The sequence below is a fragment of the Ursus maritimus genome, unplaced genomic scaffold (assembly GCF_017311325.1).
Source record: "Ursus maritimus isolate PB19 unplaced genomic scaffold, ASM1731132v1 scaffold_12, whole genome shotgun sequence".
NCBI lineage: Eukaryota > Metazoa > Chordata > Mammalia > Carnivora > Ursidae > Ursus > Ursus maritimus.
Window position 1 is genome coordinate 60262479 of NW_024423564.1, and position 70104 is coordinate 60332582.

The 70104-nt window shown below is 53.3% G+C and overlaps 2 protein-coding genes across 2 annotated transcripts; one reads left to right on the top strand and one right to left on the bottom strand.

Annotated features, from left to right (window-relative positions):
- The first annotated feature begins 2199 nt into the window (after positions 1 to 2199).
- Positions 2200 to 8369, top strand: FAM151A (family with sequence similarity 151 member A). Its single transcript, XM_040627265.1, has 6 exons — positions 2200 to 2694; positions 3690 to 3849; positions 5271 to 5498; positions 6189 to 6328; positions 7095 to 7235; positions 7690 to 8369. Exons 1-6 carry the CDS (start codon positions 2550 to 2552, stop codon positions 8361 to 8363), a joined length of 1488 nt encoding a protein of 495 aa, XP_040483199.1. The 5' UTR covers positions 2200 to 2549; the 3' UTR covers positions 8364 to 8369.
- Positions 8370 to 8507: 138 nt separating this feature from the next.
- On the bottom strand, positions 8508 to 29693 carry ACOT11 (acyl-CoA thioesterase 11). The gene is made up of 16 exons (XM_040626595.1): positions 29688 to 29693; positions 29158 to 29368; positions 28154 to 28223; positions 23650 to 23710; positions 22452 to 22550; positions 21862 to 21997; positions 19922 to 20105; positions 18606 to 18725; positions 16495 to 16639; positions 14904 to 14959; positions 14039 to 14105; positions 13585 to 13668; positions 12591 to 12724; positions 10149 to 10244; positions 9443 to 9569; positions 8508 to 8663 (listed from the first exon to the last, which is right to left on the bottom strand). Exons 1-16 carry the CDS (start codon positions 29691 to 29693, stop codon positions 8508 to 8510), a joined length of 1752 nt encoding a protein of 583 aa, XP_040482529.1.
- Between the last annotated feature and the right edge of the window lie 40411 nt (positions 29694 to 70104).

The following is a 70104-nucleotide window of genomic DNA, read 5'->3' on the forward strand; positions in this document are numbered from 1 at the left end:
CAGTGTGGGTTCAGGGCCTGCCCCAAGCTGGGGGGATGGGGGCAAGGGCTAAGTAACTCCCTGTCCGTTCCCTGGGGGACCAGCCCTCCTCCCAGCCGGGGGGGCCACAGGAAATGGGTCCTTCCCTCACTGGTTCCTTCCTCACACCCCACCCAAACCATCAACCTCCAGATTAGCATCTGGAAGGCAGGTTACAACTTTCCATGACAAAAGAGAAGACTTTCCCAGGAAGAACCTGGGCCTAGGTGGCAATTGCCAGGAGGCAGTTTAGGTCCAAAAGGTACTTTCTGCTGGTCTTCAGTCCAATTCACTGAGCGTTCACTGGGTCCCTGCTCCAGGCCGATCTCAGGAGGAAGGTTTAGAAATGAGTGAGATGTGACCCTGTCTCCAAGGGGCCCACGGTGTCTCCAGGGAGACGGCTAGTGTGAGTCAAGCAAGGCAGCAGCGTCGGGGTCACCGGGACTCAGGGCCCCTGATGCACCCTGATGAACTGGCCCCCCCATCGGATGGGAATGAGACCCCAGTGAATCCATTCTCATGAGCTACCCTCTTACCTGCACCCCAACCCGGTTCTGGCGTGGCTTCTCTGGGGCCCTAAGCCTTTCAGACCCCTCTCTCTGCATTCCCAGCACTCATCTTCCTTCCCCTCCTGGAAATCCAGGCACCTCGATTCTAGAGAAACCTGCACAAATTCTCTGTGATTTGGGCCAGACTCGCTCTTGTTTCTGGACCTGGGGTTCTCGAGCTTGGCTTCTCTATCATTAATTCTTTCAGGTGTTCATCGTTCAGCAACCATTTTTGAAGCTCCTTTTTTAGGCCTGATACCATCTAGGCCCCAGAAATTCAAGTGACGGTCAGTTCAGACCCAGACCCTGCATCATGGTGCCTACGCTCAGCGAGCATTTACATGGCGCCAAGCACTCAAAAGAGTAGCCCCGAAGTGGATGACTGAGTCAGACCGGGCAAGGGGTTCGGGCATGGCGTCCCAGAGGAAGTGATATTTTAAGCCACCCCTAACGCAGGAGCAGAAGGTAGCCTAGTAAAGCTGCGGAGGGAAAAGTGTTGCCAAGGCAACAAGCAGGAGTAAGCGCCCAGAGATGGGAGCACAGAACGAAATCCAAGCCTCACTCAAGTGTGGTCCAAGGCCCGGCAGCCTGGGCATGGCTGGGGAGCCGCGAGACCGCAGAACCTCGGCCCCGCCCCTGACCCACGGGTGCGAGCTTGAATTTTAACAGTTCCTGGGTATTTTGTGTGCACAGTAATGTTGCAGAAGCTGAAGGGGCTGGAACCTAGAGATTGAGGGAGAGGGGGACTCAAGGTGAGATTGGAAATTTGGTCAGGGCCTGGTCATGCAGGAACACAAAGGCTATGCTAAGGATTTGGGGTTTGAGTCTAAGGGCAATGGGTGGGGCCCGTTTTGTTTTTTAACAGAAAGTGACATGAGTGGTCCATGTTTAGAATACTCACTCTGGTTGCTGTGTAGAGAACGGACTTGGGGGGAGCAGGGCTAGAAGTGAGAGGTCAGGAGGCTATGAGTGCAAACAAGGAGGAAAGGCCCCTTCTGATGCCAAGGCTCCGTGATGTTGCAGAGCTGAACGTGACCCCTGCCTGCCTGCCTCCCTGCCTCCACCGCACACCCCAGATGCCCAGTGGCAGGGTCTTCCAAGTCAGCTCCCATTGGGAAGGCCTTAGCTCCCTCCCAGACCGAACTCTGGAGGACAGGATTTTAAAAATTGAAATTTAAAAATTAAAATAACAAGGCTCAGCGTTGTAAGGGTGCAGGGAGTTGGGCAAGCTTATGTACTTCAGGGGGAACATGAATCAGAACAATTTTTCTAGACGGTAATTTGATAATGTGGGCTTTAAAAATGACCCCGAGTGGCCCTAACTCAATTCCACAAGTAGGGACTAGAAAGAATTCAAAAACCAGGATAAGCTGTTGGTCATGTATTAGTAGCAAAGAATTGGAAACTACCGAACTGTCTCAGGAATATGCGGCGGCTGACGAAATCGTGGGGAGCGTCCTCAGCCAGAGCTTTTATAGCCTTTTTTTTTTTTAAAGATTTTATTTATTTATTCAACAGAGATAGAGACAGCCAGCGAGAGAGGGAACACAAGCAGGGGGAGTGGGAGAGGAAGAAGCAGGCTCCCAGCGGAGGAGCCTGATGTGGGGCTCGATCCCAGAACGCCGGGATCACACCCTGAGCCGAAGGCAGCCGCTTAACCGCTGTGCCACCCAGGCGCCCCTTTTATAGCCTTTTTTTTAACAATGAGGTCTATAGAAGATTGTGAAAATGTCATAATATCGAAAGAAAAGGATTAAAAATTCTAAATGCACTGTTGTCTGAACTATGTAAAAATCATTCATAGACAAAAATGCAAGAAAATACATGAAAATGAGAACAATGATGAAAATGTGGACGAGTATTCATCTTCCTGCTTTACTGTATTTTCCAAATGTTCTTGGATAAATGTGTAATACTTTGATGATGAGAAAAAAAAAATTTCGAAGGAACTGACCTCGTTCTGCCTCTACCCCAGGCAACGCCATGGTCCTGGAGGCGGACGTCACGGTAGAAGGATTCAAGACACCCAACGAGACAGGGGTCCCCATCATGGCACACCCCCCAGCCATCTACAGCGACAACACCCTGCAGCAGTGGCTGGAGACTGTGCTGTCTTCTTCCCAGAAGGGTAAGGACTCTCTCAGCCCCTCCCCAGCCCTCTGGTCCTCTGTGGAAGCCAGGCCAGTCCCAGGCTCATTGCACCCCCCCCCTCCACCGGCCCCGTGTTCCAGATGCCCAGGCCCAGGGAATTCTAGGTGCGGTGGGGGATGGGAAAGGGCAGAGTACACCGCAAAGTACAGGCACGTTCAGATTGTTCCCTCGTGAATCCTCCGGAACTAGGTACAACCTGTTCAAAGCCCAACTCCACCCTTCCCTCCAGGGTCCCTTACCAATTTCGGTCAGAATCTAGGCATCACCCTCCCACCTCCCCTCTGTCATTCACCATGTCCTGCCCCCAGACCCGGCTGCTCTGTCCTCCCTCCACCACCGTGTACATCTGAGTGAGCTTTCTAAACGTCAGTTTTGTCACTCCCCTCCTTAGCCCTGCATGGCTCCCCATTGTCCTGGGACAAATGGTCATCTCCTGGCCTGGCTTTCAACAGCCATCTCCAACTTTGCAACCTCTTCCCCCTGCGGTTCCCCTCATCACCATTCATCCCCAGCCCCTTGCTGCCTAAACAGGACAGGCCTTTGTTCACGGGGGTCCTTCCTCCACCTCCATGTCCCTCCTCTACTCAGATGCCCCTTCCTGCAGGCTGAGTGACCTCCACACAGGCTAAATTGGCTTAGGACACTCTAACCTTGCCCCGTCCAAGAACCACAGTCTCTCTTTCTCTGGTGCTTGACAACCCCTGCACCAGCCCAAGTCTGAGCCCTTGGCTGGCCTCTGCTTTCTGCCCGCAGGGGCAGGGGCAGGGGCAGGGGCAGGTCCTTCCTCTGTGGGTAGCTTGGTCTGTTTGAAAGCCCTCTTCACGCCCAGCTGGAGTCTGGTCCCTGTCTGCCCACCCCCCCCCCCCCCCCCCCAAACACTGTTCTCTCTGCTCTAGGAAGTTGTGTTTGCAGGTTCCTTCTGCCCTGAGCATGAGGGACCATTTCCCCAAGCCCTTGGGCCCCTCCCCACAGGCATCAAACTGGACTTTAAGAGCCTCAAGGCTGTGGGCCCCTCGCTGGACCTCCTGCGGCGGCTGACAAAGGATGGGAGAGTCCGGAGGCCTGTGTGGATCAATGCCGACATCCTGAGGGGCCCCAATGCCCCCATCTCAGTGGAGGTCAACGCCACACAGTGAGTGTTGACCTCTCGGCTCCAGCTATGTCCAGCCCTCGTCCTCCACCATCTGGCACAAACAGTGTTCAGGATACCTTTGCTGAGTTTACCTCTAGCCACACTGTAATCTGACCTCTGAGCCTTTGCACATGCCCTTCCTTTGCCTCGAATGCCTTTCCCCCATTCCCTGATGAACCTTTGCCCAGTCATTACCTTCTCCCAAATCTACCCTGACATCCCAGCCTGCTGAGAGCCTTCATCCACACGTCCTCCTAACAGTCCTGATTTCACTGGGCTGTCACTGCCGGATGACTGGTTTATAGCCCCTACTCCACGGTGGACTCCTGGAGGGCAGACAGGGCCCAGTCCTTTCTGTCTCCCAGTGACCAAGGCAGGGCTTGGCCTGCTAGAGAAAAGCCTGAAAGTGCTAAGTCCTTCCCCAGCCCCCCTGAAATCCCAGCACTGCCACCAACACCCCTCACAGACACCAGCTGCACGGTGCTGTACAGTTTATATAAGGAAGGGCCACCCGGGAGAAGGGTGTCCGGTCTGACCGTCGCCTGGCAGCCCCAGGTTAGGAGCATGTCCCCCACGTTGCAGAAGAGAAAGGCGACAGTAACCGAGACTGCGTTGTCGAGTGTTTATTACGCGCCCGGGCACTGTTCAGAAAGTACTTTAGTACCAAGAGAATGAGGTAGGTACTATTATTTTCATTTTATTAATACAGGAACTATGTCATCGAAGTTAAACTGTTTGACTGGCCTAGGTCTAAAAATACAGTAAAGATCCAAAGCCAGGCCTTTCTGATTCCAGTCATCCGTCTCTCCGTCCATCCCTCCGTCTGTCTGGCCAGCCAGCCAACAATCCATCCCTCCAGTATTTTCTGTGGTTCTCAAGCGGTGGTGCATTTGGAAAGCGGCAGTTGGAAAAACGTAGTCAGTGGCCCGAGATAAATAGGGCTTATCTTCTTGGAGTGTTGATTTTACTCCGTGGTTCGGGGAGAAGGAGAGGGTAACATTATTCCTCTGCTAAAATTTCTATCAGGGTAAAATTTACATGGAATTTAAAATCTGAAGTTTCAGAGACAAGTGGCAGAGTCTTGATCCCCACATCTGGGGCCCTTGCTTGTCCCCCCATCCAAATGGGGGTGCTGAAGAGGCCCTGCCTTACCAGAAGGGATGCCGTCTTCGAGAATCAAAGAGGTTGAATGAGCTACCCAAGGTTACAGAGTCAGGACCTGAACTGGGAAGCCTTGACTCCAAAGTCCGTGCCTCATTGTAGGACCCTAGCAGGTCACTTCTGTTCTTCAGGACTCTGCTTCTGTCCTTACACTCCACATTCAACAGGACTTGCCACTTCCTAGCCCAGTGATGGGAACCCCGGAGATGAGAAAGGGGCCAGCAAGGCTCTCAAAGACCAGTGTCTCTGATTCTCTGCAGGTTCCTGGCCTTGGTTCAGGAGAAGTATCCTGAGGCCACCCTGTCTCCGGGCTGGACCACTTTCTACATGCCCTTCTTCGTCCTGAACGTGACATACAGCCGAGCCATGGTGGAGAGGATGCAGGAGCTGGTGGGAGCACTGCCACAGAGGGTCACCTTCCCCGTGCGAGCTGTCATGGTACGGGATGCCTGGCCCCACTTCAGCTGGCTGCTGGGCCAATCGAAGAGGTGAAAACTCCCAGGCCCCTGCCATAGCCCTGATCACCAAACCCCCTCCCCCGGGCACCGATGCCCCCGGGGGAGATCCCAGACGCTTAACCATATCTGTCCCATATCCACTGGCGCTCACATCCTCTACAGCATCCCTGCTCTCTGCTTGTATACCTCTGGTGACGGGCTGCTCACCACCTGAGGGAGCCAGTCTATTGGTGGATAACTTGACCTAGTGGCAAGTTTCCCTCCCGTGGGAGCCAACTGTACCCAGGATTGTCCTCTAGGGATTGAGGGACTCCCATCTGCATTTCCGCAGTCTGCTCCCAGCTGCCCAGTCCCACAGCCACTTCCCACAGGAGTTCTAGAGCTGTCCCCTTCCCCCTCCACACCTAACATCTCCCCCTCTGCCTGTACCCATCCCATTCTGTCCTTTTCCCATTCCTAAGACAGGACCAGAAACAGACCCTCGTAGTGAGGAGACAGGGCAGGCCAGCCCCTCCTGCTCAGCCTCTTTATTCTTCCTGAAGCCCCCGTGGCGGCTTCTGCCCCTGGGAAGGGGACAGTCCTCTGGTAGAAGGGGCTGGTGGGAAGCTGGAGGCCAGATACTCTATCCCCAACCAGTTAGGGTCCAGTTCTGAGCACAGGAGTGCAGCTGAGGACCTTGCTGGGCCCAGGCAGGTGCTGAGCTGGCTCTCTGGGCCCCAGGTACAGCCTGACGCTGTGGCAGGGTTTCTTGGACCCCGTGTCGGTGGACGATCTCCTCTATGTCCGAGACAACAGCGCCTCCTACCAAGTCTACTATGACCTCTTTGAGCCTGTCCTGTCGCAGTTCAAGCAGCTGGCCGGTAGGGAGGGGTGTGGGGCAGCCGGGGAGGGTGGTGGGCCTGGATTCTGCACAGGGCAGCATTTGGTGGACAGTGGTGGACAGCAGAGCTTGAGGGGTGAGGCATTGGAAGAGAAAATTCTGGGTGGAATCGGGTCAAAGAATCCTTTTAAGCACCTAAGGGATACCAGACCTGGGTATGGTGTGTTATGTAAGCCTCAAATAACCAGGAAGCAGTGATTCCATTTTATAGACAGGAAAACTGAGGTTCAGACCAGTTAAGTAATCTACACCAAGTCATTCGCTTGTACATAGCACAGCTTAGATTGGAACCCAGCAAACCCCATGTGCGTTTTCCTTACGGCGTAGTTCCTCAGAGACTGCCCCCCCCTGACCAATATGCGTGCTAATCAATGACCTGGATGCTACCTGTTCACTTGTCCAAACCCCTCATTGCCTTGACCCTGGACCTTGGAAAGCCTGCCGTTCAGCCATCTCAAAGGGAACCCATGAGACTCAACATTCCTACCATGGGGAGCCATGTCGGTGCGGGGAAGGGGAGTTGCAGCTTTGGGGACGGCAGACTTGGCTCCATTAGGCTCTAACCCCAGCAACTCCACTCATGGGCTTTGGGACCTTGGGCAAGTCCCTTCCTGTAATCTCCAATGGGAGTACTTCTGCCTGGAGGGGTGCTGTGAGGCTGAGGGAGGATCTGTGTAGATACGGGGTGCAGAGAAGGCACTTTGTGAATGGTGGCCTCTTCATCTTGACAATTTGGGGCCCCACAGCAAATGCCACACGGAAGCAAATTTACTACACGGGAGGCAGCCTGATCCCTCTTCTCCAGCCCCCTGAGGGGGACGGTCTGAGCGTGGAGTGGCTGGTTCCTGCCTTCCAGGGCAACAGGACAGCAACAGTCAGCCTCCCAGGTAAGGTCTGCCTTCAGCACCTGTGCTCCCAGCTAAACTGGGGCGGGGGAAGGGGGGCTCTGCTTGGGGCAGGAACCAAGGGCCTCTGTTACTGTGGCAACGTGCCGGCTGCCAGGGTGGCGGGGTGCAGTGGTACCAAGAGCACGGCCCCCTAACCTTCAGTGCCCTTGAGTCCTGAGCTGTATCTCCCGTAGGAGGGGCAGGCCCAGGCCCCAGGACTGAGCCCTAGTCAAAGGCCAAGAGCTGAGCTACAGCTGGTCATGTCCTTCTGATGAGCCCCGGGCACGTTCATAAAGCAGCCTTTCCACCTAGAGCCCAGACCATCGGCAGATCTCAGCCGATGGGGCACCAGCTTCTCCTTGGCTGCCCCCCATTAACACCCCTTTAACAGGGGCCTCTGACACCCCACCATCACCCAAACTCCTGACGCTATTGCCTCCATTGCCTCTTTCAGACAGAGAAGGCATGATCCTGCTAAACGTTGGCCTCCAGGGGCCTGCAGCCAAGGACGCCGTGCCCATTGTACGTGCCCCGGGAGGTCCCGCCCTGACGCTGGAGTCTTGTCTGCTGCAGTTCGCCGGGCGGCCCGGACGCTGGGGTGTCTATCTGCACATAGCAGAGCCCTCAGCCCTCCGGCCGGCCCTGACCACGCTGGCCCACCTCTCCGCCCGCGGACACCTGACTCGGCCTGTGTGGATCGGGGCCACCGTCTCCCATGGCAGTTTTGTGGTCCCTGGCCACGTGGCTGGCCGGGAGCTGCTGACAGCTGTGGCTGAGGTGTTCCCCCACGTGACGGTGGCACCAGGCTGGCCTGAGGCGGCGCTGGGCAGTGGCTACAGGGAACAGCTGCTCACAGATATGCTGGAGCTGTGCCGGGGTCTCTGGCAGCCTGTGTCCTTCCAGCTGCAGGCCGGGCTGCTGGGCCAGAACGCGGCTGGGGTGGTGGCCAGGCTGCTGGCGGCCTCCCCCCGGGCCACCGTCACGGTGGAGCACAGCCCTGAGAGGGGCGACTATGCGTCGGTGCGGGCGGCGCTGCTGGCAACCAGGGCTGTGGACAGCACCCGAGTCTACTACAGGCTGCCGCAGAGTGACCGCAAACACTTGCTGGCGGATGCTGGCGGGGCCTGAGCGTCCACGGGTGCTGGGCCGGTGGACCCCTGGGTCCAGGCTTCCCACGGGGGAGGCAGCAAGGAATAAACACCCCTGCCTTCCTCAATGCACTGTGCGTGTGTCCCTGGGGGCAGCATGGAGGGGGAGCGGGCATGCGGGGGCCTAGAGGGTCTGGAGGCTGGGGGCCAGATCGCTCCGGTTGTCCAACAGGAACTGCTCACAGGCCTTGAAGGTGATGTAGAACTCCGAGGAGAGACCGGCCACGTTGGTGGTCACGTAGTTGAGGAAGCCCGGGGTAGCCTGGTTGTAGTAGGACACCTGCAGGATGGGAAGGGAGCCACAGTCAGGGAGGCTGGGCAGGGGGAGGGGGTGGGCACGAGGCGGGCGGGGAGGGCGGCAAGTCCAAGCCAGCACCCGGGGGCCCGAGAAGATGACGTGGCGTGTCAGCACGACCACACACGGTACTGTTGTCCTGTGCCTCCCTGACGGGTCAGCTGGGGGAGGTTCTGGAGGACAGGGGCTGGGTCTCCAGAGCCCAGCACGTAAAAATGGTGGTGCTCTAGGGTCATCGAAGCAAGTTCGAAATCAGCCCAGGGACTGTGCAGAGAAGCCCCTCAGGTTAAGAGTGTTAGGTTAGCCAACACCAGCCTTGTCCCTACCTGGGCCTGGAGGCGGGGGAACTGCAGCAACCCCTCCCCCCTCCGCCCCCTGCCCTCAGCCGCCTCCCCCACATTTTCAGTGAGCACTGACTACCCTGCTGAGTTTTATGGGCCCTGAGAGCCATGTAAAACCTTTCCAGACAAGAGAGGTATTCAAGTAAATAATGAGATGAATTTTAGATCAGAACCCAGGCCTCTGCCCTGGGCTTCCAGAGCATTTCCCAAGACCCTGCCGTCTTGTCTCTGCACAGATTAGATCATAGGGAAGGCTTGTTTCCAGCCCCTGACACTCTTGGGCTCCCCCATGCTCGAAGAGAGCCTGCAGGTGGGGCCCGGGTATGGAACTAACGGAGCCCACAGCACCGAGCTCCGGACGTGCATGTGGCTTCGGGGGTATCTGGCAGGGGGATGGGGTGGGGGAGGGAACACTGGCCTCACCTTGGTCAGTTGGTCCCCCTCTCGCCAGAAGCAGAAACCCGAGCAGAGGGTCTCCCCACGCCTGTACGCTGGTGTCTCAGGGTGTGTGGGCAGTGTGACTGACCTCATCGCGATGACATAGGGGTCTCTGGAGCCAAGAAAGGGTGGAGAAGGGCACAGAAGGAGGTGAGGGCCTGTTCTACCCAGCTCTGGCCCGGAGCCCCCTCTGCACAGACCCCCACACCAGATTCTGAGGTACATAAACTTAAAAGGCCCGACAGCTGGCGCTGCGCCAGGCTAGAGAGGAGGTGCCTGTATGTTAGCCCGGAATTTGCCAGAAGCCAGCATGGCTTCGTTGCAGATTTTCTGGAAAAGCCCTTCCACTGCAGATGCTCAAAGGAGTCCAATGCTTCGGGAGCTCATGCTTCACTTTTCTGTGCTTGTCTCTAGCAGAAGGGATGCCATGCGTCCCCGCACAGCTGGCGGCCTTGCCCCTCTAGTCAATGTGGGGCCTTCAGAGGGTGGAGGCCAAGCAAGCGGCCACGTGAGCAAGGGCCTGTCCGTGTCTGGGGCGAGGCAGCCTCGCCACCCCAAGGACAGAGACCACCCTGCCTTAGAGCACACGTGACCAAAGGGGAGAAGAGTCCCCTCATCCTCCATTTTACCCACAGCCCTGAAAAGCCAAGCAGTGCCAGGTGTCCCACTGCAAAAAGCTCTGAGTCTAAGCCGATGTCCTGGAGGAGGAGTGTCGCCGCTGAGGACAGGGCTGATGACGTGGTAGATGGCATCGTCCTCGTCCACCTGCTGCACTAGCTCCACGCTCCTGTAGGGAGGCCCAGAGCTTAGGGCTCCAGGCAGGCACAGCGGCTCCTGTGACAGCCGGCCTGGCCCAGGCCCTCCCATGCTTCAGCCTTCTTGAGCCGATGTCTGAGGGACACTCTACCCCCTACACTGCTCAGCGAGGGCCATAGGAGGCAGGAAGGCCAGGCCAAGACACGCATGAACATACACACAGGAACACACGGACATGTACACAGGCAAATGCACACAGCAGGTGCACACGCCCCACGCAGACGTGGGATGGTTTCCTGGTTACGAGCACCGGCCGTGTGCCAGGCACTGTTCGCGTGCTTTCCACATACTATCTCATTTATCCCACAGCAGCCCATGCAATAGGTCCTCTCAGTATCCCCATTGTACAGATGAGGGGCTGAGACTCAGGAAAATAACCTGCTGCAGCCACAGAGCCATTAAGGAAGCTGGGCTGAGATGTGCTCAGACTGTCAGGGGCCAGAGCTCTGCCCCTCAGGCCCAGGCACACTGCACATATGTGCCCAGGTACACACATACACATACACACACACATACACACACACACACACACACACACACACACAGGCTTACACCAATATACATGCATGCACACACAAAGACATCCACACAAACGTGTGTGACCATGTCCGAACCTGCCACCTTCTCCCCGGCTCTCCAACCCAACCTCAGAGGCTGCCTCACAAACAGGGTGCTATGGGCAGGGTGGGGGGAAGCAGCTAAGGGCTCCCTTTCCCCTTGGGACATTCCCCTGCCCCAATCCCATTAAGTATCGAGGTCTGACTTAGCCTTCAAGGCCCACAGCAGCTTGCCTCCTGAAGCCTTCCTACCATAGGCCCAACGCCCCCAACATTCACCATCAAATCACCTCCCAGCTTTGTAGAATGTCACTGCCAACAGGCTTGGGGGCACCTAGACCAAGCCTTTTTACTTTTTTTTTTTAAGATTTTATTCATTTATTTGAGAGAGAGACCGAGCACAAGTAGGGGGCCAGGCAGGGGCAGAGGGAGAAACAGACTCCCCGCTGAGCAAGGAGCCCAGTGCGGGACTCGATCCCAGGACCCTGGGATCATGACCTGAGCTGAAGGCAGATGCTTAACCGACTGAGCCACCCAGGTGCTCCTGACCAAGGCTTTTTAAAGCAATAGCCTTTTGTGCACCAAAACCTTAAATAGAAAGCCTGTGTAGAAACAGCCACAAGTAGGCCCACTCTGTAAGATAGTTGGGGGTAGGACAGGGAAGGCAATTTAGCAAAACTCAACTCGCCAGACAACCTGCTCACTGAATTTCCACATGCACAGACCCTCCTTATGGATATACTCAGGAATATAGGCTCCTCGTAAGCAGCCCGGGAGAAATGACCAAAGGAGGGTGTTGGCACAACAGAAAATGACTTTAAGGGAATTTGCAAAAATACCAGTTTCAATTTCAACATTCTCATATTAAATACTGAAATTTTGGCTGTTTTCCTAAGAACAGATTTATCTCCCTTGGCTAAATTCAGGAAGAAAATATTCACATGAAGAATCAATAAATTCAGGGAACAAATGTATTCATAGGAATAACATTTATATTCAGTAACTCACTACATTCAAAAATAACAAATACATGCACATATCCCTAAGGAGAGCTGGCAAACCAGGCAGACTCATCAAACTGGCCATTCCATTAGTTCCCCTGAAGCTGGGAGGGGGCCCACGCCCCCCCAGCGTTGTAACCTCTACCAAGTGGTCCCTGAGCCTCCTAGGGGGCTCCACAGAATATGGTTTGAAAATCACTGATCTAGGGGCGCCTGGGTGGCTCAGTCGGTTAAGCGTCTGCCTTCAGCTCAGGTCATAATCCCAAGGTCCTGGGATCGAGCCTGATGGTGGGCTCCCTGCTCAGCAGGAAGCCTGCTTCTCCCTCTGCCTCTGCCCCTGCCCCCACTCGTGTTCTCTCTCTTGCTTGCTCTCTCTCTCAAACAAATAAAATCTTAAAGGGAGGGGAGCAGGGATTAAAAGAAAATCACTGATCTACCCCAGACTGCAAATGCATGACCTACACCTCAAGGGACTTGCCCAAGGTCACAGAGCCAGTTGGGCCAGAAACAGGACTTAAACCCAAGCCTCCAACTCCAATTCCAGGCTCAGTCCCTTCCCTGAGGGTTCAGAATGCCCTTGACTCTGACACCCATACAACACATAGCTACAGACACCCCACGCCACCGCCCCGCATGCCCAGCTAGAGGCCAGCAGGGGCTGAGCATCACGGGGGATGGCTCTGGAAAAGACATGTGCGGCCCAGCTTTCCCACCAGGCCTGAGCAAAGCAGCCCACCCCGCTGGCACCTCGGCCCTTACCGGTAGTGCTTGTCCCACTCAGGCCTCCGAAGCAGGTCTGAGAGCAGCAGGAAGGCCTGGGTGGTGTCCACGTGCACCGACATCTCCATGTGGAAGGAGAGGAACTTGTCTTCCTCCAGAGTGTACAGGCGGACCTGCATGGGACAGAGGGCAGCCTCGTTCCCGCGCCCCCTCCCCGGGCTATGCTGCGGGATGGAGTGGGCTGACTCTGATGCTAGAGGCCAGGGCTGCAAGCTCAGCGCTGCCACTGACTTGCTGTGTGACTGTGAAAAAGGAACTCAACCTCTCTGAGCCTTAGTCCCACCCCCTTGAAAATGGGCTGTTGAGAGAATTCAGCACAGGTGGACAGGAGCGTGCATGAGGAAGCAGTGACTAAGGCAACAATGGAACGGGTCCTCAGAGCCAGGCCCCTGTTGAAGTGCCTAATATCACAGGTGGGAAAGTGACTCTCCCCAGGGCACAGGCAGAACTCACATCTTTCCTCAACCCAGCCTTGTGCATTGGCCCTATCTCTGCAGGGAGAAAGGAGGAGACGGAGGGAGGAAGCCACAGGGCAGAGGACAGCAGAGATGAGGGGTTGGGGGCCAGATGGTGGGTGGGCAGGAGAGAAAGATTTGGGGGTTCTCCACTCCAGGTCCTGTGGGAGCAGCTGTGTTTCTATAACTGGGCTGGTTTCACAGTCTCATCCAATTCCTTTTAAGAAATCCCCTTTTGGGGCCACCTGGGTGGCTCAGTCAGAAGCGTCTGCCTTCGGCTCGGATCATGATCTCGGGGTCCTGGGATCAAGTCCTACATTGAGCTCCCTGCTCAGCGGGGAGTCTGCTTCTCCCTCTCCCTCTGCCCCCACCCCCACTCGTGTGCTCTCTCTCTCGCCCTACTGTCTCTCTCAAATAAATAAATAAAATATTTTTTTAAAAAATCCCCTTTTGACACAAGCGGTTTGAGATCTGCTGCTTGAGGTCAGCCGCCTCTGCCGGTGGGTGGGGTCAGCTACCTGGTTGACCTCCGAAGACAGCACCCAGTTGTCCTTGGCCACGAGCATCTTCAGGGAGGAGACATTGTTGTAACTCAGGCACACCTGGACAGAGCACACGGAGGAGCCTCACCTGCTTGCCTTCCCCGGCAGCTCTGGCCCGGGGCCACGCTGGACCAGGGGACAGGACATTGGGCCGTGAAGGGGGGTGGGTGCCGGGCCCTGGGCTTTGGGACAGGAGGCCCAGCCTCGGGCAGACTCGCTGTGTGACCCTCTTCTCAGGCTCTCAGCTCTCTCCCGCCAAACAGGGACAGAGGAAAGCCCTTTGCCAACTGTACCAATTTTGAGTCAGGACACAGTATCCTGTCCCCTCAGGCCTACTTCCAAACCCATTCTGACAAGAACGGAGAGTCAGGGTCCCCACCCGCCCCCATCATGGGCCTGTGGACTGTCCCCTCAGAGAGGAAGGCCTTACCTGGTTGCTAGGGTCCCAGGGGACAGACAGGGGCATTTCTGCCTGTTTACAGGATACGATGTACTTCCTGGGAGAGAAAAGAGGACAACCATGGTCCCCGGGTAGCCCACGTCTTTCAGAAGACTTCGCTCCTGGTGCTTAGCCCAGCAGCGGGGCAGGGAATCCTGTCTGGCCAAGGAGACGGGCTGGGCACCCAGAAAACGGGAGCTAAGAGCATGCAAACTCGTTCAGAAGCAGACTGAGGCCGGGGTGGGGTGCCGGGGGAAGCTCGGTCCCCACGCCCTCGCTGAGCAATTGACTCTGGCTAAAGCAGCTTCGCCCTCATGCCTCAGCAGTGGGGGTGGGTGTCGCACCTGCCTCATGCGGTCGTCATGAGCATGGGGGGTCGGCCTATGGGACGTGCTCCGTGGATGCACACTTCTCCTATTCGCACAGAAGGCAAACCCCAGTGTATTTCCCGCATTTTCCGGTCTGGCAATGCTTCGGCAGCAGGAGTTCACACCCCGCTGTGTTTCTCGAGCAACTGCCTCTACTCTCGGGACCCTTCTTCATCTGCCCAACACTCATCAGGGTCCATGGGAGGAACCCAGGATTCAGAAGTGGCCAGATCCCGCCAGGTTCAAATTCTCCCTCTGCCCATCATTCCTATCGGTGTGCCCATGGCTGCCTAATCCGTCTGTCCTCAGTGTCCTCGCCTGGACTATGGGCCAGGAAGACCGCCGGGTAGAGAGGTGCGTGGACGTAAAGGGCCCAGCCCAGCATCCAGCACAGGGGCAGCACTGAAGGAATGCCGGTCCCTGGGGCCTGGGGAGCAGGCGGACAGCCCTGAACCCGTGTCCCCTCCCACCACCCAACCCACACTCGCCTGTCCAGTCGGATCTTCTTCCTGGCACTAGCCTCTCGGTAGCGCCGCTCGCCATCCTGGGGAGAGATGCAGAGACAGACTGTGGTGTGGGCCAGACGAGCGGCTTATGCCCTCCTCCCCGCTCCCACTCCCATGTTGCTGTCTGCCCCCCAAGGCCCGAGGAGCCCCTGCAGCCCTAACCTGGAGCTCAGGTCTCATGGGGGCAGCTGCAGGCAAAGGAACCCGGACAGGAGAGGGCCGAGGCTCTGAGCTCCAGCCCCAGCTTCCCCCAGACTCTCTGACTGACTCTGGGAACACCACCTGCCCTCACTGACCTCGGCGTCCTCCTCTGCACAAAGGGATCGCAAAGGGCACAGACATTCCTGGGCACTTGCTGCTACCAGGCACTCTTCTAAAGCACCTTCTGTGCAGAATGTCAAGTCTTGCCACAACCCTCTTGTCCCCATTTTACAGAGGAGGAAACTGAGGCACAGAAAAGTGAGTGGCTTGGGGCGCCTGGGTGGCGCAGTCGTTAAGCGTCTGCCTTCGGCTCAGGGTGTGATCCCGGTGTTCTGGGATCGAGCCCCACATCAGGCTCCTCCACTAGGAGCCTGCTTCTTCCTCTCCCACTCCCCCTGCTTGTGTTCCCTCTCTCGCTGGCTGTCTCTATCTCTGTCAAATAAATAAATAAAATCTTAAAAAAAAAAAAAGTGAGTGGCTTACCCAAGGTCACAGGCGTAAGAAGTGGGGCCAGGAACAGAACCCTGACGGCCTGACCCAGAGCTCACCCTCTTAACCACTGCTTCTGATGTCTCCCCGCTCACGAGCATCAACCAGCACAGGCTAGGACGCACTTGTGAACTGTTCGCCACCCCTCGTCTGCCGGGCTCCTCCCACCCCCGGCCCCTGCCAATGCCCAGCTGCGGAGTGGGGGGTTTTCACAGCCAATTCTCGGCCCTGTGAGGCAGGCAGGCAGGGCAGGGGACCTTCCCAGAGAGAGGGAATGCCTCTCCAAGGTCACCCCTCAGCCCCCTGGAAGGAAGCCCGGAACTGGCCCACAGGAGACCCAAGATGGCATTTTTTAAGAGACAGGCTTTGAACCCAAGCCCCTGACTCTTGTCCTTATGCCTCTTGCTCTCCTGTCACCTCCTGCTAAAGGCCACCACTTACTGAGTGCCTACGGGGCTTAGTCAGGCACAGGGTCAGTGCCCCTCAGGCACCCCGCACAACGTCCCCGTGAGGCAGGAGTACAGATACACCTGCTTTACAGGCGGGGACTGGAAACTTGCAGAGGGCGCCCACTAGACCGTGGCAGAGGGGAGTTCCAACCCACTTCTGACCCCAAAGCCTCCTCCAATTCCGCAGGCTCATGAACGCCTGTTACCACCTAACTGAGCTAACTGTGCATGGCCGAGTTCTTTCAGACAGACCCAGGCGTGCCTGCCTTGCACAAGGGGCATCTCTGGGGGTCACAGGGCACTGCAAGCTGGCTGTGTGCCGGCAGAGGGGCAGGGCTGAGCCCATCACTCCCTGGCTGTGTCAGAGACTAGCAGGCCCCACCACCCCAGGCAGAGAGGGAGAAGAGCTGGTGCTGGGGCAGGGCGCCACTCACCCCAGGCTGGGGCTGAATCCAGGGCAGTGTCCGAGGCTGGTCATCCGCGTCCAGGACCACGAAGGTCATGAAGGCACTGTTGATGTGCCGCCGATGGGTCTCGGCCTCCTGGCGGTAAGCCTCCACGCACACGCCCACCTCCATGCTGAAGGAGAGGGACGGCTGCTTCCATGCTGGACGGACCTTCCTGAGCCCGAGTCCCCTCCCCAACACACACATACACGCACATGCACGCACGCACACACACGCACACCTGTGCACACACGCACACTCCTGCAGCTCTCCCAGCAGCCCAGCTCAGAATGCCTCTGGTAGGAAACCCGAAACTGTTCCCTTTCCTCAGTGTTTACAGAGCACTTTCTACATGCCTGGGCCTGTGCTAGTCGCTGGGACCACAGAAATGAGTAAACTGGTTTGGTCCACGCGCTCATGGGCTAACAGGTGGGGAATGGGGCAATACATAAATATATATATAAACATACACACATGTGTATATATAATATATACGTACATAATACAGCCACACGTGTATATGTACACGTATGTATACAATATGCAGTGTAAACTGCAAAGGATTCTGGAAGGACATGAGCAAGAAGGTGGGGGCGCAGACTCTACTTGGAAAAAATGTCCCTTACGCACATCTTCACAAGGGCTCTAACAGCCGTGCTCCTGACAGTTCGGTTGTTGCCGTTTCTGTATATCTGTCTTCATGAATTACAAACAAGCAGCCACCCCATTCCCCTCGCTTAGGAAGCTCTACGATCCCAGCATGCGGACGGTATGCGGAGGGGGAACCAAGACCTAGGACAGGACAGTCACTGGGCCAAGGTCACACAACAGCCAGGAAGGGAAGTTGGACTGGAAGGGGGCCTTGCCGTTCCATGTTCAGGGCCCTCCCCCCCACGGCAGCAGACCGTGCGCCGGTCAGACGGTGAGTAATGACCGTGACAGTGACAATGATCCTGCACCGCACACCTTCTCTGGCCTGCCACCCGTAAGACCGCACTGAGTCCTCACAACTATGATGTAGCTGTGGCGAGCCCCATTTCATGGACAAAACAACCGAAGCTCAAGGGGGGCGTCCGGGCGGCTCAGGCGGCTGAGCATCTGACTCTTGATTTTGGCTCAGGTCAGGATCTCGGGGCCGTGGGCTGGAGCCCCGTGTGGGACTGCACACTGAGCGTGAAGCCTGCTTGTGATTCTCTCTCTCTCCCTCTGCCCCGGTCCTCCCCTGACCCCACCCTAAACCCCCCACACCCCACCCTGCTCACAGGCTCTCTTTATCTCCCTGAAATAAATAAACAAAGAGTACAGTTATAAGAAAAAGAAAGACAGAAGAAAAAAAAGAACTGAAATTCAGAGATGTTCAGTGACGTGCCTTAAGCCACACAGCCAGTAAAAGGTGAGCCAAACTCGAAACCAGAGAGCCTGGCTCCCTCACTTTTTTTTTTTTTTTTTAAGATTTTAGTTATTTATTTGAGAGAGAGAGAGCATGAACATGGGGAAGGGCAGAAGGAGAGGGAGAAGCAGGGAGACCAATGCAGGGCTCAGTCCCAGGACCCTGGGATCATGACCTGAGCCGAACTGCAGCCACTTAAAGGACTGAGCTGCCCAGGTGCCCTGTGGCTTCCTCACTTTTAACAGCTACATTATGACCTTTGAAATCACCAACACAGATACATATTTAAAGCAAGCTTTCTCGGAGGTATCAGGATTCACTCCAAATTAAGGGCTCCGGGAACGAATTGTTGTTTTCAGAGAAAGGTGGGGAAGGATTTGATAAATGAGGGAACACTGGCAAGAGAGGGCCCTATGATGTGAGCACGCACAGTACGCCAGGCCCAGAGGCAGGAGCTGGGAAGAGAGACAGTGACACGCTGAGCACAGGGTATGATCTGAGACCGCAGGAGCCACAGGGCTGGGGAGCCCAGAGGAGGGAAGAGCAGAGCTGCATCTTGGTCACGGTGAAGGCACCTAGCAGCTGGGCAGGGTTTAGACCTCATGGGCCTCAACTGCAGGGGAAAGGGTCCCTGGCAGTTTTGCAACTGGGCCCCTTCTTGGGTCAGGAAGAGCCCTCAGTCCCAGGGGGCCCTGGTCCCGCCCCTTACCTATGCTTGAAGGCGTTGTTCACAATGGCTTTGAGCACCAGGCGGTCCCCAACTTGGGAAGGGCCCCGGAAGTGGAACATCTCAATGGCCTTCAGCGTAGGGTGGGCACGGCACAGCCGGCTGGAGGAGGCCAGGGTCGGGGAGACAGGATAAATGCCCCAGTGCTTCAGTCACAGGCCCGCGCCAGCCTCTCCCCCTCCCCCAGCCACAGAGGCAGCCCAGAACCACATGCACTGCCCACTGGCCCACCCACTCCCACCCAACCCGGACAGTTCTGCTCAGAGAAACAGAACTAAAGTCCCATTTCACAGCTTAGAACACTCAGGTCTATGCACGGCTAGCAAGCAGCTGAGCTTGAGGCGACAGATGAAAGGACAGGGCTTGGGTTAATCCTTTCCCCGTTTTCCCTTTAAACCCCAGCACCTGCTGCTTCTACTGCCCAGAAGCCCTCCCCTTACCCAAAGCTACTTGTCATTCAAGGTCTAGCTCAAGAGCTCTTCCCCGGGAAGCCTTCCCTGACTATCTGGGCTGTGACTCTCCTCTGAGATCTTATCACACACATAGGCCGGGCTGCCCAAAATGGCATTGCTTATGCACTGGGTCCCACGGGGGCAACACAGGGGAGGGACCACTTGAGCCAGGCTCTTTAGAGGTGAGGAGTAATTCCCCTGGCTGAGGAAGACATGGGTTGAAGAGGGCACTCCTGGCAGAGGGAACAGCAAATACAAAGTCATAGAGGTATGAGGGTCAGTCAGTGAATGTCAGTTATCATAGCTATAAAAAATACCCCCATATCTAGAGAACAAGCCCCGGACAAGGGCAGAGATTCTGGAAGAAGGAAGGAATTGTTTTCACCTCTAGGGAGAAGGGAAGAGTTACAGAGGCTTCGTAGACTTTAGCAGACCAAAAGGAGAGGAAGTGGCATGGGGGGTGGGGTAGAGCATGAGCAAAGGCAGGGCTGGGAATGCGGAGGATGGGAATGGCAGGGAGCATAAGATACAGGAAGCAGCAGGCAGGGCCAGGCCAAGGGGAGGCCTAGCGCCTAGCACCTAGCACCGGGCCAGCCAGGGGCGTGGCATTTCCCACGCAGGTGATGAGGACTGCGGAGGTTTTCTAAGTCGAGGAGGGAACGGCCGGCTCACAGAAAAATCCCTCCTCTCTGGCTCTCCCGGTCTGAAAGCCCTAGGTTTCCCTAACAGAACAGCCAAACTCCTGAAGCCTTGAATGCCAACACCAAGCTGGGGTTTCTCCCCCAGAGGGAGCCGGCCAAGGAAAAGAGGGAGAATGAGGGGGAAGGCAGTGCACCCGCCCCTCACCTGGCTGCAATGGTGGCCACATTCTCCATCCAGGCCATGATCTGGCCCCCGAAGGTATTGCCTTGGTGATTGGCATGGGGGGGCAGGACCAGCTCCACGCTCTCCACGCGGGTCTTCTCGGCCGGCACCATGCAGCTGCAGTCTCTGCTCTCCAGATCTGACCCAGGAAGGGCAGAGGGAGGCACTGAGAGTGCCAGCCCCGGGTTAGGAACAGGAGGACTTGGGATGCGGCAGGTGAGGTTGTCGCGGGGCAGCGGGCGGGACACCCACTTGCAGAGAAGACACACCTGGGTCTGAACCTCAGCACCACCCTACACAGGTTGTATGACCATGGCCAGTCAGGGAACCTCTCTGACCCTCAGTCTCCTCATTGGTGAAGGGCAGATGTCAGAACCAACCCATGAGGATTGCGAAGATGAAGTGTGATCGTGATTCTAGAGCGCTTGGCACCAAACTAGGAGATAGACTCTCAAAAGGATAGTTCTTCCCTCCCTCTGCCCTGACAGGCCCTGTCCTTCAGGGGCAATGGCATCAGAAGATTCTTAGTAGGAGAGGCCCAACAGTGGGCAGGGCCATGGGGGGTCAGAGAAGCAGATGCTGATATGATCCCCCCAACCCAAGGAGGTGCCACACGTCTCCCATCAACCAGGGAGAGAGACCTTATCGGGTATGGCCCGTCAGAGAGGTGGCCTTTCACTTGGCTTGCAGGCTGCTCCGAGATGCCACAGGCAGGCGGGGGGGTGGGGGGACTGAGCTGAGATCTGAAGACAGGATGGGTAGGACAGTCACAGGAAGCAATGAAGCCTTGGCTTAGGTGGAGCCGAGGGCAAGTAAAAGGTCAGCACCAGGTAAAGCTGCGTGGCCAGCCAAGGGCCCGGGTGCCACGCTAAGGCATTGGGACTAACCCTTGGGTAGAAGGGCTGTCAGGACAAGAGGGATGTGGGAGGGCTGCAGTGGATGGATGGCTCTGGGGGGATCTCAAAGACACCAGGAAGAGCCAGGCCTCCCCAGCCACAGCCCCCAGACCCCACATACATAAGCACAAGGAACCGGGAGCCCCCCTTGCCGCTTTACCGGGGCCAACAGCTCCCACCTGCTCTCTCCCACTCTGGGCAGCTGAACTATGTTTGAATTGTCCTACAGCTGCCTCCTCCAGGCTTCAAGGGAGACCCCACATCCTACCGCGCTGGAGATCGGTGAGTGAGTCCAAGGTTACCCCTCTGGGCCTTTGCCCAGCCTGCGCTCTCCGTCAGGAAAACCTTTCCTTTTCTTTCCATCTGTCAAAATCCTACCACTCCACAGGAGGTCTTTGTGTGCTGGTACAGGGCAATCTCCAAGACGTACTTTCAAGGGGAAAGAAGTAAGATACAGGACAGTGTGTACGGTATATTCCCTTTTGGGTAAAAAGATAGAGCTAAATAATACATAGTATGCTTCAATATGCAGGGACTCTTCTGGAAAGATGCCCAAAAAGGAGTAACTGGAGGGGTCTGGGTTCTGGGTAGGAGAGAGTCTTGCTTTTTATTCTATATGTATGTCTATATGCATATTATTTGCGTATGTATATGTGTCTATATATGTATTTTATATATATATACATATATATATATGTATATATATATGCTTTGTAAAGAATCCTACAGTCTTCAAGGCCATGCTCAATAGTACCTTCCCCAATACCTTGAATCCTAGAGATCCAAATACATTGTGTGGACAACAAAGGGTTTTCCTCGTGTCCTAATTCTACCTTCACAGCTCCTGGGAGCTGAGCAAGAGGCCCAAACACGCCCTTCCCTGATGGAGACCTTGAGGCAAGAGGGTCATCAGGACAGTGCGTGGACATCCCAAGGGGACTCCCTTCCTCCCTCTGCCCAGCGGGGGCTGAGGACAGAGGGGGGCACGCAGGACGCCAGCTGGCCTCCGTACCCACGGCCGCTCACCATCCTGAATGGCACAGTTGGCCAGGAGGTCCTTGATGGTGTCCGCGTACAGCAGCCGCATGCGTCGGCGCTCGGCCGCCACGCTGTGCTCCATCTTCTCCTCCTCCGTCCGCGGCGTGATCTGCTTCAGCTTCACCTGTGGGTGGGGGTGGCGAGGGGGTGCTCAGGACAGGTTTCCTGAAACAGCAGGAGGGCCTGTGCCCCCAGCCTCATCGTACACCTGGGGTTGCTGGAGGGTTACAAGTCTCCGTCCCCTCTCTATCCCCATCTTCCCGTCTCCATGTTGACTGATATTTCACTTTCGTCCTCCAAATCTCCCCAGTCCCCTTTCTTTGGCAAAAGCACGGAGGATGGGGGGGCTGGTCGATAGAACACGTAAGGGAATGGTGAGATCTGAAGAATCCCACGTGGGACACACAGGAGAGGTGGGGAAGAGGAGCGAGGGAAGGTGGCTGGGGTCTGGCCACAGTTGGGGGAAGCGTCCTCGTTGAATTCCCTGAAGCACCCCCACCTCCACCCCTCCACCAACCCCCAGCTTCACCACCCCGGTCCTGGCCTGCCACAACAAGCAGATGGGTGTAGCTCCCTACCTTGGAGAGCTCTCGGTGGGCCACAAAGGTGGCCAAGGCCTTGCACACGGTCCACTGCTTCTCAGAGCACAGGTCCTCAGAGGCCACCTGGATGCCCACCTGGAGAGGAAGAAAAGGTAGGAGGAGTGAGGAAGGGAGAAATGGAGCTCCCAACCTGAGGCTCCACCACTCGATGAGACAGGAAGGCCCACCCCAGGCCAGGACTCATATTTCTGTATCACCTACTGAGTCGAGGAGGCCAGAAAGCTGAGATAGGTTCTGATTCTACCCCTGGATCCCTGGAAAGCCTTGGGCAAGTCACTTCCCTTCTCTCGTCCTTGATTTCCTCATCTATAAAATGGGAGTGAGCATAGGGCACCTGGCTGGCTCAGGTGTGACTCTTAATCTCAGGGTCATGAGTTCAAGCCCCACGTTGGGCATGGAGCCTACTTAAAATATGAATGAATGAGTGAATAGATGAATGAAATGGGAGGGAGCATACCTAGGAGAGAATGAAAATGAGACTGTATCTAGGAAAGGACTTAAAGTAGGTAAAATGTTGGCTACATTGAAAGATAGACATCTGGGGGGTGTCCAGAGGGTACACAGAGGCAGTCAGGACTCCAGCCTCAGTGGCTCCTCAGTAACCAGTGGCCTGGCTAGGGGAAGCTGCCTGGGCCTGCCATCTACAGGTGGGAAAGAGAGTCTCTCCCCCAGAGCTCACCGAGCTCACTTAAGAACCCTGCAGCGTAGGAACCATGCTCCCATTTCACAGACGGAGAGACAGAGGCTGTGGGAGGTAAGGTAACGCACTGAAGTTCAGGGCTTTCCCTGCTCCAGCCCTGCTGCCTCCAGGGTCAGGCCCAGTGGCTGCCTTCCACACTTTCCCAAGATCACCTGGCTGCTGAAGAGGGTCTGAGGTGAGGTGTGAAGACCCAGGAGGCTGAAGGTCAAGTTTCAGGTTGGAATCTATGTGACCTGGTGACCTGAGGCAAGTCTCTTCCCCTCCCTGGGCCTCAGTTTGCCCTTCTGTGTTATGGGGTATTGGACAGGAAGATCCTTGGGATCCTCCCAGCCCTGCCAGCTGTTTCAGAACTGTGCTGCCACCACCAGGGCCCTGTGAGTGTGAGTGTGTCCAGGCTGGGGGCTGGGAAGGGAGAGCAGGTAGAAACCCCAGCCACCCACCTACCCACCGCCAGGCAGCAACCACCCCACACACCTCCATGCTGGAGTTGAAGGCCCGGTTCACCTTGGCCTTGATATTCACCACTTGTCCAACACTGGGGAGAGAAAAGCAGGAGGTGGGCCTTCCAGAGGGGAGAGAGGGAAGGAAGAGGGGCCCCAGATACTTGCAGGGCCTCTGCTGAGGGGAACTGGCAGGAGAATGTCACAGCTTACAGACCATATTCACAATGGCAATGTCACTGAGTCCTCAAAGCAAGCTGGCGAGATAGCATTAGCCCCTCATTTTACAGGTAGGGAGGTGGAGGCATGATTTCATTCATCTCCCCCTTGTGCAGTGAACGCTCAAGCTTCTCTTTGCTTGAGGCTCAACAGTACCCCCTCAGGCACCTGCCCCGCCCCTCTGTCACTCAATAAGGTTCACCCTCCCGACACTTCTTCCAACAGATGGGCCTGGCTCGCCCACAATCCTTAAGCTCCCCTGGGGCCAGGATCATACCTGTCTTGCTCACCATAGACCCCTGAAGGCTTAGCACACGGCACAGGGTAGGCCCTCCATAAATAGTGGCCTACTGAATTAATGCATTCCACGTATATTGAATGCCTACTAAGTACAAGGGACTATAGACAGAGGGTGGGAAGAAAAACGGAAACATGCAAAGAATGCCTACTCTGTGCCAAGCAGTGTGCATTACCTCATTAGAGCCTCCAGATAAGCGTGACAGGTAGGTTGGGGGGGGGACTGAACATCAGAGAGGGTAAGCCAGGAGGAGGAGGAGCCAGACAGGGGCTGGGGCGACCTTGAGCAAGTCCCTTCATCTCTCTGTGCCTTAGCTCACAAACATAGACAGCACAGTTGCGAACTTCTTCCTCAAATGCACAGCCTCCTCCCCAAAGCTAGGAAGGGTCCCTTCCAAGGGGCCCGCCTGTCAAGGGGCGGCAGTGGACACAGTGGGAAGAGTCACGTGGGCCTGGGCTCCAGTCCAGCTCTAGCATGACGGTCACACTACTGAGCTGCGTGACCTTGGGTGAGTCACTTTGCCTCTCTGAGCCTATCTCCTTGTCTGTGAAGTACTGAGATGCGTGACTACTGAGGGTCAAGTGAGACGGGGTGTGACAGAGCCAGCACCAGGCCCGGCCCCACAGCAGGAGCTCCATAAATAATAGGAGCCCACGTTCGCCAAGGACTTGTCCATTTCTGTTGTCAGCAGTCCTAACAGGCATGGAAGGGACTGTCATTTCTAGGAGACGCACGCTGACCTGTGGAGGGAAGAAGTACCATGATGTCTGCAACTTACTTTCAAATAGTTGAGAAAAGAGAGAGAGAAGTATGTGTATTTATTTATCCATATACAGATAAAGCATATTTAGCCAAAAAATGTTAACTCTTGAATCTCACTGGTGGTGATCATTGCACTAGTCAAGTTTTCTAGAGTGTTGAAAGTTTTCATGATAAGAAATTAGGAAAAAATTTCCATGATCCCTAAAATAAAAATAACAGTCTATTTTCTGTGGTGCTAAAAAGAGAGATATTTATGTCTCTTCCTCCTCCCCCTCCTCCTCTTCCTCTTCTCCCTCTTCCTCCTCCTCCTCTTCCCCCTCTTCCTCTTTTTCCCCCTCCTCCTCTTCTCCTCCCCCTCCTCTCGTTCCCCTTATCCTCCTCACTAGCTTCCCCCAAAGCCAGGCAGACACCCATTTGGACTCCTGAGCTCCTCTTCCCTCCTGACTCTTCCATCGCACAGCTCAAGCCCAAACTGGCTCCTTCCTAGGGTCACTGCCCAGCCTCCAGAGGGGCACCCTCAAGTCTCTAGCTCCCCAACGCACCCTCTGGGTATTCTTCATATCACAGAGAGGCAGTTCCCACAAACAATGTGAGCCCCGTGCAAGCCCTTCCCCAGGACCAATTTACTGGCAGGGGACAGAGGAGCATATTAAATGACACCACAGTGATGCTAACAGCAAAACCCAGATGGTGGAGAACTTGAGAGGGCAAATGACCAGGTCTCCTCCACAAATAAATTCTGAGGAAAAAGGAGAGAGATGGTGAGGAGACAGGGTACTGGGGGAAGGGTAGCATCTATAGATAAAAAAAAAACTTAAGAGGGGCGCCTGGGTGGCGCAGTCGTTAAGCGTCTGCCTTCAGCTCAGGGCGTGATCCCGGCATTCTGGGATCGAGCCCCACATCAGGCTCCTCCGCTAGGAGCCTGCTTCTTCCTCTCCCACTCCCCCTGCTTGTGTTCCCTCTCTCGCTGGTTATCTCTCTCTGTCAAATAAATAAATAAAATCTTAAAAAAAAAAAAACAACTTAAGAGACACAGCAACCAATTGCAACTTTATCTGCATCTTGACTTGAACAAAAAACAACTATAAAGCAAAATAAAATAGAAACAAAATCAGGAGACAGTGCGGGCCCCTGAATGCTGACTGGCTATTTGACGTGCGTGAGAAATTATTGCCAATTTTGTTTAGGTGTAGTAATGACGTTGAGGTTATGTTTAAAAGGAGTTCTTACCACTTAGAGATACATTTTGAAATATCTTTAAATGGCTAAAACCAAAAACAAAGCAAAAAACCTTCTGCAGGTTTCCTCAGGGGCAGCCAGGCCTTTCCTGGTCACCAACCTTGCTCCTGACCCATCCCCAGCTTGCCCTCCTTCCCAGGATCTTTTCTGGCCTCCCCTCCTACCCACACCCTCCTTGGCCCAGACTCACCTTCACTCTCTGAGTCCTGCAGCGGGTCCATTCACCACGCAAGTCCACTCCCTACCCCCAGCCCTCTCCTCCCTAGCTCCTCTGAGTGCCAAAACCTGTGATGGCAGCAGAGATCTAGAACTGGCCCAGACACAGCTCCCCTGGCCTTCAGAGTGTCACTACATACGGTGTTGATGGTACTGAAGCCAGCTCGAACACCTCCTCCAGGAAGCCCCCCATAACTCTATGCCATTACACTCACCCCTAGACATATAGAAAATGTGGCCCACGGGTTAAGAACAAGAGGCTCCTGGGTCCTCCACTAGCTGTATGACCTTAACCAAGTTATTTCATCTCTCTGTGCCTCAGTTTCTTCATCTGTAAAATGAGGATACTGATAGCCAGAACCTCGTAGCATTGTTCTGAGGATTAAATAAGCTAACGTATTAAAAAGACATTATAAATAATGCATCAATATTAGTTCATTCATAGTGACAAAGGTACTGTACTAATTAATATGTTAATAATAGGGGAACTGGGTGTGAGATATGTAGGAACTCTCCATATGATATTCTGAGATACAACTTTTTTGTAAATCAAAAATACTCTAAAATAAGAGATACTTAGTGGGGTGCCCGGGTGGCTCAGTCGTTAAGCGTCTGCCTTCGGCTCAGGGCGTGATCCCGGAGTTCTGGGATCGAGCCCCACATCAGGCTCCTCCACTGGGAGCCTGCTTCTCCCTCTCCCACTCCCCCTGCTTGTGTTCCCTCTCTCGCTGGCTATCTCTCTCTCTGTCAAATAAATAAATAAAATCTTTAAAAAAAAAAGAGAGATACTTAGAAAAAGTGTTACACAGCTGACTCATTTGTGAGAGGTCATTATTAGCAAGACAGGTACCCCTTTGAATTGAAATTATGTCTCTACATCTGCCTCCCGACAAAGGGGAGCTCCTGGGGCACAGGGACCATGTTCCAGTTGACTTTGCATACCCCAAACTCAGCATGGGCATTGGTCCGGAACAGGTGCAAGTAGTGACAAAGTACCAAATAAATGAAGACAGGGATTGGCCAAATTTTCTCCTTAACCACAACATGCTGGGTACCCAGAAAGCCATGAATCAGCCCTTGGTGTCTGATGTCCTAGGCACTGACAGTGAGTTTAGGAGCAGGCCTGGAGGCCAGAACACTGTGTGCAGACCCTGCAGCCTGTCCTGGGCTAAGGGCTTGGCATGCTCCTCGAGTCCCAGCAAAGCTAAATGGAGGCAAAGCTCAGCACAGGGTGATGCAGAGTTTTCTAATCAGGACAGACATTTTAAAACACAACCACAAAACAAAAAACTGTGAGGTAGTGAACTCCTCATTCCCAGAGGTATGTAAGCAGAAGTTGAATGACCCAAGCTTCTGACTCAGGCTTTGCCAAGGGTCCTTGCCTAGGAAACTTTCTATGGTCCAATGACCCACGACCCACAGAGAATGTCCAAGTTTGAAAGGATATGCACCAATTAAGTCTAATCCCTTCCATTCGGCAGATAGGAAAACAGAGGCCCAGAGAAAGACACTGGCTTCCCCAAAGTCCCACAGCACCCCATGATGCTGCCTCAGCAACGTCCAACTGCAAACCTGGCCGTGAGAACCCACCCCACAGCACCCAGCAGCAAGCCAGCTCCTGGTCCATGGGTCTCCCAGAGCCCCTGCAGACAGGCCTGTACTCGCTCCGCAGAGGCCCTGACAGTAGAGTCAGGTTCCAGGGTTCCAGGCAGCTCACAGGCCGACCAGGTAGGGAGATGGAGGAGGGGCCCTGGCTTCGTGGCGGGCAGACCAAGGGGACCAAGAAGCAGGAGGGGCCACTTACCTAATGGTGTGCTCAAAATAGATATCGTCCATGGAAGCGGTGACGCAGGGGCAGCCAGCGTGCCTCTCGGCTGGCGTCGGAAGAAAGCCGTGCGTTAGCAGTGTGCCCATGTCACCAGGCCTCTGAGCAAATGTCAGGTGGCCTGAGCTAAGGCTGTGCCTCCTGGCCTGCACCCCCACCCTCCTCTACTTTCTTCACCTCGGTTTCTACACCCTGACCCTGTTTATTTATCCGGGTTTTGTCTGCCTGGTGTCTCTCCCTGATGGGAGCCTGCAAGTCACTTGAGGCCCAGGAGTTTTGCCCATCTCATTCACTGCTGGGCCAGGTCGAACAGTGCCTGGCCCACGGGAGACACCCAGTGAGCAGCTGTTGAATGACTGAACGATCCCCCTGGGCTATTCTACTCCCCAGCCCTCCCAGGTGCCCCGCCTCTGCCATGGGCTTCACCCACCTCCTTTCCTTGCCTGAGTCACTCCTACCCTGGGGACTGTGCTCACCTCCACCTTAGTCCCTCCGGAATCCGTCCCCTGCCCCCAGATCTGTTCTCCCACAGACCCAACTCTGCCTCTTGCCCAGCCCCCATCAAGCAGCGCCGGGGGGCAGGGGTCACCCGTCTGTGCGCCCACCGGACTGCGAGCTCCCTGTGGGTGGGAGGATACTCAGACTCCACAAGGAGCGAAACGAGCTCACTTCAGCTCCCCTCAGCTCAGGAGGGCAGGCAGCCGTGGCCCTGGCTCCCGGCGCCCTCAGGCCCGTCGGGGCGGCCCCGCTGGGGCAGCACGGTGCAGGAGCGGGGACCCACGGGCGCAGGCCAGCCCTCACAAGTGGGGGCGTCTGGGGGTGAGCGGGGGGGTCTGAGCTGAGCTGGGGGGGGTGTTGCAGGCAGGGGGAACAGCAGGAGCCAAGAGCAGAATGAGGACTGAGTGCGGCGCTGGGGGGGACAGTGCCCGTCGCTGACAACCGCGGGGCCCCGCGGAGGACGCCGGTGCCCGGCAGAGGCTCACCGGACAGGCAGGCGGTGGTGTCGATCCACTTGAGCAGCTGCCCGACGCTCAGCTCGCCACGCTGGTTGGTGTGGCACGGCAGCACGAGCTGACTCATCTGCACCTCCGTGGGGTGCCGGTAGCCCTCGCCGTCAGCCATGGCGCCGTGGGCGGTCTGCGCGCGGGAGGCCGACTTGCGGGACGTGCAGTTCGAGAACACAGACGCGATGCCCTGGGGGAAGGGGGGGCGGCAGGGTCAGCTCAGGGCAGCCTCTCCCGGCAACGCCCGTCCTGCGACCTGAGTGCCACGGGGGGAGCAGAGAGCACCCCGGGGCCACCTCCCCCAGACCCCAGCTCCAAGAGTGGCCACCATCCTCCAGCCTAGGCTCTCAGAGCCCCGGGGGTTCCCTGGATGCCACTTGTGCCCAGTTTCCTCTTGGCCACCAACTCCCTGTTAGCAGGACCTTGGCTGAACTTGAGGGAGGGGGAGGGCAATTCAGTCCTCCCTTCTGCTTCTGGGCCAGCTGCCTAATGTTCTGCCCCAGACTGACCTTCATTCTCTATGCAGGGAGGCCTAGTGAGCCCTCTCACAGTCAAGTCTAGGGATGTGTTCCCAATAAAGTGTTCCCAGAAGCAGCTCCTACTTCAGCTCCCGAGCGCCCTTCCTCGGGCTCCCTCATTCTTCAGATGACATCAGAGGCGCGTCTCCGCTGGGTGTTCATCTGTCCCTAGCACTTGGCTTTCCTGACCGGGAGGGCTCCGGGCCGTCACCGACCAGCTGTCTGATCCAGGCCGGTGCTACAGCAGCTGCCAGCTGGAGGAGCAGCAGAGAAAATCCTCAAACTCATGAACTGGAGGTGGAGCTTCTGCCCAGGGCCCAGCTTGCCTGTCCCCAGGCGGAAGGGATGGGGCATACGCGGCACTACCTTGGACGGGCTGGGATGAGGAAGGGGGCCTCCTGTCTGCCTGGCCTGCTCTCCCTAACAGGCTGTGAATGAGAGCTGAGTACACCTGCCTGTGGGAGGACCGACGTGAGTTCCAGCTCTCGTGGCCAGTGTCACAGTCACCGCCAACGTTTACATCACGCTTACTAGGCATCAGATACTCTTCTAAGCACTGTGCATGTGCAAATTCCATTGTATCCACACAACAAATCCCTAAGGTGGGTTCATCGCCACCTCACTCTACAGGTGAGGCTCCAGTGAGTGCCGGAACCCAGCTGTGACCCAAGGTCTGGCTACAGAGTCTGAGGTCCTACCCACGACACCATGCTGTCTACTCCTGGGGCTGAGATGAGTCCAGGGCCCTGGGCCTGGACTCAGCAGCGACCAGTGCCATGACCAACACTGACCCTGCCACAGCTACAGATGGGGACAAGGATGGCTCTCGTGCTGGGGTCTGTCCTCCTTGGATAATTTCCCCCACGAGGCTCCCATACCTAATTCGATAAATTCAAAACACACCAACGTGACTTGTTCAAGGTCACTAACCCCCAAGCAGCAGAACTGGAATTCGAACCAGGCCTGTCTGACCCAGAACAGCTTATGGGTTCCCAGAGAGGCAGCTCATTCCCGAGAGCCCCTGGGTAGAACGTACAGTGCTCGGCATCAAGGAGAGCGATGAGGGCAGCCCCAGGAGCACTCAGCCTGGAAAGAGGCCTGCGGGGTGCCAGGTTGCCAGGCTTGCAGGCTCCTGCAGGCAGCTGGCAGGCCACTGTGGTCCAAGCGGCAGGACCTGTCACCATGGTAACCACTGCCAAGACATTTCCTGCCTGTTGTCCATTGGGGGCCTGCATAGATGTGGCTGCGTGGCTGCCTTTCTGGGTGTGGGAGATGGTGGAGGGAGGAGGCGGAGAGACTCCAGTTACCCGTACTCTTCCCAAACCCATCCCACAGCCAGGAATTCTGGGCAGAACATTCCAGAAAGGAGCCACAGAGCAAGCTAGGGAAACAGGGGAAGCAAGATGCAAAGGGTAAGCAGCCCGGAGAAAGAGAGCAGACCATACGGGATCTCTGGGCAGTTCCAGGCATGCACACAGGGAAGCCCTACACAATGTCCCTGCTTCACAAACTCATTTTCACATCTACCACCCCACTGGATCCCCACAAAGAGGGCAGAGGGTGAGGACCGCTGACCCCATTTTACAGATGTGGAAAGTGAGGATGGGAACAGCCCTAGACTGGCAGGTGGGACACCTAAGTTCCAGTCCTCCCTCTGCTTCTTACCTAGTCGGTCTCTGCTCTCACCAGCCTATTTCCTGTTCTATGAAAAAGAGTCGCTACCCTCCCATTGGATTCTACAGGCCTGGAAGAGGCAGGATCTTTGCCTGGTTCATTCAGTCATTCATTCATTCACTGAGCACTTCCTCTGTGCCCCGGACCAAACATTCCCTCTGAGAAGCTCCTACGCTAGTGCTCGTGCTTAGAAGGGCCCAGCACACAGTAGGATCTCATCAAAGGTTTGTGGAGGGACGAGCAGAGACAGACTTGAGTTCAAATCCTAGCCCTGTCCCTCCGGTGCTATGTGGTTCTGAGCACATTTCCAGGCCTCCTGAACCTCCTCTGTCACTCACTGGGCAGGCAGGGGCAGGGGAAGATGGTCAATCCCTCAGGCACCCCCAGTCCTGGTTCCAGGATTCTGGACGCTGCCCCTGCAGGGTTCTCGCGTGCCCAGCTAACATTTCCATTGAGAAAGCTGAGAGGTCCCGTCACCTTGTCAGACAGGAACTACCGTGCTCCTCTGAGCAGGGACGAGCTCCCAGGCAAACGGAGGGACAAGACCCACTGTGGCCATCTGCCACTCTCATCAAAGAGAAGGGCGCAGAGCCTCTGGGCTGGAGAGCAAGTAGAGGGGACAGAGCAGGACCAGTGGCCCCAGGCACGGCCTCTCAGACTCCAACTCCTTCCTTGGCTCCAAGGCAGTCTGCCCACGTCATGGCAGGCCAGGCTGGCCCTCCTCCTACCCCAAGGTGGGCAGGCAGCCAGCCTGGGAGGCAGGGGCGTGTGCAGCCCAGACAAGGTTTGGCCAATGGGGCCCCAGAGCCGGGCCACTCCTCCCAGGGCCAGTCACGGGGAGAGCAGAGGCCCTGGATGGAGTCAGGGCCTGCAGCGGCCCAGCCAGGCTGAGCCAAGACAGCTGACAGAGAGGGCAGAGCCTGCTGTGAAGGTGGGGAGGGCATCTGGGGGTCAGAGATGTGCCCTCTCAGATGGTAAATGTGCCTACACTGGCCCCAGACCATTGCAGACCTGGCCAGATTTGGTCAGCCCAGACTCGGCCTCAGCTGGCTACACCACGAGCTCTGCGTCCTTCCTCCTGGGCCACAGCCGTGTCACAGATCTGCTGGTTAGAGCAGGAGGGGCCACTTCACCCAATCCCTTCACAGCTAGGGAGACTGACGCACACAGAGGGAAAGGCTGCACCTGGGTCACGCAGCCGAGGAAACAGGATGAGCCCTCCTGTGACAGCAACCCCACACCAACAGACTTAACCTCAATTTCCTCTTTCTTCCAAGTACCAAGTCCCAGTGACCTGCCTCCCTAAACTCTCAGGCTCCCCTCTACCCTGACAGCTCAGGCCCCCACTAGGCACTGCTAGCTCACTAGACCGTTCCCATAGCCTGCGCACAGGCCTCCAGTCTCTCCACCTCCTTCTAGCTTCCACAAGCACCGCACGCATCTTTCCCGACAGCAAATTCACCAACACGACAGCCATAACTTTGTGTCCCGCCTTGCAGGGACACTATGCCCGGTCTTTATAACTCCCCCCATCGTGGGACTTCATTCTGTCCCTTAGGACCACACAGACCTTTCTGAAGAGCAAGACTAACCAGACACCTCCCCTGCTCAAGACTCCTCAGTGGCTCCCTACTGCTCTTAGGATCAAGGCCCAACTCTGCAGCTCCTGCAGCTGCTCTCCCAGGCTCTTGACCACATGCCATTGCTCAGAGCACCACTCTCACCCAGCTCCATCCCCCACCATGTGGGTGCTGCTTCTGCCTAGGATCCCTTTATCTGCTTATGTGCCAGGTGAGCCCTCCCTCCTCCATCTTCAAGCCCCCACCACCTCTTCCCCAGAGAGAGTGAGGGCCTCCCTGGCCCCGCAGCCTCGTCTGCCTCTATCACAGCCCTAACCAAGCTGTGTGGTCACTGTTTTGTGAGCCACCTCCCCCATCAGACAGGCATTCCCACGGGACGGGGACAGACTCAGGCCTGCCACAGAGCAGGTGCCAGATAAACACGTATGGAAGAGGAAAAGCAAGGAAAACACGAGAGACAGGGTGGCCCTAGAGCTGAGGCTTGAAGACGAGGCAGAAAGGACATGAAGAACAGCAGAAAGGGGGAGTGGAATGACAGTGGCTTGGGTGATGCAACCTGTGGGGCCAAAGGAAGCAGGTGGGAAAATACTAGGTGCAGTCAGAGAGGGGCCAAGGAGTCTCCAGGACCGGTGGAAGACTCCCAGAGAAGGGTGTGGCCTACAGAGATGAGCCAGGAAACGAGACCAGCCAGCAGAGAGATCTTAGTGCCTGCTGGAACCATCTGGAACAATAGGCCTAGAGCAGAGGAGACCCACCTGTCCTGGCAGGGAGCAGCAGCCTTGCGTGATCTCTCAACTGACCCACCATGACATGAGGCTGTCTATATATAGGGTTTAGGGGTCGACCTGGCCTGGGTTCAAGTCCGGTTCCACAACTAACTCATGTGACCTTGGGCAAAGCTGCTCAACCTCTGTGGGCCTCAGTTCCTCATCTGTAAGAATGGGATTATAACACCTACCTCTAAGTGTCATTGTGGGGATGAACTTGAACGAGATTCAATGTTTGAGGCTCCCAGTGCACACCCATCATATGGCCAACATTGAGCGAGCAATTCCTATTAGCCATCATAAAGCTGAGTGTGGGCTTTCTACAGAAGTATAGCCGGGAGAGACCCAAACATGTTCGCACTGAGTGTTTACAACGTACTTTCTCACCAGAACCTCGGGGCAACCCAGCGAGGGAACAAGGTTGTTAGCCCCTTTGCGAGGTTCTGTGAGAATTCAAGAAACCAGTGACAGTGGAACAGAAATTCCAGCCTGGATAGGAGACTGCAAAGCCCATGTTCCTCCCTCCCCACTTTCTGAGGGGGTGGGGACCCAGAAGGCAGTCCCCCAGGGGGCGGGGAGAAGCAGCTTCGGCCCAGCCTGGGAGCCACTGGCCAGGCCCCGTGAAAGGCCTGATTGTCTGGGCCAGGCCACTCTGAGCAGTGAAAGGAAGCTGTCCAAACCAGATGGCCTGTCCCCACAAAGGGGGATCCAGCCTCTCAGAGAAACCAGGGTGTCCTTCTGGTGGTTTCCCCACCAGCAAAGTGGGAGCATTTGTCAACTTCCCAAATTCCCCTTCAGGCCTACTCCCTACCTTCCTCCCGAAAAAGGCTCTGAGGCAGCACACAGACCCCACAGGCACCGGACCCCACAGGCACCAGAGCTGAAATGCAAACAAAGCTGAGAAACCAAATAAGGGAGGTGAGATTATGTCAGGAATGCAGTTGCTCGAGTATGCTGCCATCGAGAACTGCATTTTGCCTTGAGGTTCCCAGCAGACAAAAAAAGAAGAAAGGGGGTAACAGTGGGTACCAAACTCGTAGATAAAAAGAGAGCGCTCTCACCCGGAAGCCAGCCTAAGGGCTGGGAGAAGGACACCAGCAGGCTGTTCCATAGGCTTCTAATTGTCAGAGAACATCAGCTCATATCTGCTTCTATAGGACCAATAATGGTCCCCAGCCCGTCTGCAACATCCTCATTTTACTTCTGGCTACAGGCTGCGTTGGGACTTGAGATCAGCCGAGGTTATGGAGTGGGAAAGGCAGAAAATTAGTATTAGTATTAGTAGTAAGCACCTGCTCCGTGCCATTCACGTGGTTTGACATTTACTGAACACCTGCGGGGTATGGAGTTCTGTGCTAGGACATTTCATATGGATCATCTCAACGATGTTTACATCTTCCCGTGAAGCGTTATTATTCTACCCATTTTACAGATGAGCCGACTGGGTTACCTTGCTTCTGGGCAGCCCCCGGAAGTGGTGGAGTTTAAGGCCCCCGGAAGTGGTAGAGTTTAAGGCCCCCGGAAGTGGTGGAGTTTAAGGCAATCCGAGACTCGCCAGGCGAAGTCCGCATTTACATGTCTACAGAACTTTCACGGGGTCTTGGGCTGGGGAAGATGGAAGAAATTCTTCCAGTCTAAGACTCAGAGAGGGGAAGCAAAGGACTCCAAGTCACACAGCCAGTCAGTGACCAGGGAGAACAGAGGCCACGGGTCTCTCCAGAGTCTCTGTCCAGAGTGCGCGGTCTGATCAGACACTAGGTTTCCCCTTTCTTCCGACACCAGCTCTTATGCTTTCCCAGCATGAAAGAGGGGGATGGGAGGGCCTCCAGCCTTCTAATCCTGCCCTACACCCCCAACCTGCTGAGGAAGGGAGAAGGGATACAGGGCATAGTAGGAACTCTGAGGTAAGGACAAGCTTTCCTCAGGGTAGCCCCAAACCTCGTTCGGAAGTAGAACCTCACAGGATATTTTCAGTTCAGTTATCTGCCTGTAAAAGCGAACATAAACGGAACTTTTATCAGCTCATCCTTCCCAGAAGACCTTGGACAAGTTATTTTACCTCTCCAAGGCTCCGTTTCCTCATCTGTCTAAAAGTTAAATAAAAGAACCTGAGCTCAGTGAGGATTCTAAAAGACAGGGAACCCACCAGCATGGCTATAAGCAAAAGCATGGACAATGACAAGTGTTGGCAAGGGTCTGGAGAACATGGAACCCTTGTACGTTGCGGGGTGGGGGGGATAGAAAATGTCGGAGCCACTCTGGAAACAGTCTGGCGGGTCCTTAAAAAGCTGAGCATAGAAACACCATATGACTTTGCAAACACAAAGGAACTGAGAACAAGGACCCCAACAAATGTATACACACCCATGTTCACAGCGGCACTATTCACAATAGCCAAAAGGTGGAAACAGTCTGAACGTCCATCGGTGAATACATGGGTGGACAACTGTGGTGGGCACATACGACGGAACAAAGCGGTCATACGTAAAACATGGCTTAATGTCAAAAACACCATGCCGAGTGAAACAAGCCAGACACAAAAGGTCACGCACTGCGTGGTTCCCTTTGGGTGAAGTTCCAGGACAGGCACACCCATAGAGACAGAAAACTGACTGGCGATTGTCAGGGGCTGGGGAAGGGAGGCCAGAGGAGAAACTTCTGAAAGGGTAAGGGGCTTTACTTTGAAGTGACGGGAATGATTTGCAACTAGACAGCGGTGGTGGTTCCCAACATTGTGAACGTACCACGTTCCACTGCACTGTACATATGAAAACGGTGAATTATATATTATGTGTATTCTACCTTGATAAATTATTTTTAATTCTTAAGAGAAACAATTCTAGATGAATATCAGGTAACTCAGCTAATTTAACATAAATTAAATGTAAAACGCCAAACAAGTTTTTTAAAAAAAGATACTGGAAGCGGGCGTGTTTGGCATGGTAAAAATGATAGGTTTCATTATTAGTTGGGTAGTCCTCAGTTTCCTCATCTGTCAAGTGGGACATTTAACTAGATAATCTCCAAGACTCTTTCCAACCATGAAGGGTGTGGCTTCCAGGAAGAACCCCTCACCAAGGCCCATGAGGCCCCATAGAGTGTCCTGCCACACCTCCTACCGCAGGGCCTTTGCCCATGCTGTTCCCTGTGCCTGGAGCACTCTTCATCTCTGCAAAGCCTACTCACCTCTCAAATCCATCCCCTCTTCTCCACTCTCATGCTCCTGGCACCGTGCACCTCCCCTCTCTCGTTCACCCAATTGTGGGGGTGTCGAAGACCCACCAGGCAGGAGCCCTGTCTCTCTATTCCTGGTATCCACAGGGCCCAGCACAGTGCCTGGCTCACTGTGGACCAAATGAATGAGTTTGTTCAGTAGGTCCCTAATCTCCACCAGTGTCACCCCATGTAGGCCAAGGAGAATGCCAGCCATGAGGTCAGGTAAGGTTCCCCACCAGAGGCCCAACTCCCACCCCGCCCCCTCACCCCATTCTAGAAAAAAGCCTAAACATCACCTGCCTCCCTCCACCCCCAAGGGTAAAAATAACTTTGTCTGAAATCTGACACCTACCCTCAGCCAGGTCATCTTGAAAACTCCCCCTGTCCCACTGCGAAGGCTGCCAGGAGCCAGGCAGGGTAAGGAGGACATTTTCTGAATGCTTTCCCATTTGTACGTCATCTGTTCCATGGACAAATATTTGGGGCATTGTCCCTGGCAAGGTACACAGGGGACCCGAGCCCAGAGTAGTCCCAAGTCTGTCCACGGTCCCCTGGCTCTGAACCACAGAGCGCTGGCCTCTGTCTATACCACAGACCCTTCTTCTGCCACAGGAGTGAGAAGGGCTTTGGAGACTGATTACTTGTGCGGATGGAGAAAATGAGGCACAGGTGGATCTCTGTGCAAAGGTCTTTAGAGTCAGGCAGACCTTGGGTAAGTTACTGCAAAGTTGTTTCCTCCTTAGGGAAAAAAAAAAAAGACAAACACCCTCACCCGTCTCCATCCAAGTGTGTGGATTAAGGGAGGTCCCAAAACCAAAGGCACCCAGCTAACTGTAAAGTGCTGTGCCTTTGTTAGGGGGCAGTTGGCTGGGCAGGGACTTGTCTTTCCTTCACCACCATAGACGCCAGCAGCCTTTGCTTTTTTTTTCTTTTTTTTTAAGATTTTATTTATTTGACAGAGACAGTGAGAGAGAGAACACAGCAGGGGGAGTGGGAGAGGGAGAAGCAGGCTCCCTGCTGAGCAGGAGCCCGATGTGGGGCTCGATCCCAGGACCCTGGGATCATGACCTGAGCTGAAGGCAGACACGTAACAACTGAGCCTCCCAGGCGCCCCAGCCTTTGCTTCTCACTCTGGGGAAGCGGAAACGTGGGCAGCGGAGGCGGTGTGGGACAGTGGGCTCTGGAGGCGGGCAGACTGCACGTGAGTCCCAGACCCACCTCAGAAGCACAGGGGCCCCAGGGAACTTGCTTTCTCTCCACCCAGTTCCTCACGTGTTCAACAACAGAGCACCCTCTCCTGCCCCTGCTCCCCCACCTGCAAGATGAGAGCAAGGAGTACCTTGCAGAGCTCTCCTGAGGTGCAAAGGAGGGAGCAAACGGCAAGTGCTTTGTGGGGGTTCTGCCTCCCTTTTACTCCGGGACTTCTTACAAGGCTGAGTAGGGCCTGCTGGGTGGACAAGCCCATGTGGGGCCCCACCCTCCCGGAGCCAAGGTCTAGATGGGGTGACCTAGGAGGGGCTGTTACAGCAAGAGGTGGTAGGGGCCTGCGGGAGTGTGGGTGAGAGCTGCGGGACCAGGGACTGGCCGTGTGCAGAGGGGGGCCTCTCAGCCCACACCCCATTGCCACCCCTCTGCACTGATTGGGCGTGGTCGGGGCGGTGTGCCCCGGACTGAGGACCTACGGGATGGGAGCACATGTCCTCATCTCTCTGGCCCCAGTTTCCTCATTTATAAAGTTGCAGGGGTAGGCCTGCAGACGAGCCTGAGAACGATCGCCAACCCCCTTCTTTAAGTATTTATTATATGCCAGGTACTGCGCTAAGTACGTTGTACGCGTTATTGCATTGTCTCTTCTCATCGTAAACAGCGCCAGTCATCAGCTTTCCTATTACCTGCAGCTTATAGATGGGAAAACAGAGCCTCGGAAAGGGTTAGTAACTTGTACACACACACACACACACACACACACACACACACACGCACGCACGCACGCGCGCAGGCACAGAACCGCACAGCCAGTAAGGGCAGAGTTGGGACCGGAAGTCAAGTCTATTTAACTCAAAGGCCGAGGCTGCTTGGCCAGTTTGCTAGAACTGCCTCTCTCGTGTGCCGGGCAGGGAGGTTTGGGCTGTATCCCTGACACTGCCAGCCACAGGCCCTTCCAGAACCCTTATACACAAGCTCCCCTCCCCTCACATCCTCTGCGGGGAAACAGTGAGGGTATCCGTGCCCCTTCCCCCCACGGCCCACGGTCATGGCAACTGGTCCTACTGGATGTTCAAGGCCCAGCGCCCAGGGGGGAGGGAGGTGGCCGCCTCTAGCGAGGAAGCTGCAAGCTCTCGGAGCTGAACACTGTCCTCTGTAAATCCTCAGCTCTCCCGAGTGCAAGGAAACCTCACGTCAGCGAGACTACCAGGTCCAGGACCTCAGCTACCGCAACCCCTCGGTTGTGGGCCGGCGTGAGCTTGCTTGGTCCCAGAGACAGGGCCTCGCTCCTTTCTGACATGGACCCTTCTGGCGAGGAACAGGGCTGCCTGTCAGAGTGCTTCCACGGCCCCCCAACACCACTGGCAGCTGTCTCCCTGTAGCTCCCCGCCTTGGAGCTATTTGCCACCTCCCTCCCCTGCCTCCAGCAAACCCCAGAAAGAGGCAGGAAGGATCTGAGCACAGGCAATCCAACCCCCAGTGCGACTGGCCCGCACTAGGTGGCTCTTCAGGGGAGACGTTCAGAGAGCATCCAGCCAGAAACCCACATTCATGGGCAACACCCCCGTGCTGGAGCCCCTGGCAGTGAGGGGGACCCTTGGGGGATTGGGGGGAACAAGCCCAGCCTCTCCCCTCAGCACAGCCCTCCCCACCCTCCCTGCCAGACAGCCAAAACCACCTCAACCTGCCTCTGGGTCACCATGGCAACGGGCACCGGATATCCTGCGAGCAAGCCCGCTCACCTTGGAGCTGGGCACGCCAAGCTGCAGGCACCCTGAGCCCCTCCAGGACAGCAAGAGGAAGAGGGAGAAGGAGCCAGAAGAGGGAAGTGGGGAGAAGAGAGAGGTTACAGAGAGAGAAGGAGGGAAAGAAGGGAAGGGGAGGGGAGAGAGAATAGGAAACCATGAGTTCACAGCACAGAGGCTGGTAGGGAACAGAGGTAGAAGAGAGGAGCCGGTGGCGGTCGCGCTTGGCAGAGGGAAAAGTAATGGGGCAGGAAGGGGCCTCCTCCTACCTCCCCTGCTGCACACATTCCTCAGGCCTGAGCTGCTCTCAGCCCCGCGGGAGGGGTTCTGGCCACCCAGCCCGGACTTCCTGCCCCAGGAAGCTGGCAGCCTGTGGCCCCTCTGAGGCCCCAGCTGCCTCTCCAGCCCCTGTAGGCCCCTCATGCTGAGGGGTAGGGTCCTGTCCTCCCCTGCAGGTGGGGCCCCTTCTCCCACGCTTAGGTGGGAGGCCCCAGATGCCCCCAGTTCTTCTGCCCGCCCCAGGGTCTGCTGTCCTCTCGTCTCTTCTCTCCCACCTTGTCCAGCTTCCCCTCACACAGCACACTGACTTTTTCTCCCCCAAAGCGTTCAAGAAACCACTCCCCGGCAGAGGAGTGGCCCGAGGGAGAGCTGTGACTTTATCCACAGAGCCATTCTTTACACTGGCAAGCAGTGAACCAGGCCCCAGAACAGGCCTGGCAAAGGACCGCCAAATTCAAGTGGCTGCTTCGAAGGCCCCGAGTGGCCAGATGGAAGGGTTAGAGACACAGAGCTGGGCCTGGGCTCTGGTGGAGGCTAGCACACTGGGCAGGCACACCGATGGCTCTCCCTGGGCACTCACCACACTCCAGGGCCTTGCCTGAGCCCCAGGTTCTCTGGCTGCAGGGTGGCCTTCTCATACCTGTCCCCCTGTGCCCCACAGGGAACTCAAGAAAGGTTTGTTGAGGAAAGGTTGAGCAGGCAGAGAGAGAAGAAGGAAGCAAAGAGGAAGGCCGGGGAGCTGGCTGGAGCCCGCAGCAAGGCCCTGGGGACAGAAGCTGTGTTGGAATCCCAGCCCCTCCTGTCTCCCTGAATAACCTGAAGCCCTTCAGCCCCTGTAAGCCTCACTCTCCACATCTATAAAATGGGAATAGTGATATCACAGACAGGATTCAGTGAGATTATATGTGCAAGGTGCTTAGCACAGACTCTGACCCAGAGAACGTAAGTAAAAAGTGTCAGCTCTTCATGTTATTACCAATCGAGGCACTGATGAGCGACACAGAAATCATCCTCACCAGGAGGGGCCTGCACAGTGCCTGGGGGTGAGGGATGCCTGCCTCAACGCGCTAGGCGGCCTTCGCAGAGCCCACGCCGAGCTTGAGGACGAGGACCCGGGCTTCAGGAGGACAGGAAAGGGGCAGGGAAACCCCAGCAGTGGTGGCATCAGACGGGCCTCTCGGCCCTGCTCTGTGACAATCCCTGCCAGCTGAACCCACCATCTGTCTACCAACCACCCACTTCAGCCACAAACCAAGATATAGAGCTACGTGTGGCCTAGTGACCGGCCTCCAGCTACACATCTCAGGGCCGGCTGGGTCAGAAGACAGGAGGGTTCAGTAAGAGATAAAACTAAGACAAGGGGCACCTGGCTGGCTCAGTCGGGAGAGCATGCGACCCTTGATCTCAGGGTTCTGAGTCTGAGCCACACGTTGAGGGTAGAGAATACATAAAAAATAAAATCTTAAAAAAACAAAACGAAACAAAAACCCAAGACCAAACAGGCTCACAAGGTTAGAAAGAGGCCAATTCTGGCTAGGGATCAACACCAGTGTTTTTTAAAACTCCCATTCATTCCTTCACGATGCTGGGAATACAACATCAAATGTGTTCTCTGATGGACAGGCAATAAACAAGTAAAGGAACGCGATCATTTTAGAGACCAAAAAGTGCTATAAGAAACAGCAGAAGTGACGAAGAGAGAAGGTGGTGGAGTGGGAGATGCTAATTCAGCCTAGGTAATCAGGGAGCCGTCAAGATCCTAATGAATGAAAGCAGGAGCGATCTGCAAGCCTCCAGAGAGGCACAGCGTTCCAAGCAGGGGAACAGAGGGTGCAAAGAGCCCAAGGAGGAACCGGGACAAGCTTGGCTGTCAGAGGAACAGCAGGGCGGCCAGTCCCAGCTAGGCCCCACCCCTCGGCCATTGCCACCAAGGGACCAGACACCAGGGATGCCACCTTGGATTCCCTAGGCCAGCCCATCCGCACGCTGAATACCACCAAGTAACCTCCGCTCACACCATGGAGAGCAGAACAGTCGCCCCACTAAGCCCTGCCCAAATTCCTGACCCACAAAATCTCAAGATACAGTAAAACTGTCCTTTTTTAAGCCACCAGGTAGGGGGTAGTTTTTCACAGAGCCACAGTAGATAGAACAGACATCGCCCAAGGAGAGAGCAAGGACAGAGCTATTTAGAGGGCGGTGGGAGGGAGCAGCCTACAGAGGGAAGCAGAGGGAGCCAGGCGGGGCGGAAGGACATTAGGGTGGGATGGGTCTCGGGGGGGCACCTGCTGGTCGGGGAGCTGAGAAGCCTCAGCAGGTGGGCAGAGAAGTTTTAAGGGGGTGCGGGGAAGGCAGGGAGAGGACTCATGGATTAGGGACAGGTAAGAGGTAAAGAAGTGGATGCAGGGACCACAGAAAACTCTTGCAGAGATTTTTCTGGGAAATGGGGAGCAAAGAAACCAGGAAGTAGTTGGAAGGGGACCTGGATACAGGGAAGGGGTCTTGTCTGCCTCAGAGGCTGGGAGATACCGGAGGTCTCATCTGGCTGCTGATGGGACACAGCCAGTAGAAGAGGGATCTCCCCAAGCCAGAAAGCTGCCTACAGACAGGGGCTGCCCAAGAATTGGCCCAGCAGAAGCTTGAAGATGCTGTCTTAGAAATCTATGGCTACCATCTATCGTGCACCTAGTGTGTGCCAGGCCTAGTCCTTGGGGCGTCCGGGAATTCTCAAGTCCACTCTGAAGCAGGAGTCCTCATTTATAGTTGAGGAAAAGGAAAGTCAAACAGGGAACATGGAAAGATCCACTGGAAGACACACGGCCAGTAAAAGACAGAGGGGAGGGGGACGCGGCTGGCTCCGTGGGAAGAACAGGCAACTCTTCATCTCGGAGTCATGAGTTCGAACCCCATGTTGGGCACAGAGGTTATTAAAAAAAAAAAAAAAAAAGGCAGAGGGGAGAGTGGATTTGGGTTTTCTGACTCCAGAGCCTGGCAGGGGTGCTGCAGGGGGGACACCAGCCCTGGAGGCAGATTAGATCATATAGCCCATGGGACTTCTGAGACAGTGCCTGGCACTTTGGAGACCCTCCATGGATTGCCTTCCAGGTGATATGGAGAAAGAGCTGGAAGTGCGGTGGTCTCTGACAGTCCATCCCACCTGTGCTATAGAGATCTCAGCACCCCAACCACCATCATCACCCCCCACAGTGGCCTATCCAGAGGGCCTGGTGGGCTCAGAAGTGCACCCCAGCCTCCTGTCTGCCTTGCTGAGAACCAGTTCGCATGGTGAGACACGCCTTCTCTTAGTCTTAAGCAAGGGGGTGGGGATCAGATAAACTCAGAGTCCCGGGAGGCCCTGGGTGGGGGCGGGGGGCGCTTGCCCCTTCCCTTGCCCCAAAGTCATTCAGTCCTTGGGCCCCTTCCTCTCTCCAGCTCCCCTCCCCCGTATACCCCACCGCCCTCAAAGCCTGTAGGCACACCACTCAATCTTAAAATTTGTCTTCTCTGTGGAAAGGCCAGCATGGCACTAACCCACTTACACAAGCAGCCTCAAGTGACTGGGCCCATTACTACCCCCACAGCCCCACGTTACAGACAAGAAAACTAAGGCTGAGAAAGGAGTAGCCAGCCGTGAACTAGCCACGAGCCCAGAACCAGCCACACTCTTCTGTCTCCAGACCCCCCCATTTGTCCGTGCCACCGCTCACACAGGGTAGTACCCCAGAGAAGGACAGGAGCTGGGTCTCACCACGTCCTCCCTAAGGGATCAAATGGAAATTGAGACCCACCTGGCTCAGCTCAGCCCTGGAGAATGCTGGAAACCTGAGGCTGCTTTAGGAAGGCTTAAGAGCCACTCCCCTTCTCGACCTCTGACCACTTTGCAGGCTTGGGAATGGGCCACACCTGGCAGGGCCGCACCCCCGGGGGCAGATCACAGCCTGTTCTGGAGGTCACAAATAGGACACCGGCAAGGAGTGTAGAGGCCGGGGTTTGGCACCGCCACGGGGCGGTGAGCATCCCATCCTGAGGGTTGGGCCTCTCGGGGCCACAGCAGAGGCGCCGCTGGTGGCAGCCTGCCGACTCGCTGAGCTTCTGAGCAAGCAGACAAGAGAAAGCCTGTAGGGCGCTGCCCAGACTGTAAAGGGGGTGCAGACAGGAGGAAACAGGAGACTCCTTGACCGTGGGACCAGGTCCCATGGCTCCCTAGAGTCCCAGTGATTGACAAAAGTTGTATATATTTAGGGGCGCCTGGGTGGCACAGCGGTTAAGCGTCTGCCTTGGGCTCAGGGCGTGATCCCGGCGTTATGGGATCGAGCCCCACATCAGGCTCCTCCGCTATGAGCCTGCTTCTTCCTCTCCCACTCCCCCTGCTTGTGTTCCCTCTCTCGCTGGCTGTCTCTATCTCTGTCGAATAAATAAATAAAATCTTAAAAAAAAAAAGTTGTATATATTTAGATCGCACAACGTGATGTGTTGACACATGTACACGTTGTGAAATGATGACCGCTGTCAAGCTAATTAACAATCCATCACCGTACAGCAACCCAGTTTGGGGGGGAGTGAAAACACCCGAGATTTACTCTCTTAGCAAATTTCAAGTCGGTAATACATTGTTGTTAACTGTGGTCCCCATGCTGGGCACCGCATCTCCAGAACTTATTCATCTTATAACTGAAAGCTGCTACCCTTTGACCCACATCTCCCCTTTCCCCCACCTTCCCGACATAATTTTTTCAGTACCTACCATGTTCCAGGCCTTTATATACATTATATAATGGCTTTGTATCCATAATATCATGTAATCCTCACCAAAACCCTGTGAGGGACAATTACCCCTCTTGCACAAAAAAGGAAACTGAGACCCGGCTATCTGAAGGACTTGCCTAAGGGCGCTGTGTCCCGAGGGGTGGAGCTGGGATTTTGCTTTTCTCACTAACAATGCTGCATCTCCGAAAGAGATGCTTACTGCTTAATGTCTACTGACGTTCGTTAATTAATGTCTGATTTGCTGAGGGCAAATTATTACCCTGGAAGAAGCCCTAGGCAGGACATACATATTACGTGGACAAGGGGGCCGGAGAGGGCCCCCTCAAACAGTCCCTACCAAATTCTCTCCCCACTGCTAGCGGAACAAGCTCCTTCCCACATCTCACACACGGAGGCCTCTGCCTGGACCAGGCTTCCAGACCCGAAAAAGCTTCTAAGACCATGCTAACCCATCACTTCCCCAGGCAGCCTGCCCTGCCCTCTACACTGGTGAAGGGCCACCTCTGGGCTTCCCTGTGTCACAGCCTGGCCACACTCTGCTGTCATCAGTGGTTTGTACCTCTCTCTGTCTCCCCATCAGCCTGGGGGCACCTAAGGACAGGTCCAGTCTGACTCATCCCAGTGTCCCCAAAGTGCCAGACTCTGGTCCTTTCCCTCACTGCCCTGATGCCACCTCCTACACACAGAGAGGCCACTCCTGGAGAGTCGCAGGAGCCCGCAGGACTGCAGCCAGAGAGCTGGCAGACCACCCAGCCGGCAGCACCATCTGTCCCTGCAGGCACTGGACAGAGCAGGCATGAGGCAGAGGGGTCAGTTCCTCTGCTTAGCCAGGTCGGCCCAGGACAAGGAGAAGAGCCATGGCACCAGGGCCCCTGCCCAGCGGTAGTTTGGGCCCAGACGAGACTTTGAGTTCTCCAACCAGCTCAAAGTGGCTCAAGGCTAGAGCCTTGGTTTCCCGATACGTAAAGCCCGATGAATACCACGAGCCTAGCAGCGCTACTAGGAAGCTTAGTATGCCTGACACCTAGTAGGTACTCAACGAGTTAGTTTTTACCACCTCATCCAAACAACTGACCCTGTCTTTGACACATTGAGGAAACACAAGTCCAGGTGAAAGAAAGACCCATGGGACACCCGGATGGCTCAGTCGGTTAAGTGTCTGCCTTCGGCTCAGGTCATGATCCCAGGGTCCTGGGATCGAGTTCCACATAGGGCTCCTTGCTCGGCAGGGAGCCTGCTTCTCCCTCTGCCTGCTGCTTCCCCTGCTGCTCTCTCTCTCTCTGACAAATAAATAAAACTTTACGAAAGAAAGAAAGAAAGAAAGAAAGAAAGAAAGAAAGAAAGAAAGAAAGAAAGAAGGAAGGGAAGAAAGAAAGAAAGAAAGAAAGAAAGAAAGAAAGAAAGAAAGAAAGAAGGAAAGAAGGAAGGAAGGAAGGGAAGAAAGAAAGAAAGAAAGAAAGAAAGAAAGAAAGAAAGAAAGAAAGAAAGAAAGAACGAACTTGACCATATACCATGGTCAATTGTATGCCAACCTCTGCACTCCTCCGAAGTCATTAATCTTGCCAACGATCTAGCAAGATCTACAGGAACAGCCCAGGTTCACAGAGGAGGAAACTAAGGCCTACAAGGGTCAAGTGAGTTAGTATCTCTCAGGCAGGTCTCTAGACTCATGAGCGGCCGAGCAGAGGTGCTGGGGAGGCCGGCTTGGCCCAGCCTGGACCACACACAGGTGAAGGGCAGGGGTGCAGCCTCCCCTAGCCCCCAGTATGTGTGAGGCAGGGGGAAAGGTGATCAGCCCTGAATCTGCATTGCCAGGTGGGCAAAGGAGGCTGTGATGGGGTGGGTCTGAGTGTGACAATGAGGCCACTTTCTAGATGCACAGAGATTCCAGATGTCTCCCTGGCTGGGACGGGTCTCAGCCTGGCAGGTAGGGATTCTAAGTCTCTCACCAGCTGTACAAGCCCAGACACATTATCTCACTTCTCCGTGCCTTGTCTGTACCAGAGGACTGAGCCTATCACCCACCTGCCTGTTGTGAGGGGTCAGGGAGTGGGTGGGAAGGTGGCAGGGACCTTCGTGGTGCTGGCCATACAGACAGGTACCATGATGATGCGTTCCCCCAAGTCTCTGAGCTTCTCTGAGCACAGTGTGCAGGGACTATGTACCTTGTCACTAAGCCCAGAGACCAGAGCATCCCCAAGCACCACACATAGTCTGGTGGGCAGGACAATACAACCCCTAGCACTCCAAACCCCAAACCCTGCCTGCAAGGCCCAGACCCCCCGCCTGCAGCCCACTGCAGCCTTGTCTCAGCCCCTCCCACCAGCTCCCATCCAAGCCATGCCGGCCTCCAGTCAGTTGCTCAGAGGCACCAAGGCCCCCACGCCTTGGATCCTGCCAATGAATGCCGTTCCCTCTGCCTGGAATACCCTTCCAGCCCTTCCTCTGGCTGTCTCCTTCTCAACTGCTAGGTTTCCGCTCAGTTGTCACGGGCTCAGAGAGCCCTCTCCTGACCCCTCTGATTATTCTCTCGCAGTCTCCTGTTCTCCAGCAATCTGAGTTTAATGTTAGCGGTGCCACTTAATAACTGTGTAACCTTGGGCAAGTTACTTAACCTCTCTGTCTCAGGTTCATATGCAACATGGGCATAGTAACGTTATCAACTTCACAGCATTGTTATAAAGGCTAAAGGAGTTCATGCATGCTTGGCACACAGGGAGCGCTTACATGGCATTTACTCTCATTGTTAGTACTGTTCGTGGCACTTAGCACAGATTTTGATCCCGTATTTGCTTGACGACTTTCTCACTGTGTCTCCTTCGTTAGCTGTCAGCTCCGCATAGCAGCCTGGGCTCATCGCGGAGTACTTAGACCCTGCCACATGCTAATCCCTGTGCCAGGAAGAAACCAGTATAATATCCTGAGGAGACACCATGCATTCTGGGGGCAGGCAGGATGTAGACGGGAAGGGGAAAGGATGGCTGAGCTGGGTGTTGAAGAATGAAGAAGAGTCCTCCAGACAGACTACAAACACTAAGGGTGTCTGTCCATGGCTGAGACCAGGGTTCATACGGGGTTCCTGAACAGGCTGAAACTAAGTGTCTGAATCTTGCCTCTTCCTCCAGGAAGCCTTCTGGGACCAATTCAGCACCCTTCTGGGCTCCCATAGTCGCTCAACCATTCAGCAGTTTTTGCACTCATACTATGTGATAGGCAGCTCATTTTATTCCTGTGGGTCTCCCCTCCTCTACCACAGAGCGGGGTTCTGAAGGCAGACAGGCCTCTGCCTTACGCGGTCAGGACGAACCTCAAGATGGCACACAAACCCTTCACGAAAGTCCAGACCCCCAGGATGTCAAGGCTGGTGGAGACCTTAGAGAACACTCAGAGAGGGAGAGTTACATACGACCCATGGGGTTACATATGACCCAAGGTTACATATGAGCAATGGGGTGAAGATAAGATTCTAATCCGGGGGGGGGGTGCGGGAGGGCAAACACTGTGCCTGAAACCTCCTCACGCTCTGCACTAGACCAGTCATGAGGCCAGGAAGCCAGGCTGGGGAGAACCGCGAGCTGTCCTCAGGTTCAAGGTGAAGCAGCGGGATCACTGCCAGGAGTCGGGAGGAACATGTATGTCCGTGGCTGCGTGAGTGGCTGTCTGACCTTCCACCTCCCTGTCGGCAACACAGCCAGGGTGCAGGGCTTCTCAGGGGAACTGCGATCACAGCCCCATCACCTTCCCCAGAGTAAATAAAGTTCCCAGGAGGTGACCTTGACCTGGCTAACACAGAGGCTGAGCAGAGGTTCCCAGTCTCCCACTAGGGTCCCTACCAGCCCAGGAGTGCAGGACTCAGGGCTCAGTACAGACTTGGGCAGGGAAGGGGGGACCTCCACTGAGAGAAGAAGGACTGAGATGGGACAGTAGGACCTTTCCAGCACCAGCAGACAGGCAGTCACCCCTTGCTCCCTCAGCTTGGTAGGCTTACCCCCTCCCTCACGCATTCACATGTTCCGAGGCCTTGCTGGGTGCCCAGGGGCAGGGAAGAGTCAGAACCATCTCACTCCAAAACGTTCGCCAGCTGCAGTATGCCACAGGGTGCTGACAAGGGCCCCCAAGCCCTGGGAAGCAGGGGTGGGTTATCTGAGGGCCCCCTCCTGTTCCCACTTAACGTGGCTTTCTGTGTCCCCAGTGAAGAGAATTTGGTGTTTTTTTTTTTATTTGCTTGCTTTTTATTAAAAACAGCTTTGGTAACCACTCAGAAGACAATCCCAAACCGTCCTGTATTATTGGGGAACAAAAGGAACTCGGGAGGAAACGGGGAGTCCAAGGAGATCCACCGTGCAGGCAATGGTCCACAGGTGGCAGTCAAGACTAGAGTGTTCTCAGCCGGCATGAGGTCACTCATGTCACCTCACGGGCCCAGTTCCACCCCCAGACCTACCTCCGCTCCCAGACTCGGGAGAGTGGGCGGGAAAGTGTGGGGAAGCGAAGTGCTGCCCGGGCTCAGACTCGGAACGTGTGGGCTGGAGTCGCCCTCAGCTTTCACAGGGCTGAGCGCCAGGTTCCCTAAGAGCTCAGACTAGGGAGCTGGATTGCCTGAGTTCAAATCCCAGCTCTGTCACTTCCTGCCAGTGTGATCCTGAGTCTGGGCAAGTCCTCAACCCCTCTGAGCCTCAGTTTCCTCAGCTGGGATATGCGGGTGATAACTGTACCTGCCTCACAGAGAACTGAACGAATTAATATATGCAAAGCATTTGGTGAGGTGCAAAGCGTGGTCAGAACTATATACAGATTTGCGACTACGATATTGTTATCTCTGCAAAATGATGATGAGGAAACATGTGTCCCCCACTGCCTTCTCCCCCAATTATCGATGGGGATCAATGGGGGAAAAATCATGAAAGGCACAAGAGAAGACACAGGCCCACCCGGAAAATGCTCTCTGCCTCAAGCTCAGGAGATGGGGAGCAAGGGGCCCGGCTGCTCAGATCCCGCGCTCGGCCTCGATGGGAAGTTGCCTGTGCGCATTCATTCATTAGACACTGAGGCTCTGACCGTGCCCGGCCCTCTGCTGGGCACACCGAGAGCAGCCTCGTGGGACTCACTGGCTGGGGGAACATAGGGATGTGTGAGCCCACCACACAATCCAGTGTGAGAAGGACCCAACACAGAGGCTCCCTGTGCCCTGAGAAATCTGGGAAGGCTTCCTGGAGGAGTCAGCATCTGAGCTGAGATCTGAGGGCTCAGAGGTAACTTTCCAGGGGGCAGGGGCAGGCTAGGGGCAAGCCAAGCAAAAAGCACAGTAGAGGGGCGCCTGGGTGGCACAGCGGTTAAGCGTCTGCCTTAGGCTCAGGGCGTGATCCCGGCGTTGTGGGATCGAGCCCCACATCAGGCTCTTCCACTATAAGCCTGCTTCTTCCTCTCCCACTCCCCCTGCTTGTGTTCCCTCTCTCGCTGGCTGTCTCTATCTCTGTCAAATAAATAAATAAAATCTTTAAAAAAAAAAAAAAGCACAGTAGGGACCATAGCACAGAGGAGAGAACAAAGGTGGTATACTGAGGCAGTGGCAAGCGGTTCAGTATGGCTGAATCTATGAGGGTGGGGAAGGTGGAATGAGGAGGGACAGGCAGGCAGAAGCAGATTACCAAGAGCCTTTTGTATCAGGTAAGGAACACGAACGTAATACTGAAGGCCGCCGGCTGAGTAGGTGGGATAATCAAGTTTACCTATTAGAAGCATCCCTCCAGTGGAGGGGGATGGGAGGGGCTGGATGTGGTATCCGGGAAGCAGGGAGAAGGTGCCCTGGACAGGGGAGGGTGCTGAGGTCTGAACTGAGCGGCAGTCATGCGGACGGAGGGAGGGGATAAGTAAGAGATTTATTTGCCCCTGACCCCTTTAAAAGGGCTTTTCCTGAGGACGTCCTCAGAGGACACGCGCTCTGCGCTCAGCACAACCTCCGCCAGTCTGTCCTGCGCCCTTCTCCCGTTCACCAGATCAGAGGCCCCCGCCGGCTGTGATGAGCACTTGGCTCTGTCCCATGCCTCAGCATCTAATCTCAGCTCCAAAGTCCCTGGTAAGACATTCCAGGGAAACGTGGCCCACAAGGCCACCTTGCAGGACACCTGTCCCACAGCCCACGCCTGGTCCTGAGCTTGCTCTCTGAAAGAGGTTATCGTCCCCGAGAACCCCGGGCTTCGTCTTGCCACACCCTCACTCACCCACCCACTCACGCACACTTCTCTCAGCGTCACGGCCTTCGAGCCCTGAACCCCAGCGCGCCACAGAGGCCCGGAGCCCCGCCGGCCGGCAGAAGCACGCGGGGCTCGGCTGGGAGAAACACACACCCCCGGGGACAGGATTCCAGACACTCGACACAGCCAGCCCTCGGGGCAGCTGACGGCGCCAGGGGCTTGCTGGGGGCTCGTTGCCTCTAATAAACTGGACTAGGAGTTCTGCAATTTCTCTTTCCAAGGAGAGCTAGAAAACAGCCCGTGGAAAATGAGAGAGAAGACGGAGAACTTCTGACTTAAAATGGAAACTTCAATTCTCTTTCAGGATCCCCAGCCTCCAGCCCCCTCCCGTTTGCCTCCAGTCAGCAGCCCCCACCACCCTGCATACCCTTCGCAGCTGATTTCCAACATTCTGGATCATTGCGGCCGAGACCCCACTAGCCGGTCGCAGCGCTGGCAGCACCCGCGGAAAGAGACTGGTCACCTGAGCAACAGCCAGTGTCCAGCTCCAAATGAGGCCTGCCAGCCTCTCCTCCCGCTCCTCCTCCCGAGCTCCCGCCCCTCCCGAGCCCAGCTGTTATCACCGAGTCCTGCCTCTCCTCAGACTGCCCTCTGCCCCCCTTCTCCGAACACCCCCTCCAAGGCTCCTGTGCCCGCCTGGTGGAGAGGAAACAGAGACTGCCAGCTGGGCCCCAGCCATGTCAGGGGGCCCTGTGCCTGCCCACTGGGCACCTAGCCGGACGCTCGCTTTACTTCCAGCCACAGCCAAACTTAGTCACCCCCACTTCCAGCCCCTGCCATCCTGCTCTCGGGGTCTCTTGGCTCTGGGGTCCCTCCCAGGGGCTGGGAGTTCCCACCTCACCGGCCCCAGCTAGTTAGACTGGCAAACCGGTCACCAGGCTTCCATCCGTCCACCAGGGGTCAGGCCGGAGGTGGCAGGAAGCCAGGGAGCTGCCAGCAGTCTCCCAGAGAGACACCAGACCCACCTGCTAGGACTCTTCACCCTTGGGAGTGCTGCCCCCAAGTGCAGCCCAGTTTAGCGGCTGGCCAGGGTCAGGGCGCACCCCCTTCCTTCCTTAAAATAAGCAATGTGACTTCTTAAAGTGACATCTGCCAAATCCCACCTCATGAGCTCCACAGGCTTCATTCAGCCCTTTGGGCACCCACCCCACGTCCTCTGTAGCCACCACCGACTGAGAGATCACCCAGATTTTCCCTCGTCCCTCTCACTTCTGCGAGACGCTTCACGGGGAGGCCTTGACACTCACACTTGGACTTTTCATGATGGGGCAATAAAATAAAGTCCTTGGTGGTTAAGAGCAGAAGGCAGGGGCAAGCCGGGCAGGGTAGCTGGGTGCACAAATGGATCAGGAGTAATAAGGAGCACCTCACAATAACCGAGCACCTGCTGTGTCCAAGGCCTAGGGCTGGTCCTCACTCCAGCCCACCGGAAGGTGCCTTGGGGAGGGCCGGTGACACAGCCCAGGGGGCACAGCTATTACGTGCAGAGCCATGTGGGAACACGGGTCAGCCTGATCTGAGGCCTCTGCCCTTCACCGTCTCCAGCTCACTCCCCACACACCTAATGAGGTCTCCCCCTGGGCCTAAGACACCGGGGTCCTGGGCCTTCTTCTCTCACTAATGCGCCGTGTGCCTCTGAACAAGTTCCTTCTAGTCTCCGAGCCTCCCTGCTCTAGGAGTCAAGGGTCTCATGCGATCCCTGAGCTCAAGCCTTTCCCTCAAAGAGCTCATAGGTCTGTCAGCAGTTCAGCGTCAACGAATGAGAAATTAAAGTCACACCTTGAAGACAGCAAGATGGTCCAAGGATGGCACTGAGGGCTGGAGCAATCCAGGAGGCTTCTTGGAGGAGGTGGTGCTTTCTGGCCTGAAGACTGAATGGGTTTAGATAGAACAGGGTGCTTATCTTGCAGGAAAAAAGCTGGGGACCTGTCGAGGAGGGCCTCAAATGCCAGGAACCTCGGCTGAGGCATCTAGAAGCCTCTAAGAATGAAGAACGTGTTCCACATGATAAAAGACACGTGAAGTGAACAGGACAGGAATCATGAGACCTCCCTGGACTGGTGAGAAAACCGACCCAGAGAAGGGGAAGCTCATCGCACGGCCTCCAGGCAGGCAGCTCGGGCAATCTCAGGACTCCACGGTGCGGAGGAGAGAATGAAACCCAGAGAGCTTCTGGTCCCCCGCCTATCCTCTCCCCAGTGGCCCACCATGTCTCAGACTCCCTGGAACAGTCTAGTGCCCCTGTCTTGCAGAGGGGTACACTGAAGCCCAGGGGTGACAATTGAGCCACCCAAAGTCCATGAGGAAGTTGTCTGGAATGACCATTCCTGCCCTCAAGCCTCGAGCCCTGTCCACCTCACCCCACAGCAAAGCACAAAATAAGAGAGGCTTCCACGAGCCTGACGAGATTCCCAGCAAGGCGGCATCAGCGTACGGTCAGGAGCAAACCCTGGAGAGCCAGCTCTTCCCGCAGAGAGCTCTGCAGCCCACAAAGGTCTCTCTCCTCTCTGCTCTTCAGCACAAAACGGACTCCTGTCTCTTCGGCAGCTCAGTCTGTGACTCCAGTGAACATTTCCATGGGTATCTGTCTCCCCTTCTCGACTCTCCTGGAAGCCCCCTGAGGGCTGACCCCACCTCTTACTCATCTCTATGCCCTCCCCCCATCAGTCACCAGACCAGGGCCCTAAACGCAGGAAACGCGCCGCACCCCTGGATGAATCACAGTCCTGGAAAGATGGGTAGAGGGGAGGTCTTCAGTGAAAGCAAGGTCGGTGGTCCCCAAACTTCGGCCTGCATCAGAATCACGCAGAGGGCGTTCTAAAATTCAGACTGCTGAAAGCAAAAGCTCCAGGAGAGCCCAAGAATTTGCATTTGTAATAAGATCCCAAGGGATGCTGACACTGCTGGTCCGGGGGCCATCCAGTGGGAGCCAGTGAGCTGAGGATGCAGGGGGGGAGAATGAGACCCAGAGATTGTTGAGGTGGCTTGTGACTGTCCGTCACTCTCATCGCCACCGTCACTGTCGTTACAGCTTTTCGCACACGTCCAGTCCTGTGCAAGCACCTCAGATACAGTACCACCTTTGGGCCTCATTCTAGGAGGGAGATACTACCGTTATCATTCTCCTACAGAGGAAAACGGGAGGCAAAGAGTCATTTGTCCAAAGTCATGCAGTTGATAAGAGTCAGCGTAAGGATTTGAACCCTGGTCAAAGTCCAGAGCCTACAGGTGTAACCAGCACTCTGTGTAGCCTCTTACAGCTTATGCAGACCAAGGACTTCTCTAGGGGTGCCCGAACCTTGTAGGCTCATTGCTGGTGTGGGATGAGCTTGTGGTGCCCATAGCCCAAAGGCCTGGTCCCCAAGTGCACCTCTGGGGAGTCCTGTGAATCAAGAAAGCCTGCCTCTCAAGCCCTGGACCCTGAGTAGTTTCTCCTGCAAGCACTTCGATTCCCCACGTCCTTTCCCCACATCCTTCATTTGGCCCCGCAGATGGGACCCTGCTGGCTAGAACACACACGTCTGCATTAATTCTTCAGGCCCGTGTCCCAGCTCTACTGCCCCACTCAGGGACAAAACACAGCGAAGTAACCTCCATTTACATGCCGCAGTGATACTGGGTTGTCACTGTCTGGCTTGGTTCTGTCTGCCCCCATCAGACTGGGAACCCACACGGTCAGGGAGTTCATCTGAGTCATCTGAGTCCTCAGCATGGGGTCTGCCCAGAACAAGGGTGATAGGGAGGAAGGAAGGAAGGAAGGAAGGAAGGAAGGAAGGAAGGAAGGAAGGAAGGAACAGAAGCAAGGGAGGGAGGGAGAAAGGAAGGGGTATAGGGTCAAATGAGGGAATGAATAAGTGAATACATAACCAGACTCCCAGGAATTTCCTCTGCTGGGTCTTTCAGCCTTTCCAGCTAGGACCACAAACTCTGGGTAGGAGGGGACTTCTGACATCATCCACTCCAACTCCCACTTTCAGAACTGCCCTAGCTGAACCCCTCCATGGGTCAGAACCTATAACTCTCCCCTGCTCCATACACACACACCTACCTACTATCCCAGCCTCCAAGACTGAAGGGCTCACTCCATCTAGGGCTGACTGAACAACTAAAGAGCTCTAAGAGCCACGAGGGTCTTGCCATTACCCCATGACCGTGGCTCTGGAATACCCAGGACAAGGCTGCTCCCCTGGCCTGTGACAGAAGATGGGAGCACATATCCTGTTCTCCGCCCCATCCAGACTCATTTCTTCTAATTGTCTCAAGCCGTGAACAGAGCTTCCAGAACAACTGCTCCCTCAGACACCTGGGGTTTCCTTTGTTCCTGCTGTCCCCTCTGTCCTGATGCCCTCTGACGGCTCTATAGCCCAACCCTATCCCCTGTCAAGGCCTGGCTCAAACGGCACCACCCCCAGGAAGTCTTCTGTGCCCCTCCTAAGTGGGACTTGCATCTGCCTCTTCAGTCCCCTCTGTCCCCTCCAACCGCCCCCCACACTTCACAGCCCTTCATTTCTCTCTCACACTGCTTCTTCTCTTAAATTGGGCTGATTTGTGCGAATTTCCCCTTCTCGACCTTGAATGGTTGGCAGCAGGGATGGAGTTGATTCATCAGAGTATCTTGCCCCCGCTCCCACCAAACACTCAGGGCTTTGAACATTGTAGACGCGCAGTGAAGTGTCCCAAGAATGAAGGAAGGAGTAATTGAACGGGAAAGAGTGAGTGAACGGAAGTAAGTATGTGTGTACACGAATGAGCAAATGAATGAATGCAATAATGTTATCATCTCCTCCTGTTCTCCAAGTTGAAGACTCCGGTTCCTTCTGGGGGCCCCTTGGGCTTGGCATAGCAGAATAAAGGAAGTTGTGGGATAAACGGGAAGGAGGGAGGAATAAAGGAAGGAGGTAGTGATACCAGCAGGGCAGGAAGTGAAGGTGACATCAACATTGCTCACAGCCCTTTACAGACAAGCTGGGCAAAGAAAGCAGTGGGAAGCCGGCTCCACGGTGCAGAGGAGAGAAGACACAGGCGGTGGAGATGGGGAGAAGGGGGTGCCAACAAGCCCCGGAGGCCAGACGGTGGATGCATGAGCGGAGTACTGGACCTGCCCAGCCAATCCTAGACTCCGTCCTGCGTAGCAGGCTCAAACATTCCCTACCTACCCCTCTCTCACCCCCTACATCTGCCGGGACTGGCACCAACTCTTGCACCCAGCTGCTGGGGGTTTGGACCCAGCCTCCCTTCCCAGACTGGAGCCTCGAAGGAAGGTTGCCCTCACAACAAGGGCTAGTGCTCCCCCACCCACCCCATGTCCCTGTGAGTCACATTGGCTGCACCCTCTGGACTCTGAGTCTTGTGTCCATAGGCCCTTTCCGGGGCCAGCCTCAGTAGGATTACTGAGAGGTGGGCCCATCTCAGTTCAAACCCCAGGATGCCTCATGCCTCAGCTTGCCCAAGCGAGAGCGCAAGGGGCACCAGGCGGTTTGTCCGGCGCCCAGTCCGGGGGTAGAGGCAGCCCTACCTAAAGAGAGTGCTGGGACTGACAAGGAGCCAGGAACACCCCAGAGAGCGCGGTCCTTCGCAGGATGGGAGGCAGGGGAGGGACCGCGGGAGGCGGGGGTCTTACCCAACAGGTGGGACCCCTCTAGACCCAACGGCTTGCAGGGCGGAGGCGGGGGGAGCCCGCTGGGAACGTCGGAGGAGCAGCTCCGCGGGGAGACGCTCAGAACCGAGCGGAGGGCCCAGAGCGGAGCCTGAGGAGGGAGGCCGCGGGAGGCTGCGGAGGCTGCGGGAGGCTGCGCGAGGCGCCGGAAGCGGCACCGGCGGGCGCGGCCTGGGCGAGCTCCTGACGACTCTGGTCCCCTCCCTCCCCAGCACGGGTGGGGCGGCCGGGGCGGCTGCGCCGCAGCCGGGATCGCACGGGGCCAGGGCACCCGGGCCGGCGCCAGACACCCCGCCCCGCCAGGCGTCAATCCCCGGGCGCCGCAGAGCCGGAAACGCGGGCGCCAGGCCTGGCAGCGTCCACGTGGAGCAGGACCCGCGCCAGGGCGCAAAAGCCACCGACCGCGGTTGCTGAACCAGCCCCGCGCTCTCGAGAACTAATCCCTGCTCTTGGTTCGCGCCTTTACGGAGCGCCTAGTACGTGCCAAACCCTGAGCCGGCACACGCTGTCTTGCCCTAATGCGTATTGAGAGAGAAAAACTACAAGGGTCAGAACAGAACAAGGAAGATGAACACCATCCACGGTCGCTTCCCTCAGAGAGAATCACTGTTAGTATTTCAAGGTATGTGCTTCCAACTCGAGGTCAACGATGTAGACATGCCAACTAGGGAGATGGAGGCACCCCTCCCCCCCGTGTGTGTCTACGTATGTTATATAACGTGATATGATATGATGTGAAATATATGATATGATCAGAGGCATAGGAGCTGCCCGGCAAAATCCCCATCAGTATTCACGTTTGGGAGACACGCTCATCCGGACCTGACCGAGGATGGTGGTGGTCCCTGAAAGACGCCCCATCTTGGAAGGGGCGCTTGGCAGTAGGAGTGCATTCTATGCCAGGACGGGAGAGGTGGGGGATCAGCCCTTGCAGACCCCCCACCCTCCCAGAGGCTGGTCCTTGAACTCCTCTTGCCCCAGCCCCTCCAGGAGAAAAGGACAGTCTGCAGACACAGAGCTGCCATGCTGCCACACCTGGGGCCCAAGCCAGCCTCCTTTGGGGACATCTGACTGTGTAACAAGGTGGGGCACTTGTCACTTTGCTCCAGCTATGCTCTCAGAGCACCCTGAGGGTACAAGAGTGTCAGGGCTGGGGCTCCGCAGCAGCGTGGACAAGTGGGCCTATTTCTGGCGCAGCTAGCAACATTAATGCAGGAGCCTCAGCTCAGCAGAGGCCCCCCGCTGTCAGCAACAGCAAATGACATCCGAGGCTGCTTTCTGGGTGCAGTAAGACACATTCGGGGACACCCAGACACATGCAGCACAGTGGACTTTTCAGGGAAGGGAAACTCCCACACTGGCAGGATGGCTCTGGGCTGGCATAAACCACGACTTGATTTTAATGTGGCACTCTTTATAATCAAATGGTGAGTGCTGGAGATACTCAAGTTATCTAAAAACAAGTGACCGGGGACACCTGGCTGGGTCAGTCAGTAGAACATGGAATTCTTGGTCTCAGGTTGTGAGTTCAGGCCCCATTGTGTACAGAGTTTATTTAAAAATAAAATCTTTAAAAATAATAATAATAAAAATAAATAAATAATTAAAAAATAAAAACAAGTGACCATATCGGATATACTATTTTATAATCTGTTTTTTTCTCTCCACAATTATCATGAATATCTTTCCATAATTTTTGTGGCTACATAGTATTTCTCTTTATGGGTCTACTTGAATTTATTGCTTTGTGCCTTACAGCTTAATTTTTTTTTTTGCCTTATAGCTTTATTAAGACATTATTACATGCAATAACTGCACATATTTAAACTATATAATTTGGTAAGTTTTGACATATGTATTACATATATAAATACACACACACACACACACACACACATATATATCCATGAAAGCATCACAGTCGAGGTAATGAACATAACATCACCCCCAAAACTTCCTACGGCCCTTTGTCATCCCTCTTCTGCCCCACACTGCCCCCTCCCCCACATCCCCAGGCAAACAATAGTCTGCCTCTGTCACTCTGGATTAGTTTGCGTTTCTAGAATGCTACCTAAATGGAATCACACAGTATGCATTCTTTTTCACCCGGCTCCATTCATTAGCATCATTATCTTGCAATTCATATGCGTGTTGCACACACCAATAATTTGTCCCTTGCTATGGCAGAGTGGAATGCCATCTTATGGTTATGGCACGATTTGGTTACTCATTCACTTATTGGCAGACTTTGGGTTGTTCCTAGTTGCTGGCTGGTAAACAGATAAAGCTGGTATGAACACTCATGTTCAAATCCACGGGCGGACATACACTGTCATTGCTCTCAGGGAAATAGCTAGGAGCGGAATGGCCAAGTCATCTGATAGCTGTATGTAGGTGCCACTGTTGGTACTGGTCCACTGGTGGTACTGGTCCACGTTCTCACCAGCAGCATATGAGAGTTCCAGTTCCACATCCTCATAGCGCCCGGTCAGTCAGTTTAATCGGAATCATTTCAGTGGATTCAGACTGCTTTATCGTTGTGGGTTTCGTTTATATTTTCCTGCCCATGAATGTTGTTAAGCATCTTTTTGTATGCTGACTTACCAGGATCTTTGTCTCTTCTTTGGTAAAATGTCTAGTCAAATTTTTCCCCAATTAAAAAAAAAACTGGATTGATTGTCTTATTAGTGAATTACAAGAGTTCCTTCTATATCCAAAAGAATTGAAAACAGGCTCTCCAAGAGATATTTATACAACCTATGTTCATAGCAGCACTATTCACAGTAGGCAAAAGGTAGAAGCAACCGAAATGCCCATCGACTGATGAATGAATAAGCAAAATGTGGTACACGCATACAATGGAATATATGCGGCCTTAAAAAGGAAGGGGGTTCTGGCACATGCTAGAACATGGATGAACCTCGAGGACATTATGCTAAGCGCAATAAGTCAATCACAAAAAGACGATACTCTACGATTCCACTATATGAGGTAACTAGAGTTGTCAAATTCATAGAAACCGAAAGTAGAATGGTGGTTGCCGGGGGCTAGGGCAGAAGGAAACAAGAAGTTGCTTAATGGATGTAGTTTTGGTTTTGCAAGAAAACTAAACCCTGGAGATGGGTTGAAGAGCAATATGGATATAGTTAACACTACTTAACTGTACACTTAATATTAGTTAAGATGAGAAGTTTTATATTATGTCTTACCACAATTTAAAATTTTTTAGGGGCTCCTGGGTGGCTCAGTCGGTTAAATGCCGACTCTTGGCTTCCACTCAGGTCATAATCACAGGGTCGTAAGATCGAGAGCCCTGCATGGACTCCATGCTAGGCGTGGAGTCCGCTTGAGATTCTCTCTCTCCCTCTCCTTCCCCCTCTGCGCCTCCCACCACTCGTGTGCACACACACACCCTCTCTAAAATAAATAAATAAAATATTTTTAAAATATTTTAATTTTTTTTTAAGATTTTATTTATTTATTCTTGAGACCCGCAGTGCAGGGAGCCCGCTGCCTGGCTTGATTCCAGGACCCTGGGATCATGACCTGAGTCGAAGGCAGACGCTTAACTGACTGAGCCACCCAGGCGCCCCTAAAAAATTTTAAATATAAGTTTATACATATCTAAATACAAGTCCTCTGTTGTATATATGTTTTGCAGATACTTTCTCCAAATCTGGGGCTCATCTTTTCATTTTCATAATAGTGTTTTGAAGAACAAAATTTTTAAATTACGATGAAGTCTAATTTATCAATTTTTTACTTTATACCATAGACTTTTTGGGTCCTCTTTAAGAAATCTTTGCCAATTCCAAGGTCACTAAGATTTTCTTTTATGTTTTCTTCTAGAAGTTTTATAGTTTTAGCTTTTACATTTAGACTATAATCTATTCCAAGTTAATTTTCATGTTTGGCATGAGGTATAGAGGTTCTTTTTCTTCTTTTTTTTACATGTGGCTATCCAGTTATTCCAACACCATTTGTCAAAAAGATTATCATTTTCCCCATTGATTGCCTCGTCGCCTTTGTCAAAAGTCAATTGACTATATGTGTGGAGGTCTATTTTTGGACTCTTTACTTTGTTCTCTTGATTTACATGTCTACCTTTAGGTCAATACTACATTTTCCTGACTACTCTCACATATAATAAGTCTCAAAACCAAATTGCATAAATCCTACTAGTTTATTCTTTTTCAAAATGGTTTGGCTATTTGGAGTCCTTTGCATCTCCATTTAAATTTTAGAATCTGCCTATCCATTTCTAAAAATAAATTAAAATAAAATAAAATAAAATAAAATAAAATCGTGCTTGCTTGGATTTTGATAGGGATGGTGTCAGATCCATCAATTTGGAAAGAATTGACAATAATATTGAGTCTTTTGATTCATGAGCATGGTGTCTCTCTCCATCTATTTAGGTTTTCATTAATTTCTCTCTGGCAATATTTCATAGTTTTCAGCTACAAGTCTTGCACATCTTCTGTCAAATTTATTACTAAGTATTTCATCTATTTATACTATTATAAATGTACTTTAAAAATTTCAATTTCAGGGGGCGCCTGGGTGGCTCAGTTGGTTAAGCGTCTGCCTTCGGCTCAGGGCGTGATCCCGGCGTTCTGGGATCGAGCCCCACGTCAGGCTCCTCCGCTGTGAGCCTGCTTCTTCCTCTCCCACTCTCCCCTGCTTGTGTTCCCTCTCTCGTTGGCTGTCTCTATCTCTGTCTAATAAATAAATAAAATCTTTAAAAAAAAAATTTCAATTTCAGGGGCACCTGGGTGGCTCAGTTGGTTAAGCGTCTGCCTTCGGCTCAGGTCATGATCCTGGGGTCCTGGAATCAAGTCCCACGTCTACCGTTCCACCTGCTTGTGCACAATCTCTCTCTCTCTCTCTCTCTGTCAAATGAATAAATAAAATCCTTTAAATTTTTTTCAATTTCAGGGGCACCAGGCTGGCTCAGTTGGTAGAGCATGCAACTTTTGATCTCAGGGGGTGTGACTTCAAGCCCCACATTAAAGGCAGAGATTACTTAAAAATAAATAAATAAACTTCAAAAAATAAAAATTTCAACTTCAATCAGAATGTTGCTAGTATGTAGAAATACTATTGCTTTTTGTATATTATATTTGCATATATTTCGAAACTTTTTAAACTCATTTTCAGTAGCATTTTATAGATTTTTAAAAATTTTCTGGGGCACCTGGCTGGCTGAGTCATTAGAGCGTGCAACTCTTGATCTCAGGGTTGTGAGTTCGAGCCCCACACTGGGTGTGGAGATTGCTTAAAAATAAAATCTTAAGGAGCACCTGGGTGGCTCAGTCAGTTGAGTGCCTGCGTTCCACTCAGGCCATGATCTCCCTCTGCCTGCCATTCCCCCTGCTTGTGCTCTCTCTCTCTCTCTCTGTCAAATAAATAAAATCTTTTTAAAAAAATAAAATAAAATCTTTAAAAAAATTTTTTTTCATAGATGATCATGTGCAAGTAAAGACAGTTTTACCTTTTTATTTCCAATCTCTATGCCTTTTATTTCTTGTCTGTGTAATTGCCCTGACTAGAAACTTCCGGCACATCCTCTCCTTGTTCTTGATCTTAGGGAGAGGGCAACCAGTCTTTCACCATTAAGTAAGATGTTAGGACATTAGATTTTCCGTAAAGGCCCTTTATCAGATTGAGGATGTTCTTTTCCCTCCATTTCTATTTTGCTGCAAGTTTTTATTGGGAATGGATGTCGGATTTTGTCAAATGCTTTTTCTGCATCTATTGAGATGATCATATGGTTTATTCTTTTACATTTGTTAGTATGGTGAATTACACTGATTACCTTTCAAATGTTAGAATGACTTTTCATCCCTACCTAGGATGATATGTGTTGCATAATAATATATTTTACTTTTTATATATTGTGGGTTTTGATTTGTTAAAATTTCATTAAGCATTTTTGCATCTCTGTTCATTATGGATACTATTCTCAGATGTCCTTCCTGATAATATCTTTATCTGGTTTTAATATCAGGGCAATGCTGGGCTTGAAGAATGAGTTAGGAAGCATTCTCTCTTCCTCAATTTCTGGAAGAATTTGTAAACTGATATTATTTCTTCCTTAAATGTTTGGTAGAATTTGCCAGTGAAGCCATCAGTATGTAAAGTGACCTTTGTGGGAAGCTTTTAAACTACACGTAAATTTTCTTTAATAGATATAGAGTTATTTAACCTAACTAATTCTTCCCAAATGAGCTTCGGTACTTCTGTCTTTCTCCATTTCCTCAACAAATTTAATTTATTGGCATGAAGTTATTCATAATATTCCCTTATTATCTAGTCAATATCTGTTGAATCTGTAGTGATCTCCCCTCTATCATTTCTGAGGTTGGTAATTTTCATCTTCTTTTTCCTGATAGGGCTGTCTAGAGGTTGACCAATTTTATTAATCTTCTCAAAATACCCTATTTTTTTTTTCATTTGTTTTTCTTACTGTTTTCTGTTTATTAATTTCTGCCCTTATCATTGTTATATCCTATCTTCTTACTTTGAGGCAGTTTGGTTTCACTTTCTGGTTTTGTGACAGTGAAAGTTCAGGTAATTTATTTCCTTTGTTCTAATATAAGTGTTTAATGCTATAAATTTCCCTCAAGTACTGCTTTAGCTGCATCCCCCAAACTTCAATGTTGTGTTTTCATTTCATTCAGGTCAAAATTGTTTCTAATCTCTCTTATGATTTCTTTTTGACCTATGAGTTATTTAGAAGTGCATTTCTTTGTCCTAAAATATGTGGAAATTTTCCAAATACCTTTTTGTTATCAATTTATAATTTTATTCTGTATGATTAGAACACTTTTAAATATATTGAAGGGTGCCTGGGTGACTCAGTTGGTTAAGCCTCCAACTCTTGGTGTCAGCTCAGGTCACGATCTCAGGGTCGTGAGATGGAGCCCTGCGTCAGGCTCCTTGCTCAGCATGGAGTCTGCTTGGGAGTCTCTCTCTCCCTCTTCCTCTGCTGCTCCTCTCACTCATGTTCTCTCCCTCTCTCTCTCTAAAATAAAATAAATAAAGGGGCACCTGGGTGGTTCTGTCAGTTAAGTGTCTGACTCTTGATTTCAGCTCAAGTCATGATCTCAAGGTCATGGGGTCAAGCCCTGTGTTGGGCTCTGTACTCAGCAGAATCTGCTTGTCCCTCTCTCTCTGCTCCTCCCCCACTCCTCTCTCAAATAAATAAATTAATTAAATCTTTTTAAAAATTTTTAAATAAAATAAATAAATCTTTAAATACATTGATACTTGTTTTATTGCACAAAATACGGTCTTCTGTAGTATTTTATGTGCACTTGGAAAGAATGCATATTCCGCTGTTATTGGGTATTCTATAAACATCAGGTTAAGTCTGTTGAATGTTGTTCGAGTCTTCTGTATTCTTACTTTTTGTCTAGGTGTTTTATCAAATACGTTGATTGTGTTGAAATATTTTACAATAATTGTATATTTGTCCCCATCTCTTTCTGCAGTTCTGTTAGGTGTTGTTTCATGTGTTTTAATACTCTGTTACTAAGTGCATAACCACTTAGAACTGTTATGACCAAAAAAAAAAAAAAAAATTCTTAAGACCAGTTAATGAATTGGCCCTTTGTCATTATGTAATGACCCTCATTATTCCTGGTAATATTCTTTGCTCTTAGATCTACTTTCTTTTGATTCCTGTTAGCAAAATATATCTTTTTCTTTCCTTTTACTTTTAACATATTTGTGTTTTTATATTTAAAGTATATTTTTTACAGTCTTATAAATAGTATAAAATTATTTGGGTTTTGCTTTTTTGAATCCAATCTTATCATTTCTTCCCTTTAATTGGAGTATCTAGGCTGCTCACACATAATATGGTTATCGGTGTGATTAGGTTAGGTCTGCTATCTTGCTAGGGTTTTGTTTTATTTTTTGTCTCATCTGCCCTTTGTTCCCCTTTTCTTCTTTTTCTGCCTTCTTTTGAATGACTCAAGCATTTATTATTATTTCATTCCTACACCGGCATGGCTAGCAATAACCTAACTAGACACAGGAAAGCCTGAGAACCGCATAAATACATCCCACTAAATGGATTTCCAACACGGCTTTCCTTTAGTCACTTCACAGAAGCCCACACCAACACCACCCGACGCAAGTGTAAGTATTACAGTGAGGAAGTCCAGGTGGAAAGAGGCAGCAATGTCAACGGAACGTGGTTAAAATAACTTACGTTTTCACATCTTGCACACATGATCATGTAACCACACTGCACTGTAAGGATTGGCTGAAGCGTCTGCCCTCCCGCAGCAGACCGTGTGCAGCCTCTGAACAGAATAGGACGTCTGGGGGCGCCTGGGTGGCACAGCGGTTAAGCGTCTGCCTTCGGCTCAGGGCGTGATCCCGGTGTTGTGGGATCGAGCCCCACATCAGGCTCCTCCGCTATGAGCCTGCTTCTTCCTCTCCCACTCCCCCTGCTTGTGTTCCCTCTCGCTGGCTGTCTCTGTCTCTGTCGAATAAATAAATAAAATCTTAAAAAAAAAAAAAAAGAATAGGACGTCTGTGTCTTGGCCCTTATACCTGACATCGTATCCAAAATAGGCACTCAGTAAATGTTTGTTCAATGGCTTGTGTAAGCAAGCGAAAGGAACCCCGACTGAAAGTCGAAGAACCCATGTTTGAATCCAGATCTGGCCCTAGGCTCCATGACCTTGAGCAGGTTACTTAATTTCCTTGATCTTCGGTTTCATTTGTCTGTAAAAGCCCTTTTAAAAACATGATTGTATTTTAATGATTTTTTTTTACCTAAGAAATACATCCCTCCCTATGGTTTGAAAATTAAACAGTACTGAAAGACTTATAATGAAAGGCAATCGTGTTCTGCTCCTCTCCTCCTAACCACCAGTTCTGTTCCCAAGAGGCAACCACTTTTTAATTCTTTCAGCTATTTCTTCTAGTTGTTATCTACAATTTTATAAATAATATGCTCATACAGAAATTTCTCACTTTATCAGTTTTAAACATTATCTATAAGCGTCTTGCCGTGACAGGGGATGAATTAACATGCACCACTGCCGTAATCCTTCTCCCCCCCCCCCCCCCCCGCAGTAACCTATCTATGGCGACCTTTGTAGGGTCAAGTAATACCCACACACGCTTTCCATTGTTCCGTAATCGACAGACAGGAGTGCTTGATGCCCCACTGTGTAAACTGAGGATATTAGGGTCTTTCCTTTCCCATTCAGCTTTCCTCTCCCTCTTCTACCTCTCAGCTTCCCTGTCTGAATGTTTTAATTGTCAAGGTTCTTAACATTGAATTCTGTCCTGTGACCATAATTAAATCCTCAAAGCTTTGGCTACAGGTTGATTCCAATATGCAGCGTTTCCATTATTATCAGCTCGGGGAATATTAGTTTCTCCGAGCCGACTGGGTACTATTACATTTCCTTTCTTACAGAGCTGTTTGCTTGTCCTAGGGTTTCTAATTATTTTTGTTTTCTAATTACTTCTCGTACTATTTTCCTTAATTTATGCTCACTCATTAGACCTGGGCAGGTTCCCCTCTCTGTGCTCTCCATACACTTGGGGGACCTCTGTCACTGCTCTGTCAGACCGGATGGTTTATCACATCCACTCTTCTTCTTCTCAGAGCCCTCCGTCCTCCCACTCCAGTTGGGTCTGGCTGCTCTTTGGGTTGCTGGATTAGTGCTGTTCTCCACGTAGATGTGTAGTCGGATTGCATGTGCCTGATCCCTCCGAAGTGAGGCCATGTGACTTGCTTTGGCCAAGTTCCATGTTTTCTTTTAGTCCGACGTACGTGGTTGCCCTCTTCCCTTTATCTCCCCATGGTGAGGTGCAGCTTTCAATACAGTCCTGGAATGAGAACATGGAACAGAGTTCCTAGTTGGCCTATGACGGACACATTAGCCTGAGTGAGAAATAAACCTTTGTTGGGTTAAATAACTGAGACTACAGGCCTATTTGTTACTTCTTCATAACCTAGCTTTTCCCAGAGGGGCGCCTGGGTGGCTCAGTCTGTGAGCGTCTGCCTTTGGCTCAGGGCCTGATCCCAGGGTCCTGGCATCGAGCCCCGCGTCAGGCTCCACATTCAGCAGGGAGTCTACTTGTCCCTCTCCCTCTGACCCTCCCCCTGCTTGTGCTCTCTCGCTCTTGCTCTCTCTCTTGTTCTCTCTCAAATAAATAAATAAAATCTTAAAAAAAACAACTGGTACCAGAGATGGAATGCTGCTGTAGTCTAAAACGTACAGCATTTCCTTAGCCTTGGACAGGGAGGAGCAAATAAATGGTTACTGGAGGCAGTGATGAAACAGTTGGTGAAACTATGCCCTGCAGTAATTGGGAGGGTAGATCAGGGGTCTAATAAACCTGTAGCTCAATGAAAGAGGTTGGAAATAGAACATCAGTAGTGTGTATGGTTGCTGTTAGCTACATTTGGCAAGCTACTCCAAAAAAGGGGCACCTGGGTGGCTCGGTTGGTTAAGCATCCGTCTTTGGCTCAGATCGTGATCCTGGAGTCCCTGGATCGAGCCCCACATCAGGCTCCCTGCTCAGCGGGGAGTCTGCTTCTCCCTCTCCCTCTGCTCCTCCCCCCACCTGTGCTCTCTCTCACTCACTCACTCTTTCCTAAAAATAACATTTAAAAAAAGGAACCCCAAGAAAGATATGCTTTAAGAAAAGAATTGGTGGGATGCCGAATGGCTTAGTCAGTGGAGCATGCAACTCTTGATCTCAGGGTCGTGAGTTCAAGCCTCACGTGTGGCATGGAGTTTACTTACAATTTTCAAAAAATGTAGAAGGAAAGAAAAGAATTGACTAGTTTGAAAGTAAGAATGGAATGGACCAGAAATAGTCAAGACACTCAGGGACTTTCAGGATTGCTTCTCAATCCCAATCTATAAAAGATGAAACTGAGAAGAATTCTGAGTGGAAAGGCTAAGTGAAAACACAGGTTTTGCCATCACCCCTTTGTGAAGACCCCTAAGTGTGTTATGGGGTCAGTACCACAGTAAAGGTCCAGCTAAGGGCACGGCACCCAGCAAATCTTTCAATTGGACAAAATAGCTCAGCAAAAGGGATCTAGCGATGTGGCTCTCCCACTGTATCTGGTCTAGTTAGAAAAACAAGCTACGCCAGAAGTCTCAAGGAGATTTAATTCAGGGAGTTGGTGTTACATGGTGTCGGAAGTCTGAAAGAACAAAAAGAGGGTGCTGGTATAACCCAGATACTAGTAACTCCAAGCTGCAGCTACCACCCCTAGGGCCGAAGTAATGAGATCCTAGTAATTGCCAGAAGCAGGTAGTCTTTAGGACTGGGGAATAAAAAGGAAGAGGTGTGGCTACCCCAAACTGAGGTTTGGGGAACCCCACTGGGCTGCTACTCAGACCTGGCAGGGGGAACCACTGGCTGGTGTGTGGGCCTCTGAGCGGAACACCAAGCAGCTGGTGATGGGACCTCTGAGGGGACAGGTCTTCACACCACTAAGAGGAGTGGTTGGCTGGTACTAAAACCTTTGAGGGGACATGATGTGTCTTGGGCTGAAAGGGCCAAAAAGAAGCTGAAAGCTGATGCCACAGCTGTCCTTTGCTCCTAGAGAGATGCTAGTTGGTGCTGAAATGGGGAAGAAAGTCCTGCTTTCCCTTCGTCCACCTTCTCATCTCCTGCCAGTTCTCCCACTGGAAGAACATAGCAGGAAGCCATCAGGCAAGGACACCTGGGAAGTGGTGGCTTGCTGAGTTCCAGTCAACAAGAACCAAAATAGACACGGGGAACTTGGAGCTGAGAGACAACAGGAAAACAACCAGCACGCCCAACAAAGCATGCTGGCCCCAGATACCCACACTTGAACCAAGAACTTATGGGGTGAGAAAACAAGCAAAGCAAATCTAAGAATCTCTGGAAAAGAACTCTGGGTGTGGCTTAGTGGCATATGGAACTGACCAGAAACAAATAGATGAGAAGCCAACTACGTTTTCAAGAGAGTTCTGGCCGCAAAAGAACTAGCAGCTTGGGCTAAGAGACTGTAACAATTAAGTAATAAAATGGTCCTTGGGTCCCTAGCCATCTGTGGGCAGAAAGTTGACTGAGACAATGACCCAATCCCCAATTTGGGTATATTCCCCAACATCATGTTCAGATGTGGCCAAGGAGGAGCATGGGAAAGTCCTCATACACAGCACTGCAGAGGCCACAGAGAACAATGCACAAAGGAGCTCTCCCCAGGGAGTAGAAGCTGGCCCTAAAAATGTCTGCCTAATGGAATTTGAGAATTGCCAGGAGCCACTGTCTACTGCTGCGTGTCTCCCATTCTTCCCCTTTCTGAAGAAGAGTGTGTACTATAATTACCATGTTCCAGTTCCACAATTTACATTGGGGGTAGGGGATTAGCAGGTACCATGTCTTCATTCCCTGGTTCATGTCTCTGGGTTAAGATGAGCGACACTGGACCTGACTTAGAGACCTCTGTGCACCATCCGGAAGCCCTGGGCTTTCCCTTGATGCTGCAGTTGTAAGGGACTTGTGGGGCGCCTGCCTCAGGGATAGGAGAGGGAGGAGAGGCTGCTGCACACTCCCGCCAACCTTTGGTGTTGTCAGCGTTTGGATTTGGGCCATTCTAAAAGATGGGTCATGATATCTCGTTTTAATTTGCATTTCCCTTATGACATATGCTGTAGATATCTTTTCATATGCTTATTTGCTATCTGTGTATCTTCTTTGGTAAGGTGTCTATTAAAGTCTTTGTCCGGGGCCCCTGGTGGCTCCATGGTTAAGCGTCTGCCTTCGGCTCAGGTCATGGTCCCAGGGTCCTGGGATCGAGCTCCGCATTGGGCTCCCTGCTCAGCGGGGAGCCTGCTTCTCCCTCTCCCACTCCCCCTGCTGGTGTTCCCTCTCTCACTGTCTCTGTATCAAATAAATAAATAAAATCTTTAAAAAAAAAAAAAAAACCTTTGTCCCATTTTTTAATCAGGTTGTTTGTTTTCTTATTGTTGAGACTTAAGAGTTCTTTGTATATTTTGGGTAACTGTCCTTTATCAGATGTGTCTTCTGCAAATATTCTCTCCCAGTCTGTGGCTTGTCTTCTTGTGCTCATTGATTTCTTTTTAATTAGTATAATGAAGATCTGGGAGGCCACCACTCAAATTTTAGAGCGTCAGTAATAACTTCCATTCACCTATATTGTCCTCCCCATCCCGTGTCCCCCTGCACCTCAGGGAATCACTATCCTGAACTTTGTATTTTTCATTCCCTGGCTTAGAGG

Coding starts and splice junctions, on each gene's coding strand:
- ACOT11 (XM_040626595.1), bottom strand. Junction 18,726..19,921: donor GTGGCCACCATTGCAGCCAG/GTGAGGGGCGGG, acceptor GGCCTCCTCCAG/CCGGCTGTGCCGTGCCCACC. Junction 8,664..9,442: donor AGGGGGACCAACTGACCAAG/GTGAGGCCAGTG, acceptor CCCATCCTGCAG/GTGTCCTACTACAACCAGGC.
- FAM151A (XM_040627265.1), top strand. CDS start 2,550: ATGGTCCTGGAGGCGGACGTCACGGTAGAAGGATTCAAGACACCCAAC. Junction 2,695..3,689: donor GCTGTCTTCTTCCCAGAAGG/GTAAGGACTCTC, acceptor CCCTCCCCACAG/GCATCAAACTGGACTTTAAG. Junction 6,329..7,094: donor GCAGTTCAAGCAGCTGGCCG/GTAGGGAGGGGT, acceptor GGGGCCCCACAG/CAAATGCCACACGGAAGCAA.